This window comes from Juglans microcarpa x Juglans regia, chromosome 8D, assembly GCF_004785595.1.
Source record: "Juglans microcarpa x Juglans regia isolate MS1-56 chromosome 8D, Jm3101_v1.0, whole genome shotgun sequence".
NCBI classification, from domain to species: domain Eukaryota; kingdom Viridiplantae; phylum Streptophyta; class Magnoliopsida; order Fagales; family Juglandaceae; genus Juglans; species Juglans microcarpa x Juglans regia.
This window is the reverse complement of record NC_054608.1, coordinates 2160311-2232399: the sequence shown is the minus strand read 5'-3', so window position 1 is coordinate 2232399 and position 72089 is coordinate 2160311. Positions and strand designations below refer to the sequence as shown.

The 72089-nt window shown below is 37.1% G+C and overlaps 4 protein-coding genes, 1 long non-coding RNA gene and 1 pseudogene across 5 annotated transcripts; 5 read left to right on the top strand and 1 right to left on the bottom strand.

The window, feature by feature from the left end:
* Positions 1-1366: 1366 nt before the first annotated feature.
* LOC121242059 lies at positions 1367-22971 on the top strand. Its single transcript, XR_005935882.1, has 3 exons — positions 1367-1498; positions 14849-14854; positions 22960-22971. It is a non-coding gene; the product is annotated as an uncharacterized LOC121242059 (long non-coding RNA).
* Positions 22972-23559: 588 nt separating this feature from the next.
* On the bottom strand, positions 23560-24474 carry LOC121243119 (zinc finger BED domain-containing protein RICESLEEPER 2-like). Its single transcript, XM_041141176.1, has one exon. It carries the CDS (start codon positions 24472-24474, stop codon positions 23560-23562), a length of 915 nt encoding a protein of 304 aa, XP_040997110.1.
* A 9720-nt stretch (positions 24475-34194) lies between these two features.
* On the top strand, positions 34195-36724 carry LOC121243116 (G-type lectin S-receptor-like serine/threonine-protein kinase LECRK3). Its single transcript, XM_041141173.1, has one exon. It carries the CDS (start codon positions 34195-34197, stop codon positions 36517-36519), a length of 2325 nt encoding a protein of 774 aa, XP_040997107.1. The 3' UTR covers positions 36520-36724.
* Positions 36725-41349: 4625 nt separating this feature from the next.
* On the top strand, positions 41350-43539 carry LOC121243114 (annotated as a pseudogene).
* A 1809-nt stretch (positions 43540-45348) lies between these two features.
* LOC121242058 (G-type lectin S-receptor-like serine/threonine-protein kinase LECRK3) lies at positions 45349-47927 on the top strand. Its single transcript, XM_041139951.1, has one exon. The coding sequence runs from the start codon at positions 45450-45452 to the stop codon at positions 47778-47780; it is 2331 nt and encodes a 776-aa protein (XP_040995885.1). The 5' UTR covers positions 45349-45449; the 3' UTR covers positions 47781-47927.
* A 10379-nt stretch (positions 47928-58306) lies between these two features.
* LOC121242057 (RNA-binding protein 2-like) lies at positions 58307-64420 on the top strand. Its single transcript, XM_041139950.1, has 6 exons — positions 58307-58704; positions 62620-62756; positions 62848-63139; positions 63263-63324; positions 63461-63542; positions 64071-64420. The coding sequence occupies exons 1-6, from the start codon at positions 58596-58598 to the stop codon at positions 64172-64174; spliced, it is 786 nt and encodes a 261-aa protein (XP_040995884.1). The 5' UTR covers positions 58307-58595; the 3' UTR covers positions 64175-64420.
* Positions 64421-72089: the final 7669 nt, after the last annotated feature.

The following is a 72089-nucleotide window of genomic DNA, read 5'->3' as shown; positions in this document are numbered from 1 at the left end:
AGCCAGATGGTAATGACGTGGCCTCAATTCCCAGAAAATAGTTTAGACTCCCCATATCAATGACAACAAAATCAACTTGAAGGTGTTTAAGTAAGGCATCAATAGCAGTAGAGTCAGAGCCTGTGATTATAATGTCATCAACGTAAATCAACACAAAGAGCAACATATTAGATTGTCGAAGAGTGAATAGAGAGGAGTCAGCCTTAGAGGAGATAAAACTAATAGCAGTGAGGGCAGCACTGAGTTTAGCAAACCAGGCTCGTGGTGCCTGTTTTAGGCCATAGAGAGCTTTGTGGAGTTTGCAAACATGGTTGGGAAAGGAGGCGTGAACAAAACCTTGCGGTTGAGCCATGTATACCTCTTCATTTAGCTCCCTGTGTAAGAAGGCATTTTTAATATCAATCTGACGCATTGACCAGCCATGAGACACAGCAAGAGAGAGAACAACCTAGATGGTTGTAGGTTTAACCACAGGGCTGAAAGTCTCGTTGAAATCAATGCCAGGAACCTGATGAAAGCCTTTGGCGACTAACCGCGCCTTGAAACACTTGATAGTGCCATTGAAGTTCCGTTTTGTGCAGTAAACCCATTTGTTCCCAACATTATTCATGGTGGAAGAGTAGGGAACTAAAGACCAGGTGCCATTTTTCATTAAGGCATCAAATTCTGAATTCATGGCAGAACGCCAATGGGCATGTTTAGAGGCCTCGGTGAAAGAGATGGGTGTGAGCTCTTCACAGGATGACTCACTGAGCAGTGCATGAGGAAGGGGGTAGCGCACAGTACCATCGTGATGCTATTTGGGCTTGAAGATGCCATGCTATGATCGGGTTTCCATAAGGTGAGGGGCCACAGGTGCGATGTACGAAGTAGTAGGCAACAACACATTTTCAGTTGGTAAGGTAGAACCTGCAGGTGAAGAAGCACGTGTTGGGTGAAGGAGAGGGTGAGGGACTTACCACAAGAGTTTCTTGGGCGGAATCAGGGAAGGGGCTGAGCTGGGAGAGTTAGACCGAACAAAGGGAGACCCAAGGAGAGATGGCAGACCATGAAAGATAGGAAAGGACGTGGCTTTCTCAGACTGAGATGGACTTCCTGCAGAGTTAGTGTAGAAAACAAATGGGAAGAGAGATTCGTTAAAGACAACATCACGAGAGATATAGAGATGCCCAGATTCAAGATGAAGACATTTATAACCGTGATGAGTAAGGCTATACCCTAAGAAAACACATTGAGTATAGCGGTAATTTATTTTATGAAGGTTGTACGGTTGAAGGAGGGGCCAACAAGCGCAACCAAAGGTTTTGAGAAAATAGTAGTTAGGGATTTTATGGAAAAGTTTCTCAAAGGGGCTTTGGTTGTTAAGGGTGGGAGTAGGCATGCAATTTATTAGATAACATGCAGTCTCAAATGCATCTGCCCAATATTGAGGAGGGACAGAGGCATGAGACATCAAGGCAAGCCCAGTCTCAACGATGTGACGGTGCTTACGTTCTAGGTTACTGCCATGATGGTTCCCACAGGCTTTTGGTGTACGAGTACATGAGCAATGGAACACTCTCTAGCTACGTTTTGAAATCCCAGTTAAAGCCAAATTGGGAACAAAGAATTAACATCGCTTTGGATATAGCAAGAGGGATCCTATACTTACACGAGGAATGCGAGACTCGCATCATCCATTGCGACCTCATCCCAACAACATATTAATGGATGAGTATGGGTGTGCAAAAATTGCAGATTTTGGACTAGCGAAGCTATTAATCCCAGACCATTCCAGGACTAATCTCACTGGGACGAGAGGGACAATAGGTTATGTTGCCCCTGAATGGCACAAGCTGGGCATGGCCATCACCGTGAAAGCCGATATTAATAGTTTTAGGATTTTGTTTTTGGTCATTATATTTGTCGCAAGAGCGTTGACAACGATGCTCCTGAAAGAGAGGCAATTCTTGTCAAATGGGTCAATGACTATTTTGAGGCCAATGAACTTAGCAAGCTGGTGCCTGAAGAAGTTGATCAGCAAAGCTTAAAAAGGATGATCAAAATTGGGTTGTGGTGCATAGAAGAAGACCCAGAAGTCCGCCCTTCAATTAAGAAGGTGATTCAGATGTTGGAAGGTACTGTAGAGATAGCTGAACCTCCATCAGCCCAATCTTCATTTCAACATTAGTTCTTCATTATTCAAAAGAGTGAAGTATTTATTTTCTTCCCATAAAACTTGATTTGTAATTGGATTTAAAGAAGTTCAAAGTTGTTGCTATCAAGCTAGTGCGGCCTTCCATGTTGATTATAGTTGCACTTCCATTATGCATGCTCTCCTTTTATGTGCTATTAGAAATGTTAAGCCCTATTTCGAGCGTATAGTGTTGCCGAACTTAGTACAATATACGTACATGTATAAGTTATATAAGAAAGATATGAAAAAAATAACAATAATCCCCTCAAACTACCGCCTAACTTTCTATCACCCCCTAAAAAAATCAACTTTGAAAGTTATCCCCAAACTATTAAAAAATCACAATTACCCTAAAATAGAAAAAAAGAATCCTATTTTTTGTTCGATTGTGAATTTATTTTAGAAAAGGAAAATTGGAGAATTTATTGGTAGTTGGAAATTGAAAGGCCTTTTTGCAACATTAAATGAAGAATTATAAAACACTAGTAAAAAATCAAAATCAAAAGGAATTAATTGGTAGAATGATTGAATTTTCTTTCTTCGATTGCCGATATTGTAAAAATGCTATAATATTATCCCGATGTCCTGGTTGGTATGCAACTAAATGCATATAAACAATGATATTTGGCCCATTTTGATTATAATTTTGACTAATTTACAAAAATTTTGCTCACATGATCGGAATGTATTTTATATGCCATGCATATGGCTAAGACTGTTCATCCGGGCCGGATTTTTATCTGGCCCGGTCCGGAACCTGGATTACCGGGTTTCAGTTACGGGTTCAATCCTGACCGGAACCCGCATCACTCCTAACCGGCACAACCCGGGCCGGTTACGGTATTACATCCGAGTAACGGATTTTAACCCTGGTACCTGGTTATAATAATAAAAAAAAACTAAGCCTAACTAAGCCCCCCCAACCCGTTGGCTGAATCGTATCTCATTTCTCTCCCCTCTCTCTCTCTCTCCCTCTCGAGCCATGAAAGTTTGAAACCCTAGCCTTCTCCTTCAAGTTTTGCCGCTGTCTCTCTCTCTCTCTCTCTCTCTCGCCGTTGCTGCTGGCCGGACTTCTGATCGAATTTGATGATGGGTACTTGTTCCAACTATCATTTGACTTGTAAGTTACATTCTTCTACCCTTTCAAGAAACTTTCAACAATTCTTAGTATTTTTTTATGTTTTATGTATTTTATTTTGGGTGTGGAGGTTGTTTTGGTGAAAGAGAGGTCATTGAAAAATCAACTTGTTTGGTTTCAAATGAAAAATGATGAATTTCACTCTGATTGTTGAATGCCTGAAAGGTACTCTATTTTTTTTTTGTCTATAATTTTTTTTTCTAAACTTGGATTAGAAGTTTGTTTCAAGTACAGATTTCCTCAATCAATGTGGTGCCTCCGACCCCAATGTAAGGAGACACGGGAATCGAGATGCCAGGATGGTGATAACAGGGTCACACATCCTAACGATAGTGCCAAGTATGTGTACATGCAACAGTGTACAATAAACAACGCAGCGAATAATTAAGTCAACTAAGTACCAGAATGGTTAATACAATTTAAACAATCAGTAAAAAGGTTTAAAAATTATACAGTTATCCAAAATAAATATTTTACAAGTCTCAAACCAAAACGAGTGATCCCAGATCACTCCTCGGGCGGAGCCGAATCCTCAGGCTCACCCTCAGCCTCATCTGCATCGAAATCTGCGTTACTACAAAATGGTACCGCAGGTAGGTATAGACCAAACAAGTACGAGATAAAAATACATTAATGCGACCAACATGCATGCATATTATGAAATATGCATTAGATCCAAAAATATTATTTTCCTCGAAAATAAATATTTTCAACACACGCCAAAATCTCATTTTGGCCCAAAAATAATACTCCGTCATTTTCCCAGAAAATGACTCATATAAAATCTTTTTATTCAACACACGCTATTTTCCCAGAAAACAGCCCATTATTCCATTAACCAATGCACTATGATCTCCCCTAGGGATCATCCGCACGTCCTGACTTCGTTGCGATGCTCAGTTCCACGCCTAGCGCGTTCGTGGCCAAGCATCCACTATGCAACGAGCGATGCCCAGTTCCGCGCTCAGCGCGTATGTGGCCAAGCATCCTCTAGCCCCTGCCAGCAGAGAGGCCACGGAGTCGGTACGAGACCATCTAGTCTGATCCCATTGTCGCCCAGCGACAACCCAGGGGAAGTCACTCAGTATATTCCGCTCCCGAGTGACCAAAGGAGCTCCACCGAGATAATACCCCATCTCGGCTTAGGGTCGTGATACACACGCACCCAAAATCCTTTAACACATGAAAATCCAGTTTTCATGAAACACATGAACATGAATGCAGGTACACGAAAACCTAGTTTCCTTTACAAACATGATCATGCGTGCAATATGCCATGTACATGAACAACACCATACCAAGAACCAACATTTCACAATACCAACTAAACACACAACTCTGTCCACAATCCATCCGACCCCCGAACTCCTCGGACTCAGTCCGGCATGTCCAACCAGTTCACAATAATATGGGTTAGTACAAAAATATATTTAAATCACGATAGTTATTTGGAAAAATATTTACAGCACTATAATATGATTTTCGAAGGATCCCGGAGGTGTAAGAAGTGGTGACTCAGCAACGTAATAGTGTAAAATACACTGTGGCCGTGAGTCTCAAAAACTCACTTTTGAATGGGGACAAACTAAGAACCAAAATTGATAGGGTAGGGCTTAGAGATGTCGGTGAAGCTAGTGGTAGTGGTGGTTTACCGTGGGTGGCGGCGTAGAGGGCGGTTTTAGGCCAAAAATGTTGAAATCGGAGATGAAGATAGATAGCCTTCACCGGTGGTAGATCGAAGCCAAGGATGGGTGCTTTGGGTTGCTAGGAGGTCGAGGATGAAGTGGTGAAGAGTTGGTGGCCGGAGGTGGCCCGACGGCGGCGCTGGAGCTTAAGATATGCCGCGGCTGTGAGCGGTTGGTGGAGGCTACCGGCGGCGCGAGGGAGGCTGAGATTGGTGGGGTGATGTTGCCGGCTGGTGGGGAAGCTGATGGGAGGGCGGTGAGGTGCATGGCGGCCCGCGGCGGCTGGGCCGGGAGAGAAGGGAGCAAGGCCGCGCGGGAAGAGAGAGAGATAGGAGAGAGAAGAAAGAGAAAAAGAAAAGAAAAAGAAAAGAAAAGAAAAGGGAAAAAGAAAAATGGAGGGAAAGAAATGAGGTCCAATCCCCACATCTTGGGTCACAAAAAATGATCCAACGAAAATGATTTTAAAACAGCATCTCAATTAAAATAATTTAAATGTAATGATAAAATGAAAATAAAATATTTAAATCCAACAATCAATTAATTTAAAATAAAGAGAGATTTAAGTGCATAACAGTAATTGATATTAAGGAAACATATCAAATTTAATTTTTCACAAACTAAAAATCATAAAAATAAAGCCACTAAAAATCCAATAAACTTAAAATAAGAGAATAAATTTTTGAATAAATAAAAATAATCATTCAGTAAAAATACACTAAAATACGGGATGTTACAATCAATATACCAATTTGATGATATTTGTTTATGCGGCTATGCTTTCACCTTCTTCCCTGCCAAGGCTATGCAAACTTCTTCTACTCTGCCTTGCAAAGAACAACACACAAGTATTGTCTCTTCTCTCTCCCACTCGCTTGATACAACTTCTAACCCTTTAATTTTTCCATTTGCTGCACCTATTTCATCTTCATTGCCACTCTCTCAATCAGGCACAACCTCCTCCACCAACTTAATTCACAGCACCATCAGTTCTCCCTCTCACCCAGTAACCACATCTCCTACTGCCACACACCCCACCTCTGTGCATCCTATGACAACTAGAGCAAAAGCAGGCACCTCTCGTCCTAAATCATTTTCTGACTATCAACTTTATTACTCAACCAAACATCCCCTCAAAGCCTTTCACACCACCATATTACCTCCTGAGCCTACCTCTTACACTTAAGCAGCTAAATCCTTGGAATGGAGAGAAGCCATGACAGTAGAATTTCATACTCTTCAACTCAATAATACATGGACTCTTTATCCACACCCTAAAGACCATAACATCATTCATAGCTAGTGGGTCTTCCACATCAAACAAAAAAAATCAGATGGTTCTCTTGATAGGTACAAGGCATGTTTAGTTGCCAAAAGTTTTCAGCAACGTGATGTCATATATTACACTGAGACTTTTAGTCCAGTGATCAAACCATACATCATACGTGTAGTTTTTACTCTTACAGTCCACTTTCATTGGTCTATTTAACAGCTGGACATGTCCAATGCCTTCCTCCATAGACACTTGCAAAAAATTGTATACATAGAGCAACCACAAGGTTTCAAGCACCCTGACTTTCCAGAGTATGTGTGCAAGCTCAACAAATTTATCTATGGACTCAAACAAGCGCCAAGGGCTTGGTTCCACAGACTCTCTCAAGTTTTACTTGCTCTCAATTTGAAGGAATCCTAGGTTGATCATTCCCTATTTACCTTTCACAAAGATAACATTTACATCTTTCTCTTGGTGGTCTATGTTGATGACATCATTGTCACTGTCACTCATTTGCACCATATTTCTACTTTGATTCATCAACTTCAACAAGAATTTGTAGTTAAAGACCTAGGTACACTTGCCTTGGGCATTCAAGCAATCCGAGACCATACAGGAATCCACCTAAATCAGTCAAAGTATATTTTAGACCTACTACATCAAGCCAACATGGTTAGAGCCACACCATGTTCCTCTCCTGCTGCCTCAGGTTCAAAATTATCAGTACATGATGGGGATCCTCTTCCTAATGTCTATACTTATCATCAAATTGTGGGTGCACTTCAATACTGCACCTTAACTAGACCATACATATATTCTGTTGGTTTGTCATCTCGATACCTTCATTTTCCAACAACCATACACTGGATTGTAGCAAAAAGGGTTCTTCGATATCTTAAAGGCTCCATCACTCATGGTTTACATCTCAACCCTAGCTCACTTTCATTTACTGCCTATAGTGACTCTGATTGGGCTAGTTCGGTTGACGATAGAAGATCCACTAGTGGCTATGGCATCTTTCTTGGCTCTTCTCTTGTTTCTTGGAGTGCTAAAAAGTAAGTTGTGGTATCTCGAAGCAGTACCAAAGTTGAGTATCGACCATTAGCACTAGTGATAGCTAAGTTTTTTTGGTTAATGATGCTCTTACATGATTTGAAAATCCCTCTCCTCACGACACCAACCATCTGGTGTGATAATCTTAGTGCCATTTCTATTGCATTCCAACCCCATCTTTCATGCCCGCACAAAATATATTGAAGTAGACTATCACTTTATTCAAGAGAAAGTAATCAATTGAGATATTCAGAATAAAAACATTCCCACTTCAGCTCAAGTTGCAGATATCTTTACCAAAGGTTTAACCACTGCCAAATTCATCTTCCTATGTAGCAAACTAATGGTTCAACCTCACCCCATTACCTCGAGGGTGGTTGTTAATGTTATAAATTCTCAAGAGCATAATTCAAGTCAGAGACTGGCCTAATTCATCCGATATTCAATCTTCAAGATCCTCACATCTTCCTATCAAGGATTCTACCATTACATAGCAAGATGGTATTTGATTCTTTGTTTCCTTTTGTAGCTTGATTGATTAGCTGTACATAATATATGGCATACTCAACCACAGTAATTACTCAAGAACCTGTGTATATAAACACCTTCAACATATCAATAAGATGCGTGCTTTTCTTTTCATTCTTTGTTTTTCTTTTATGGTATCAGAGCATAGATCTTAAGTTCGAATCTTGACTCTTTACTCAACCCTATTTAATTAATTTATTCCACGTGTTGGGCCACTCATTAAGGGGGAGTGTTAAGATATAAAATAAATAATAAAATCTACATCTTCCCATCAGCTTAAGCTTTTTGGACAAATAGTGATTTCACAAACCACTCCCAAGGGGCTCAGTAAAAAAAGGGAATTTCTCCACACATAGACATCATCTCCTAGGGGCTTCTTCATCATCTTCATCCTCCAAGCGATATCGGCTTCTTCAGCTTCTGGCTAAAGGGAAAATGGTATTCTTTAACTTTTATTGTATTGAGTGGTATGTGAGGCTATGAGAAATCGTAAAAATACCAAGTATAGTGGATTTGCCCCCAAACACTCTTTGAACCTAGGTTCTATGCCAAACCACGTAAATTTCAATGTCTATCTCATTTATATTTGAATAATTTTTTTTATAGGAAATAGACATCATTTCATTCATAAAATTGAAGTTACAGTTGTGACTGGTCAATACAGAGAAAAAACGCAGATTACAAGCCAAACTACTCATTTGTGAAAAGTCTCCGACGGATATTGTCTTAACATCTAGAAACTTTTTACAGAAAAAACTGATTTGTCTGAGAGTACCACTCTTTGTAAAAAAAAAGAGATAACCATCCCCCACCTCCAAAGGAGGAGAAGGACAAGACTACCCCTGTCCTCCAAAAGAGGAGGGGTTCTCCTGCTATGGAAAAAACTCTAATAGCCTATTTCTTTTATTTTCTACCACAAATAAAGATTAAAACTACAGACACTTAAAAACATTGCAAAAAAAGTGAAAATACATTGGCCAAGACGGCTGTAGTGGCGCGTGGAGGACACACGCCACTCTTAGAGAATGTTGGACAGTCGATCTTGAGGATACCGGAGTCGCTGGCCCCAGAAATGCCGTGCATGGTGGCAACATAAGCCTTCTCGCGGTGGCGCATGGAATCCATGTGTGCGCGATAACCCGTGCTCGTGTGCTATGCACTGCTTCTTTTGGCGCCGTATTCAGTAGACTGGAAGATCGGCGAATGAGAAAACACATGGTGGGGCACGTGTAGGACGTTGGTCATCGAAAAACAACAGGTTTACGTTTCTCCTTTATTTGACCTAAAAAAAACAAAATAGAAAACACAAATATGGGAAGAGACGAAACACTGGACTGGAAGGAGGGAGGAAGGAGGAGCTGAAGCTCCCACCCCTCTAGCTGGTTTCGGTTTGGGTGTTTGAGAGAGGTTGGAGATTCTCTCTCTAAAAATGTTAGGGCTAGCTAGGAGGGAGATTTTAGAGATGGAGTAGCATTTGAATAATTTTATTTGAAAGCTTTTACACTATGCACCATTCTACAAAATTTGATTTGAATATTACAACTCAAATTATGTTTTCTAACCTTTATATATTATTTATTCTCATGGATAAACGTTCGAGCACCCTATCAATGCCCAAACCATCATCGTGGACCTTTCAACGCATCGTTGGGTTTTGGCTATACCGAAAAATACATCAACAAGGAGAATATATACGGATTAGGCGGCACCTGATCTACGAGAGTCAATAAAATGGTTTAAACATATAGATAAGATATTGTAAAAGCTAAAAAAAAATTGTAATTTTCTTTCAGATAATATTTGGGCAACTTCTATATTATCTTTTTCGAAGTCTTTATAATTAATTTGGGATTAAGGAAAAAAGGAGTATATTGAAATTTTTTGTTAATCTTCGGGGTGATTGTCAGAATTGATGGTTTAAAAGGAAAATTGCAAATGGAGTGATAAGTTGAGAGGTAATGCATTTTTCCTAAAAAAAAATATTTATATGCTCCAATAAAAGTCTTTGATCTAAATGAAATCGAGGAAGTTTTGGAGTTGTAAGGTCTAAAATTGCGGTTCCAGTTTCAAGTTGAAAAGTCCTACTATGAGCCATGAAAGTTCTGGTTCTAGTTTTAAGTTGAAAAGTCCTACAAACGGCACATGTGGTCTCGGGGTCCATTCCGACAAACGGCTATGAAGGAGAGGTGGTATTTCGAAACGAGATGAGGTCTATTGGAAGGACCACTATAAAAACCTTGTGCACCTGCTAGGTTACTGCGATGGTGTGTCCCGTAAGCTTTTGGAGTACGAGTACATGAGTAATGGAATATTCTCTGACTATCTTTACTGATATAAATCCGTAAGAATGGAATTTCTTAAATCCACCATTAATTTGAAAACTCACTCAAGAAAGTTAAAATTAAATCAATAAATGGCAAACCAGACTAGGTCAATCTTAATCCTCATCGTTCACAAATCCCAGTTAAAGCAAAATTAGGAATAAAGAATCAACATCGTTTTGAATATAGCAAGAGCGATCGACCTATTCTTACAGGAGGAATCTGAGACCCAAATGATCCATTCTGAGAAAATCCCAACAACATACTAATGGATGAGTAAGTTGCCAAAATTGTAGACTTTGGATTAGCGAAGCTATTAATCACAGACCATTCCAGAATTCTCATTGGGATGAGAGGGACAAGATCAAGTTATTTTGCCCCAGAACGGCTCAAGGGCTTGCCCATCACAGTAAAAGTGGATTGTGTATTGCTTTAGTTTAGTTTTCTTAGTTATCATATGTTACCGTTTGAGCCTCGATATCAATGCCCCAGACAATGAAGTTGTTCTTATAGATTGGGTCTACGACTGCGGCCTATGATGTATGCAAGCTCTGCGCTAGCTTGAAGAAGAAGTAGACGAATAAAGCTTCGAGAGAATGGTGAAGATTGGGCCTTGGTGCATTGAAGAGGAGCCTGCAGCCTGTCCTCCAATGAAGAAGTTGCTTCAGATGTTGGAAGGCAATGTAGATGAACCGATTCCACCATGCACCCGTTCTTCATTACAGCAAAATAATATTGATTTTTCTTGCTAGCTATTCCAATATCTAGGTCTTGCATGCCTTCAGCTGCGAAGCTTGAAGGGTTCTATTTCTAAAACGTGTTGCACTAGATATGTGCATCTGGACCTGGATATTCGGATCTGACTTCGGATTTTTAAAAGGTACATCTGTCCAGATAAAGCCGACCAAAACCTGGGGCGGTATCACATTTGAGCCCAGATATCCAGGTTTACTATCTGTTTTTCTTTTTTTTTTTTTTTTTTTTTTTTTTTTTTTGCATTAAAAGAAAAATATTTTCAACACTTTTTAAAGTCTTTTCTTTTCATTTTCAAAGGTTTTTGTTTTTTTTTTTAAATCCTTTTTATCACTTTAAAAGGCTTTTTAAAAAAACTCTTTCAACACTTTTTAAAAACTTTTTTTTAGTAAAAAATATATTTTAAACACTTTTTAAAAGGATTTTTTTTTTAAAAAAAAAATAACTCTTTTTCAAAGGCTTCTTTTATATATAGGCCATTATGTTTGTTATTTTTTATAGGCATTTTTTATATAATGAATATCTTTATAGGCATTTTAAACTTTTTATTCCCTATTTAAACTTTTATAAAATAAACTAAATAATAATAGACATCAACACACGCTACACTGCATATTATATTGTTATTTAAATCACAATGCAAAACATCAACTTTACAAAGAACAAATGTGAAAAATCCAAAAGAGAAATAAGGTTGTGAAAATGATGCGCATATTGGAAATGCCTCCCATGATTCAAGCCATCATCCTACAGATTTGGAGGTACGTGGCTCCATTGTCTTGAATCTCTCAGTAAGAACACAATTTTGGATGGATTTAGATTGCAACTGAAGCTTCTAGGTAGAAGTGAACCAAGGAAAATTCCACCTAAGTGAGAGTTTATTAATAAATGGAGGTGCCGTCCTCCTTGTCCAAAAAAATAAAAAAAAAGAAAAAGCAAGGAAAATTAACCAACAATTATTAAATACATCTAAAGATCATATAATTGCTTGAATTTCCAGGTTGGTTTCTCCTTTTCTTTAGCGGTGCTGTAGTTGGAGTGGTAATGTGGTTGAGGAAGTGATTGTAGAAGCAGGTTGCTAGGTTGTCAGAAAGCATATAATTAAATTTAACTGAAGGTTGCAAAAAGTATAAATCTCAAAGACTATGCAAAGATATTACCAGACATGCAGATGTTGCATTGATAAAGGAGTACATGGGAATAAAGTTCCATTTTGATGAGCTACCATCAAACTTCTTGCGGAAAAAATCATTTCGCAGATTAAGCATACGAAAGGCGTCAAATCATATATGAGAATAAGGTCCGTGCTATTTCAGTTTCTATCACTTGGAAAGATATGAAATGTCATGTGCATAGCTCAACTAACAAAGAGTCATTCCCTCACAGAGACACCAACTAAAAAAGAAAAAAATAAATAAGAAGTCCATATATTATCATACCAAAGTAGTAATATCAAAGAATTAAGCAAAAATAGATAGTAAAAAATACAAACACCCAAGTTTTTCCTCATCTTCAGAGTGCATAAGAAGACTTCCTGTTCCCAACCAATGCATGAAAGAAAGCAACGAAACTATGGTCTCTGTCTCACTCCTCGAATCACCATGATACCTTTTAATAAGACAAATAAAGACAGTTGCCAACCGTACAGACCAAAGTAAAACCATAATTCAACTATATATAGTACTGCCCAGTGCATTCACAAAGAATCTCATCAAGTCGACTGTAAAGCTCCTTCAACACACCAATCTGCGCTTTGGCCTTCTATAAAAGCTCTTTTTGTACACAAAAAAATATTACATTTTTCAATAGTCTGTGATTGATTTCCTGAGACTAAGACCATTAAAATTGTTTTAAAAATAAAAATTTGACACTCGTCCTGTTCCAGTAATCGAAGAGTCATTTTCTCCTCAATTTTTCTCACTAACTAAACAGATAAAACTCATCTTGCTTGTATTGGATTTTCTAAGCCCACTTTGACTTAACAATGTTTTTGTCAGGTGGTGGAAAGATAAAACCCCATGTTTCATAGTTCCAAATATTACTCGAAAGAAAAATTCTAGATGCAGTCCCAGTTGGAGGCTTGGGTGCGCACGAATTAATGAAACGACTCGTTTCATCTAAATGAAACGTGTTGCTTCATCCCAAATACATCCCCTCCCTAGCTCAAATGCCAAGAAACAAGGACAAAAGACAAAAGGCTTACTGGGTTTGAACCGAATGATGAAGTGGGTTTGAACTCACCTAGACCTGATCTTTAAGTAAACGAAAGAAATAAAGAAAGAAATCAAGAATTCAAGAAATGTCCAAGAACTAGAATCTTGAAACGCAAGACTGGATTTATTCGAGGTAACTCCCACCTCACTCAGACTACTTCCCCTTTTATACTCTGATGAATTACAAGCTCATATCCCATGAAACACCCTCGTTTAACCTAATGTTCGAATTCCTATGAAACTCACCGTTTCATTAATCCCATCTACACACTCTATGTGACATCCGGATCCAATCAAGCTCATTTTTTTTTTTGTTCTTTGTTATTTATTTATTTTGTTTTAGTTTATTTATTTATTTATTTTTTGGTTCATTTTATTTTTGTTTTATTTTCTTCACACGTTAAATTTTTTCACGCATGTTTATTTCATTCCTTTCCGTTTTTATTTTCTTTTCCCCCTAGGTCTTCCTCTCGTCCACGGCTTTCATGCACACATACAACTCAGCCTTTCATCCACACACACGTCTCTCTTATCTCTAGGGTTTTCGCATCATATTTATGCGCACTCATTGGCCTTGCTTAGAGAGACTGCGATGTTTCATCCACTGCCCCTTACGTATTCGACGCAACCCACGTTTCACTCCCTCTCGTTCACTGCCTCTCCGCCTTCTCGGTTCTGTGCTTATCAACCTTACCACCTTAAACCTCAACCATACACAGTTCGCGCCGGTGCCTCCGCCTCTCATAGTCCATCACCCAAGCCGTGAGCCACCACCCTCTTTGTGTAAACACCACCTCTGTAAGCCCCGAAAATCCTCTGTTTTAGACTTCCGAAATAGAGCCATGCCTGCAGCCACCCCAACTCCTCGGTGCCACTTGCCACGGCTCACCCACTCTCAACGTTGCGCTGTAACACCTCTGCTTAGCTGCTGCTCAGCCACAAGAAACCGTGAGCCCCCCCCCCCCCCCCCCACCTCACGGATAAGCCTTTGCTTCCTACACCAAAAACAGAGCATTTACTGATCTCCACCGTAAGCCACTGCAAAACCAACACCTTTTGCCCCGGCAGCACCACCATAGTTCCTCCAGCCTAGCCGTCGTGCCTTGCCCCTCCACATACATCTCGGTTTTAGTCGTGAGTCCGCACTCCACTTCCTTTGTTTTTCATGTTGATGACTTAAAAAGGGTAGTGTGTGTGTGTGTGTGTGTGTGTGTGTGTGTGTGTGTGTGTGTGTGTGTGTGTGTGTGTGTGTGTGTGTGTATATATATGTAAGTCTGTAACCTAAAAGGATAGATGTTATTACCGTTATATCTTTGATCATGTTTTCAAGTGAAGTATTAGAGAAGCTATTGCATAGTCGGTCTAATAAATAAAAATTTCCTTGTTACCTTTAAATTATAAGTTACATTATTGTGTTTTAAACTTTGATATGCATTTGTAAACTCTAAATTTTCCATGTTTACAGAAATGATATTAATAAGCTAAATTTAATTTTTAAATAAAGCCTCTTTCAAAAGTAAGTGATAATGTTATAATTTTATTATGATATAGTTTGTTAAATAATTTTTATGTATAACTTAAAATGAAATTTTGGCATAATTATGTTATGTAGTATTAAATCCGATAGTTTGATTTTTCATTAGTAAATAAGTTAGAGTTAATACTTTAGTCAGAGATTTAGTTGGAATTTGAGAAGTGTTAACATTTTTAGGAATTCGTGAATTTAGGTTTCCAAGGAAATAAAATAAGTTATTTTAGCATCTTAAGCTTAAATATTGAAATACATGTTCGATTGAAAATTTATAAAAATTACGTGATTATGTTATAGGTAAAGATTAATATCTGTTCAGCATTTTGAAGAAATTTTCAAAAAGCTAAGAAGTCCAGATAAGCGGGGTTCTTATGCTAGACTTTGCATTTAAAATAAAATGAGCTGAGGTTATTTTTGAAAAATATACATATTTGAATATGAAAAGAAATTTGAACTACTTCAGTTAACTGTTCTGCATTACTCATGAGATTCTGTTTAAGAATAAATTAATTTCTGTCATGACTGGTGTAGAGATGAGCTTATTTTTGACCTTCTGTTTCTGAACTTTGAAAAAGTGAGTGAATATGAAATTTTGTGCATAAATTATATTGTGATATAATTTTGTTCTGTTCTGAAGATTTTCGGTACTCTGATATGATCTGATGTGATTTCTGAAACCCTCTGGCATAACATTCTGTTTCTATTTCATTCTGACCTCACCACGGGTGTAAAACTGTGGCCTCTGTTCGGGTTGGTACTAACTTTTCTGTTTCTGGTGTACCCACTTTGGAAACAAAGTAGTTTTCTGCGTGGTCTTTCCTATGTGCACACTCAGAGCTCCGAGAATGATAAGGGGAAGATTCACATTCTGTTTCTGCTCAGTTAGCTATCGGGATTTGCACAACCCTACCACGAGGGTTAAACATGGTATTTGTTCTGATATGATAATATAAGATGTGATGTTTCAGTTTATGCTATGCCAAAGGGATTTTGATTATGAATATTTTTTAACTTTCGCTTTGATATTTTTTATAACATGTTCTGACACTCAGTATGAAAATGTTATTCTGATTCTGCATTTTGAAAGAAAATATTTTGTTTCTACATTCTGAATTCTGTAAATGCTCATATTTACACACTAGTATATGTCATCTGCTTACTGAGTTGTTGATAACTCTCCCCTTATCTCCATATATTTTTTTCAGATAATTTTGATGGTTTAGCTGGAGAACAAGAGTAGAAAGTTTTAGCAAGGTGTGATGATTGAAGTGGAATAAGTGCTTGAGGGTACAAGTACTTATTTGAGAGTCGTAGTTAGTGAACTGATTTTATTTTTTTCGGGTATTTTGATTTGATGAGTTAAGGATAATTTCGAGTTTTGGAGAGTTTTTAATTTATGTTATTGAGATTCTCTCTATTGTCCCCATAGGGAACTTAGATATTTGGATTGATTAAATGGATTAACATTTTATGAGATTTTCTGGATTTTATAGTTGTGTTATTTAAGTTGATTTTAGATATTAAGAGTTAACTCTCCGGACCTCCGAGAACGGGGCGTTATACTCTATAACAACACAACGCACCTTTTCACTACTTACAACACACTCAACTAAACGTCCTGTTTTATTAATTGAAACACATCACTTCACTCTACTTTTAAATTCCGTTATTTCCTTGAGCCCATGACAATTCCTCTCTGCTTCAAAAGCCTTGTCCACAAAGCAGTAGCTGAGACTTCCCTACTGCTTCATGCTTCATCCTTACACCTCTTCTCTTCCAAATAGTAAAAGCCTTGTCCACATGACTCATCCACAAGGCCATCACAATTTGCTAAACCTCCCCTCTTAAAGAACCTTGCCCGTAAGGTGTGGGTAGAGGTCCTTTAATTTCCATAAGCTCTCCCAAGTGTTGTCTTCAGGTGAAGCCCCTAGCCACTTGACCAATACCTCAGTCACTGCTTGATTCCCCTTCTTAACCAGTCGTCTGTCAACAATCCCTTCGGGCTCAGGTTGAATATTACCATCAACATCAACTGGTGGTAACGTCGGTAAGGGAGTGACCTGCTATCCAAGCTTCTTTTTAAGGCAAGAAACATGGAACACATGATGTATTCTAGCAGTGGCAAGTAGATCAAGTTTGTACGCAACTGATCCTATCTTGGCTAATACCTGAAATGTCCCATAATAACGTGGAGCTAATTTAACATTATGTCTCAGGGAAAGTGAATTATGTCTGTATGGCTGTAACCTCAAGAAAACCCAATCACCAATCTGAAATTGCCTCTCAGTCATTTTTCTATTAACAAAGGCCTTCATTCTCTCCTGTGCCTTCCTTAAATTTGCTTTCAACAAGATCATCACTTCCTCTCTGGACTTCAGCTGACTATCCACAGCAGCATTCATTGTAGTACCAGGCACATAAGAAAGTAATTTTGGAGGTGAATAACCATACAATGCCTCAAATAGTGTCATCCTTGAAGAAGAATGGGAAGTGATATTATAACACCACTCAGCCATTGGTAGCCACATACTCCACCCTTTAGGTCTTGTACTCGTATAACATCTCAAATAACTCTCAAGACACTTATTTAAGCTTTCAGTCTGGCCATTTTTCTGTGGATGATACGCAGAACAAAAAGACAAAACAATCCCTTGTAGCTGAAAGAGCTCCTCCAAAACGTGCTGGTGAAAGTTGGATCTTTGTCAGATACTATTGATCTTGGCATCCCATGTAGCTTGAACACTCTTGCAAAACAAACCTGGGCCACTTTGATGACTGTGTATGGGTGAGCAACTGGAAAAAAAATGAGCATGTTTAGTGAGCCTATCAATAACAGATAAGACCACACTAAGCCATTTGATGTAGGTAAACCTTCTACAAAATCTAAGGAAATATGAGACCAGGGAAACTCTGGTATTGGTAAAGGCTTCAAAAGGCCTGCTGGGTGCATTGTTTCATACTTATGCATTTGACAAACATCACATTCTTTGACAACCCTCTTGATATCCTTCTTCATTCTACTTAGCTCTCTTTAAGGTCTTATGGTAGCCCACATGACTAGCTTGTGGGCTATGGTTAATGTGTTGAAAAACCTTCAGTTGAAATTCAGACTGAGGAACAATCACCATCTTGCCTTTCCTGAGTTAAGACCTTGATGCAGAGTGTAATGCTTCATAGTATTGGGATTCTGATGCAACTGTGAAATGATGTCCAGAATCTTAGGAGATAGGGAATAGCTTCTCTTAAGATACTTGATCCAAGTTGAAGTAGGAAATGAAATGACAGCCAAAGTACCAACATCTTCCTCTTGTTTCCTTGACAATGCATCTGCAACCTTATTCTCTTTGCCCTTTTTATACTCAATTGAAAAATCATACCCCATGAGTTTAGTGATCCACTTTTGTTGACTTTCAGTTCCAACTTTCTGCTCAAGCAAAAACTTCAATGCTTATTGGTTAGTCTTTACTTTAAATTACTCTCCGAGAAGATAGAGTCTCCACCTTTAAACTGCACTTACTAATGCCAATAACTCATTTTCATAACTAGAAAGAGCCAAAGCCTTACCCTTTAGAGCTTTACTATAATAGGCAATGGGCTGCCACTCCTGCATCAACACAACACCTAGCCCCAAGCCACTTGCATCACATTCAATTGTGAAACTCTTGGTAAAGTCTGGAAGCTTTACCACAGGGGGCTGTGTTACAGCTTTCTTAAGATCTTCAAAGGCTGTAGTGACCTTCTCATCCCAATCAAATGACTTCTTTTTTATCAAGGCAATTAATGGAGCTGCTATAAGGCCATAACCTTTAATGAACTTCTTGTAATAACCAGTAAGGCCAAGGAAGCCCCTCAATGCTTTTAAAGAACTAGGAACTGGCCAGTCTACCATTGAGGCTAACTTTGCTAGATCTGCTTTCACACCCTCCTTAGAAATGATGTGGCCAAGGTAATCTATCTCAAAAACCCCAAAGCTGCACTTCAATCTCTTAGCAAACAAGCTATGTTTATTCCTTATTGCTAACACCTCTCTCAAATGCTGTAAATGTTCCTCAACATTGCTGTTGTATACTAAGATGTCATCGGAAAAAAATCAATACAAATCTTCTTAAAAAAGGCTTGAAAACTTCATTCATCAAGCTTTGGAATGTTGATGGTGCAATTGTGAGCCCAAAAGGCATCACAAGAAATTCATAATGGTTTTCATGTGTCCTAAAGGCTGTCTTAGGAACATCCTCTTCCTTCACTCGAATCTGATGGTAGGTTGATCTTAGATCATGCTTGGAAAAAATTTCAGCTCCCCACAGGTCATCCAACAACTCATCAATAACTATAATAGGGAACTTTTCCTTAACAGTTTTCCTATTCAGAGCTCTATAATCCATGCACATGCTCGGCCAGCTACCATATGCTTTTCTCACCAAAAGCACCGGTGAAGAAAAAGGGCTCTGACTTGGCCTGATTATACCAACTTGCAATAGATCCTTCACTATCTTTTCAATCACACTATTCTGATAATAAGGGTATCTATAAGGCCTTACTGAAATTGGCTGGGTCCCTTCCTTAAGTGTAATCAGATGATCACACTTCCTGGAAGGAGGAAGTCCAGTAAGCTCACCAAAAACTTCCTGAAACTGATCCAACAAAACATTCACCTCCTATTGACACTCATTAGTCATCTTAGTGTCATCATTCATTATCAACTGGAAAAAATATCCTCTCTTTTATATAGTAGAAGGCTTAAAAGAATGACCTTCTACAATAGAAAACTCTCCAGCAGATAACCCCTTGAGTAACAACTTCGTACCTTTAACTTGAAACTGCATAGTCAATTGCAAAAAATTCCATACAATGGGCCCCAAGGTCTTTAACCATTGAATACCCAAAACTACATCACACCCACCTAAAGTGAGTAAATGAATAGAAATTGAAATTTATTTCCTTGAATTCTAAGCACTATATTTTGACACTTTCCAGTACTCAGTAACTTCTCACCATTTGCAACTTTAACTTGCAAGTCACTAGTCTCCTCAATATTCAATCTAGCCAACTGTGTTACCCCTAGATCTAGGAAGTTATGTGTACTTCATGAATCAACCAATATTACAACAGGCCGATTAGCAATCCCATCAATCTCATAGTGTTAGGGCTGGGTGAACCAAAAATTGCATGTAGTGCGATATGCAATTTTTCATAAGGAATGTCCACCAACTCCTCCCGCACAACTGGATCAGTACTTCCCTTATCAACTTCACATTCTTCCCCGTCACCCCTTTCATCTACTTGTAGCATGTAAACCTTAGACTTTTTAGAAAGATGGATTGGGTTTCACTTTTCATCACAGTATTAACACAAGCCCTTTCTTCTTTTTTCATCCAACTACACAGAAGATATCTTCTTGCCAGGAGGAAAATTTTTGTAGAATCTTTTACTGCTATCTTCATTACTACCAAAAAATTGAGTCTTAGTATTCACTACTGCTTTCATGGTTAATCTAGAACTCAACACATATTCTTCTTGGATCTTGGCAAGTCCAAATGTAGCACTTAAGTTGATGGGGTTGAACGTTCGAATAGGAAATCGAATCTTATCTTTAAGGCTACTCAAGAAGCAACTCAGCTTATGTTTCTCTGAAAAACCATTCAGCCTATTTGATAACCCTTCAAACTGGGCCTTATAAGCAGCAACTGAACCAGTCTACTTTAATCGAGTTAATGACTCCACAGGATCATTGCATGCAGTGTGCCTAAAACTTACTTGTAAGGCTCTAACAAAAGAATCCCAGTTCTTAAATTGTGCCATATCTACAATATCTTGATACCATACTAAAACATCACCTTCCATATAGTGTGAGGCCATCAATAACCTCTGATTCATTGGCGTTTGATGAAAATCAAAGTATTGGGTCACTTTGAAAACCCATCCTGCCGGGTTATTTCCATCAAAATGGGGAAAAAAACCCTATCTTCATTCATAGGCACTATAGATTCTTGAACAACTTCACTATTATGAATGTTATGATGATGCTCAATTAAAGTTCTCTTCATGTGATGCATTTTATCTAACCTTTCTGTCAACGTTTGTATTGCTTGTTGTTGTCCTTCTACTTGCTTCTGTAACGCGTATTGTTGACCTTGTTGTGATCTTGAAACCGTAGACCTTGTTCCATCCACCATTAGAATTTAGAGGATCGTCCTCTCAGATACCACTATTAGGGACCAACTTACCCAGACATGATCTTTAAGTAAACAAAAGAAAGAAAGAAATCAAGAATTCAAGAAATGTCCAAGAACTGGAATCTTGGAATGTAAGACTGAATTTATTCGAGGTAAATCCCACTTCCAAAGGGAATCAAACAATAAGCCAATTCGATACCTTCTTACTCAGACAGCTTCCCCTTTTGTACTTTGATGAATTACAAGCCCATTTTCCATGAAATGCCCCCATTTAGGCATGTAAACGAGCCGAGCTCGAGCGAGCTTAGGGTGTGCGAGCTCGGCTCGAGCTCGATTCTGTTAACGAGCCGAGCCCAAGCTCAACTCGAGCTCGACTCGCTTATTACAGAATTTAAAGACTAAAATATTTAATATAAAATTAAAATAAATACATCAGTAAAATAACAAATTATATACAAATTTACATCATAAAACCTTCAAGAGTATTATGGCTATGGACCTATGGTACATTAAATTACATTTTTAATTTTTACATCATAATGGAACTAGTGAATCAAAACATACTTTACAAATTACAAAAATAAATTATGAAATAAGATACATTATGATAAAAAAAAAATGGGCTATGAAATGAATGAAGTCCTCATTTGTTGGTGAATGAAGCTATAAATCTGGACATTGTTGCCCTGCATACACTAATACACTAAAAAATTTAAGGTTATTTTTAATCCATTGCTCAAGTACTGTTAACTTAGTAATACTGTCAAGGGATGTTTGACAGAAAATGAAAAACTTAATTTGCCTAAAAAATCAATGGCATATCTCTAACAAGTTACACAATATAATTATACAAGCAATCTCATAAACAAATATGTGCATTAGGGATTCAGACTCATTGAAATCTGAAATCACCATGACAGAGTCACAGAAGTCAGCAAGATTAATAAAAACAGAATCAGATAGATGTGCATCAGGGATTCAATTAAGTTACCAACTGCAGTTACCAAATGCAGACTATGCAGTTACCACAGAACAAATCCAAAACAGCGACCCAACAATAGGCATGACTCATATTAGCCAGACAAGAAATTGTTAGGTAGACAAGTTGACAACTTCAATAGGTATAGACTAATACAATAGGCAGTTACCAACCATTCAGCCACAGGCCCACAAGAACAATCAAATCTGCCAACTAGCAGGCAACAATATGCAATACTCAATAGGCATATACTAATACCACAGGCAGTTACCAAATAAGTTATCAAAGAAGTTACAAGTTCAGTAACAAGAAAACAACAAGTTACCAAAGTTCAGCAAAATCAGCCAGACAACCAAGACAGACAACTGCCGTTACCAAAAAAAGTTCACAACAAGTTACCACAGTCCAACAAAAACAGCTAGAAAAAATCAGCAGACAACTAACCAAAACAAGTTCACAAATCAGAACAAGTTACCAAAGTTCAACAAAATCAGCCAGACAATTGCAGACTGCACTAACAAAAATTAATCAAAATCACAATGACATGAAAATGCCAAACTTATACAAAATCTGAGTTCACCATGACAGAAGTCGGCAAGTTCCCAAATTTTAAGAAAATCACCTTGACAACCTGCGTACACTGATACAATAAAAAATATTAATATCATTTTTATTCCCTTGCATCATTACTCAAGTACTTTTAACTTGAAAATATTGTCAAGGGATGTTTGTAATGCAAAATTTAATTTGCCATTTAAAGAAATTTAGGAAATCTGGAGGGTGAGGAGTTAGAACTTAGAAATTAACTGAACTGTTATGACTCATATCATCCCAAACAAAATCAGATAGAACAAAACTGTCCAAATATCAGATAGCAAATCATATAGATTAAACAATACAGACCAGATAAAATTAGAAAGCTACCCAAATGTTCCATAGATTAAACATGATAAAAAAAAATAGAATCTGAGTCTGCATGGGCCTATGGCTATGGCAAAAGAATCTGAGTTTCTGATGGAACATCCTTCTATTGACAAGAAAAAAACAGGCATTAGTATTTTTGTAAATAAATTAATAATAGTAAGAATAAAATAGTAAAAAAGCAACAAGTAGTTAAAATAAATAGATTACACTTACAGAATTTGTTGATGATCTTTTAAGCCCATATAATGCTCTAACCCAATCAGACCCACATAACAACATCTGGACAGTTTCAGTTGACAATGAAGCTCGATGAGGATCAATGACTCTACCTCCTGCGATGAATGTTGATTTTGAGCTAACTGTGGTAATTGGTGTAGCCAATATATCTCGGGCCAATTTGGACAAAGTTCGAAACTTAAGATTATTTGCTTTCCACCATTCCAAGGCATCAAAACTTGCATATGAACCCTCTTCACAGATATATATACTCTCCTATAAATAATTGTCCAGTTCTGATTTACTAGGCAGCAATGTATCAACACTTCTAACAAAAGATTTAAATAATGACTGGCCAGTCTGCATGTTTCTCCCAACACTTGAGGAACAACTGGATATGTTTCTTCGGGCATTTTCCTGCTCTCTTTGTGCCTCAAGAGTTGAATTGTATTCATGAACATACTCATCATATAACTCATGCAACACTTGAGAGACGTAATCAATATTCTTAGAAGCGTCCGAGTCTTGATAAATTAAAGGAAAACAGAATTGGATCATGACCATTTTGAATCTAGGGTCTAACACCGCAGCGATTGCCATCAATAAATTACACTCCCCCAATATTTGTCAAACTTAGCAGTCATTTTCCTTACCATTGATTTCATGTATTCATTCTCATCTCTACTTTTCTTACCTAAGATGTCCTTCATTCTCCATACTTCAGAAAGGAATACTGTTGGGTAATCACTTTTGGATACAATATTGGTTATTTCATTGAAAATAGCAAGTAGTTGACAAACATTTTCAACTTGCCCCCACTCTTCAACAGTTGGAACCCATTCAAAACTACTATCTCTATCACCATATCTAGGAAAAACTTCTTTGAACTGAATTGCAGCATCCAACATTAAATATGTGTTGTTCCATCTTGTAGGCACATCTAAAATCAGTTTCTTTGAGGGCAATTGCAACTGTTTTGCAATTTCACTAAACTGTTTTAGCCTACTCTCTGATGCTACCAGATATTTTATACCATCTCTCACACAATCAACAATATCCCTAATCTCTCCAAGTCCATACTGCACAAGTAAATTAGTTATATGCGCACAACAATGTACATGAAACAATTTCCCTCCTACAGACAATGTTTTCTTCAATCTAAAATTATCTTTCAATATCCTAATAGCAACATCATTAGAACTTGCATTGTCAACAGTAATTGAACTAATTTTATTCTCAATTCCCCAACCTTGGAAACACTTTTCTAAAGCATCAGCAATAAGAAGCCCAGTATGTAGAGGGGGCACATTACAAAAGTTCAAAACACGCCTCTGAAGATGCCAATCAGTATCTATAAAATGACATGTCACTACCATATATGAAAGTTTTTGACAAGAAGTCCACATGTCAGTTGTGATATGAACTTTGTCAACAGGTTCAAGCAAAGCCTTTAACTTTGTCTTTTCAGTCTCATAAGTTATCATGCATTCCTTCTTTGCAGCAGCCAGAGACATTTTTTCTGACTATGGAGTGTTTGCACTCATGAACTTATTAAATATCACATGCTCCATTAAAGAAAATGGATACTCATGGTAAAGTATCATATGAGAGGCAAGCTCTCGGACCCTACTATGATCATAGGTAAAGTTTGAGACAGTGAAGCTACCATCTTTCTCCTTAGACTCAACTGCTAAGACTTTCTGTTTTTTCTTAGACCCCATATATGGCAAACAAGTTAGCAAGTGCCTACATAGTGTAGTCGTAGAACTTGATCGAGATGCTTTAAACAAAGATTTACACCACTTACATTGAGGTTGTTTAGTCCCATCTCATTCAAGTTCGACAAAATCATTCCATACATTGGAAGTCCTCTTTCTCTTTTTTCTTTCATTGGCTACTGTTTGAACATCTGTTTGGCCCTCAGTAGAGACAGTATTAGGGACATCAGTATTTGCAGTGTCTCCACCATCATCATATATGGGCTCTACATGGCTAATCCCAATAGAGTTTTCATTTTCATACTCCTCCACCGGATCAACCAAATTCACACGATCATCCATTTGCTAGGGTCTAATATTTTTAAAACACAAAACCAGAAACATAAAATATGCATACAAACATTGACCATACAAGTTATATTAATCAACCAAAATGAAAACAACCTTATCTTGATGGCTTAAGGTGCCTCCAGAAGCAAGAACACTAAAATATGCTAAAGTCAAAAACATTTGACTCCAACAGTTTTGCCTTGGCAGCCTTGCCTTGATGGCTCAATGTGCCTCCAAAAAGCAAGGCTGATATAGGCTGATATAGCTGATATATTCAACCAAAATATGTTACAGTCAAACAATTTTGACTCGAACAGTTTCAGTAGACTCTTGCCTTGGTGGCTCGATGTGCCTCCAAAACAGATTGAAGAAAGCATATTTAAAGACTTGAACCAAGAACATAAACACAAACCAGATTGAAGAAAGATTAATCAACCAAGACATATTGAAGATGGCATAATTAAATAGTTGAAGCAAGAACAATATATAATAATTTATAATCAACCAAAACAGGTTCAATAAAGCATATTTAAAGACTTGAACTAAGAACATAAACACAAAACAAATTGAAGAAAGATAAATCAACCAAGACATGTTGAAGATAGCATAATTAAATAGTTGAAGCAGGTTCGAGAAAGCATATTTAAAGACTTGAACTAAGAACATAAACACAAAACAGATTGAAGAAAGAAATACTTAAGAACATATGTTAAAGATTTAAAACAAATGATCATTTATAATCAACCAACACATGTTAAAGATGGTGCTTAAGACATGATCATAATTTATAATCAATCAACCAACCATATTTATTATCAACCAACACATCTTTCAATACTTAAGACAATAACCAAACATAAACAATAAAACATCATTAAATACTTCAAGTAAGAACATAAAGCAATAAGCAAGAACCAGATAGGGTCAGATTAATCAACCAAAACATTTAAAATAAAGCATATTTAAATATTGGGAGCAAGAACATACTCCAATCAACAATATACACAAATAACCCGAGACTACTTAGAGAAGCAAATGAAAAATTGAAGGCTGTAAACGTTGCTTCAAGCATAGATCTGTAGGCAAGCTCTTCAGAATGTTTTTTTTTCCTCAGTTCTCATATATGAAATATAAAGTTTAAAACATATATTTGTAACTGTAAACAATAGCAAAACAGCCTAAAGCCCTAACAGGTCATATTTTGCCATTAGAAAATAAAATAAAAAAGATAAAGCATATACTTATCAATCAAAGTGATGGACATTGAACAGTGACAAAGCTACAAAAGCATGCATATACGACTGGGGATGTTACTGATGTATGGCAGAACAATGCCAAACCACTGACCACACAGTATGTTTGGCATACAGTGTACTTAGATGATTAGTTCTAGATCTACAAGACTACAATGTAACAACTAACAATACTATAATGTATAAAGAGTTAAGATAGAACTAGAATGAATCCTCGAAAATGCTCAGATAAAACTATAACTAGATAGGATCAATCAAATCTGTCAAGTTACCAAATCCCAGACAAATGCTTAGAAACAAGAAAAAAACAAGGGTAATCGACTCATAGACGGACGAATCGGTGAACCAGAGAACCACGAACCATAGAATCAGGGATTCAGTTCGTTGGGAGTCATAAATGCATGCATTTAATGACCCATGTGTCGAGGACCGGCTGCGATCTCAGAGGCTGAGATTACAGCCACGGCTCCCCAAAAATACGGCCGCCAGCTGCATCTGCTAGGATTCAGGAAACCCATATCACAAGATTCACAACAGAAGCCCATCAGGTTCTTGAATCTTGATGGCTGCAAGCCTTCAAGAATCAAGAATCGGCTTCATTCCATGGCAATCGCGAGGTAAGCGACGAACCCGTCGAAGCGTAGAAGGCTAGGGTTTCACGCTGGCTTTGAGAGGAAAAGTGAGGAAGCGTGAAACGGCTGAAGCATAAATGAGAATCGAGATGCAAGTGGCCAAGTGGGTGGGGCGGCTAGGGTTTTGCGATGAATGAACGGTTCAGATTTGGATATAAAGATCCAAGGGCCTCAATAACTCCAAATGTCATACAGGTAGCCTCTCTAACATGTAACACTACTAACACGTTACAATGTTATAAGTTATAACTGGCTGTAAAATGTAAAACTATATTTTAAAATTTAAGTTTTTTTTTAAATATTTTAATATTTAAGTTGTAACACATATCATATACTATAAAATTATATATTAGTATATTATTATAAGTTAATATTTAAGTTATATACTATATTTAAGTTAATATTTAAGTTATATTTAAGTTATAGCACAAAACCGTACAATGTTATAAGTTATAACTTATATCCTATAAAACTATATTTTAATATTTAAGTTGTAACACATGTTATATACTATTATAATATATAACTATACTAATAGTATAATAGTATAAGTATAAGTATATAACATTGTCTAACTTTATATTTTATCAAACATTATAATTTATTACTCATGATATAATATTATAGTTCTATTATATACTAATACTATAATACTATTATACTAATATGATAAGGAGATGGTGTAATTTGTAATGTTAAAATGTTATATATAATGTTATATATTATGTAAGATTATACTACTAATAGATTAATAATACTATATAGTTATTAATACACCACTAATACTGATACACCACCATCTGTATATACTAATACTAATATGATATGTTAATATTATCCATCATCATACATAGTAACATATACTAATATCTTATACTAATACACCACCATCTTTCTTTCATATTAATATTAGTATATTAGTATATCATATACCACCATACATTAGTAATAGTATATGAATGTATCATCTTTCTAACACCACCGGTCACCATCTTTCTAACACCAATATTATATTAACATACATATAATACTATACTATTACTAATATCAATAGACAATATACCATATTTCTAACATACATTTACTAATATGAATATATATATATAATATGGACCATATGGTGTAATTTGTAAATTTATAATGTTGTAAATTTATTGCATGTATTCATCATAACTTCTAGTTTTATAAGACTATAAGTTATTATTATAAATTTATATATAGTATATGTAGTGGACTATAAGTCTATAGACTATAATAATAACACTAAGTCTATATACTTAATTATGAATATTATAAATTATATACATATCTAAATTTTGGTTATTATATATAATATATTGTATTATATATGTATAAATATATACGAGTCGAGCTCACGAGTCGAGCCGAGCTTCATTCGAGTTTGTTCACGAACATTACTCGAGCCGGTCGAGCTTTATACGAGTTTGTATTGTTTAATAATCGAGCCTAATTCTATGTTTACAAACGACCCATTTAATATTCGAGTTGAGTCGATTTCGAGTTTAGTCGAGTCGAATTCGAGCTGCCTGTCGAGTAGCCTGTTCATTTTACAGCCCTACCCCCATTTAACCCAACATTCGAATTCCTACGAAACTCATTGTTTCATTAATCCCATCTACACACTCTATAACAATCCAACGCACCTTTTCACTACTTACAACACGCTCAACTAAACACCCCGTTTCATTAATTGAAACACATCGTTTCACTCTGCTTTCAAAATTTTGTTATTTCCTCGGGCCCATGACATGGTACGTGAAAGAGTCTCTAAAATCATAATAGGAGATCTGGGTCAATAGAAGCTCCTTGTGCTTACTCCACTTCTACAACAAGAAACAAAGTGGGGGCCAGGGAGAGCGAGAGAGATCAGATCTCAGAGTTTTGCCTTTGATAAAGGGGGGACGACGGTGATGGGTTTCATTGAGTGATGCTAGGGTTTTTTGTGGGGAAGGGGGAGAGAGAGTGCGATCGAGTATGAGAGAGAGAGAGAGTGAGTGAGTGAGTAAGAGAGTAAAGCAATTTTGTATGTGGAATTAATTCTGAATTCGACGTCGTTTTACATGTACAGTTTTCATGCACTTTGGTTCCAAGAAATTACTTCTGGCAGCACTCTTCTCAATCTATTAGCAATAGTTTTAGCAATGATTTTGGAGAGATCAAAACCGTCACTTTACTCCTACAAAAAATATGGGAAATTGCAACAAAACTATTTTCGCGGTCTCAAATAATTAGCTATTGCATAGATTTTGGCCTCGCAGCAAATCGGTGCTGAAATTGATCAATTCTGACAAAAATATTTGTGGCGAGCTAAAATTCACTACAAATTGTAACTATTTATGTCCAATTAACACCTTGTTGTAGTAAATTAGCCGCAATTGTTTCAATTTGATATTTGTGTCAACTAAATCTCGTCGCAACTAACAACTCACAACTTAAAACTTGAAATTGTAATATTTCACATTCATCTATTCTTTCCCTCTTCGTCTCTCCATCCACTCACTACGACATATTCAGACTTCCCCAAGGTATGATTTCCAAACCCTTATTTCCAAATCATCTTCTTCTTGCCATTTTATGGTCTTACAAGTCTTCCTCTTCTAGTTCATTCTTTGCTCTTCAAGCATCTAGACCCATGGTGATGTGGTCAGACAGCTTCCAACCCCGAGTTCCGACATAGTGCTTCTCTATTAATCTCGCCAAGTTTATTCGCTCTCCAATAGTTAGATGCAGTTTTCTTTTTGATCTGGGTTTTAATTTGTTGATGTTGTTCCAAATCTACTTAACCGAGTGTTTTTTTAATCTTCATGGATTTCCAAAAGGAGCAGCGTTGGTGGCCGTGGGTCTCCATATAATAAAATACACAGTCTTTTGAGCCCATCGATGAGGTTCCTTGTATCTCATGTCCTACAGACGCAAAATTAAGGCTTTTTACTGGGTAATCAAGCAAAGCTCGAGAAGGATAGGGTGAGAATATGATGGATTCCTCTAAAACAATAAATCCTCATGTGTGGTGACATGGTGGAGCCACACTATGAATAACTACTACTCAATAATAAAGATGGGAAAGATAAAATGGTGGGACAGTGTAACACATGCTGCCGCTGATAGTGGAGGAAGAAGTGGACGGCGCATGGGAGAGGAGGAGAAGAGATGAATCGGGAACCCTAACTTGAAGACAACTTACCTAAGTGAATTGAAGTGATCAAACTTGGGAACCAAAGCAGTTTGACCTTCTGGAAGGATGAAGTACAAGTCACGGGCTGGGCTTCAGAGGCTTCAGTTTGGTCCGTGTATTACTTTGGTCTTACGTTAATTTACTTGTTGGGTCTGGGCGTAATGGGCCGTAGCCCTTAGTCTGTTATTTAGTCCAAGTCTGTAGTCTTATTTTCATATGTTCTGAGTTAGTCTGTAAAGCCCAAAAGGGCCTAGTAGTTTCCCTTTATTTTTGAGTACCTGTAACCTGTTGAGGTATCGAAAAGTTTAATCAAGAACCCTATCTTCTCATCTATATTCTCTGAAGGCGCCTACCCTCGAAGGAGGCATTCATCTGATTACTGTTCCTTTTGTTACACTATTTTCAGTAATGTTACAAGTGGTATCTGGAGACACTTTCCCTGTTCTCAAATATTACAAAACAATGGCTAAAGGCACCAGATTTAACGAGTTACAAGATGGCTTAAATGCTATGAAAAAAAACAAATGAAGTGCTAGAAATTGAAGTAACGACTATCAAGAGGCAGCTTGATGTTGTTATGCAGCAGCTCACAACTTTGAACTCAGAACTTCATAAATGTAACAACGATAGAGCATCATCTTCAAACGTTCACAACAAAGAGGAGGGTGGTCCACAACAGGGAGAGATCCATACCCGCACCATCAGGCTTCATTTTCCTGTCTTCCATGGTGAAGATCCTGCAGGTTAGATTTCTAAGGTTAATCAATTTTTTAGTTTTCATAATACAATGCCCCAACATCATTTAAGGGTAGCATCCTTCCACATGGAGGGTAAAGCCTTAACTTGGTTTCAAGATTTAGAATAATTTGTACACCTTATTGATTGGGACTCTTTCGTTAAAGCCCTTTTAGTAAGATCTGGCCCTAATGCTTATGATGATTCTATGGAGACACTCATTAAGCTAAGACAAAGTAGCACTGTTGAAGAATACAAGGCCAGTTTTGAGACCTTGTCTAATTGGCTCAAGGGATTGTCTGATGCCTACAAACTGAGTTGCTTCCTAGGAGGCCTTCGGGATGACATCCGTTTAACTGTCTGAATGTTTAAACCTCAAGACCTAACCTCAGCCTATAGTTTGGCCAACATACAAGAGGAAGCCATTAACTTAACCAAAAAAACTCAGAGATTCAGCCCAAGCTTGAGCCCAAGCTACTCTCTTGACCTAGGTATACTTAAAAAACCCAATCTACCACCCTTCCACCAATCCAAACAGCCACCATAAACCACCAAAAACTTCTCCAAACCATCACTACCCATACAGAGAGTTAGCCAACAACAAATGAATGAGAGGAGGGAAAATGGCTTTGTCACTATTGCGATTCAAAGTGGAACCTGGGCCATAAGTGTGAGAGGCCCAAATTGTACATGTTAGAAGATGTGATGCTGGAAGGTGATACTGAAGTGTTGTGTGATGAAGAACAATGTGCTAATCCAACAGAAACTACAAACTGACGGATAGTCCGAAGCCGTAAACAAGACGTTGGAAAATTATCTTTGATGTTTTAGTGGGGACAGACCCAAGGACTGGTCCATGTGGATTCCCTTAGTGGAGTGGTGGTACAACTCCACCCAACACTCATCCACACGAATGACTCCTTACGAGGCTCTCTATGGTCAACCACCACCTCGACTAATGGACTATATGCCGGGAACAGCACGTGCAGACACTGTAGATGCAACTCTAAAGACCTGTGATCAGATTGCAAAGGTGCTCAAACACAACTTACACATGGCACAAAACCGAATGAAAAGATACTCATATCTCAGGCGCAAGGAGCAGCAATTTAATGTAGGGGAAGAGGTATACCTGCTCAAATGTTGGAAGGTACCGTAGAGATACTCGAACCTTCATGCGCACAATCTTCATTTCAGCATTAGTTCTTCATTACACATAAGAGTGAAGTATTTCTTTTCTTTTCTTTTTTCCCTCCATAAAACTCGATTTGTAATTGGGTTTAAAGAATTTCAAGTTATTGTTGCTACCAAGCTAGTGCCGCCTTCCATGTTTATCACGTTGTAAATTCCATTGTGTATGCCCTCGTCATTCACTTCTTAATTTATGTGTTGCCTTTTTGATATGAAGTTTAAGTCCTACTTCTACTATTTTTCTCTATATGTTATATGTACGTATACATACATATAAAGTATATATTAAAAATATGAGAAAAGGATGACAATTCTCTCAAACTACCGCCTAATTTTCTATCACCCCCTCAAACTATCAACATTGAAAATTATCCCCCAAACTATTAAGAAATCACAATATAACCCTGTATTTTAATGAATGGAATTAAAAAGTACAATACCCCCAACGTTAAGAAGTTAAAAATATCCTCCATTATGGGTGCGGGAAGCCATAAATTTTGTGCCGATATCATCAGAATGCTATAATATTATCCCGACCAACCTGGTTGGTATGCAACCAAATGCAAATAAACAATGATATTTGGCGATTATAATTTTGACTAATTTACAATTTTTTTGCTCACGTGATTGGAATGCATTGTATACGCCATGAATACAGCCGTCCGTATGAACCTCGGTCTGCTCCATAAATCTCAAATATTAAAGGGAAAACAAAATAAAGGGAAGTGATAAAATATTAAGGTAATTAGTAGTTCTAAGTAAAATGATCGAGGCCTGGCCATTTGAAAAAGAAGGAAGAGAAGGAAAAAACATCTATAAAAGTTGAATAAGATTAAGCTTCGAAGCATGGAAAGTTACGAATGAAGAAAGGTGGAACATAAAACTGACAAGATGTCCACAACTTCCAAGTGGCTTATAAAAAAATAGGATTTTTCTACATAGAGGCATCATCTCCTGGGGCTTCATCAACAGGCTATATTGGCTTTTTTTTCATCTCATTGAAGGGAAAATGGTGTTCTTTAACCTTCATTGTACTTAGAGTTACGCGAGACCATCCAGAACTGTAAAAATTTCTATGCATTGTGGATTTGCCTCCAAATAATCTGTGGATCTAAGTTTTTATGTCAGATTACGTAAATATGTTTGTTTTTCTCATTTATATTTTCTACTCTTTATTTATAATTGAATGTCCGAGCGTTGTATCAATGCCCATGCCACTATCGTAGATCTTTCAATCGCATTGTTGGGCTTTGGCCATACCAAAACATCAACAAGGAGAATACCGAGGTGGCTGATCCACCAGAGTCAATAAAAATGTTTTAAAAATTATATAGATAATAGATTAAAAAAAAATTTGTATTTTATCTTTGGGATAATTTTTGGCTACTTTTATATAGTATTTTTTAAAGTCTTTATAGTTAATTTGGGACTAAAGAAAAAAGGGGTACATTGAATTTTTTTGCTAATTTTAAAACATTGCAAATGGAGTGATAGTATGAGAGGTAGTTTATTTTTCCTAAAAATATGTATGTCCTAATAAAAATCTTTGATCTGTAGTATGAGTTGAAAGTCTTTGGAATTGTAAGGTCTAACATTGCGGATCCTGTTTGGAGTTGAAAAGTCCTGCAAAAGACCATGAAAGTTCTGGTTCTTAATAGAAGAGCTTGACCGGCACAGGTGGTCTCGGTCTAACATCCCAATTTCCTTGTGTTCTTTAGTAGATAAACGGTCCCTATGCCTTCAACTTCAAAAATTAGTCATCTTTCGTTGACTTTCTTGCAGCCCAGATTAGGTGTATGCAATTCCAAGTCTTATCTCCACTAACAGAGACTTTGAATTTTTTCTTATGTTGACTAAGTTGTTTCTTTGGACTGGAATCTTGTTTGTCAATTCGTCTTGAATCCAGACCTTCAAAACCTTCCTAGATGACCCAATCTTTTGCAACAAGATAGCCTTTTTCTTGTTTGTTCGTATCACAGTTATTTCAGGTGCTAGTTTCTTTATTTGATGCTCTTGAAGTGGGCTGAGTTTAAGTTATATGATCTGTTCTGTCTGTACTCTTCCTTATGTTCATTCTGCAGCCAAGCAAGCCTCTTACTATTCTATTCTGCTGAAACAGCTTTTTATCTCTCTTTTGGTTGAATAGAATTGTCATTCATTCAAAAAAAGGAATTTAATAATGGTTTCCATATTTCTTTATCTTCTTTTGATTACTGGATTCTCTGCTGCAATTGCTCAACAAAGAAATTCCAGCACTAGCCTCGGCTCTTCCCTCTCTCCAAATGCCAATCCATACTGGTTATCAGATTCTGGCCAGTTCGCTTTTGGCTTCTACAAGAAAGGTGATGGCTTTGCCATAGGCATCTGGTTGGAAAAGATTCGGCAAAAAACAGTCGTATGGACAGCTAACCTGGACAATCCGCCACTATCAAGAAATGTCACATTGCTTCTGACAAATGATGGCAGGCTTGTCTTGGAACAAGAACAAGGCCAACAGACTGCTCTAACTAATGCACTGTTCTCCGCTTCCTATGCCTCCATGCTCGATACTGGAAACTTTGTCCTCTACAATTCAAGTTCAAACATCATATGGCAGACTTTTGATGCTCCAACAGACACTATTTTACCTGGTCAACCTCTCTTGGCGGGGAACAAGCTATTCTCCAGCAGCTCTGAGACAAATCATGCAAGGGGAAAGTTTCAACTTATAATGCAGCATGATGGGAACCTGGTGCAATACCCGTCAGACATTCCACCTAAAGCTAATGACTATGCTTACTGGGACTCAAAAACATTCGACGCTGGAGATAATATCTCTCTAAATCTTGGTCGTAATGGTCAGCTTTCCCTAATTAATCATACCGGCTTCAGTATCAAGAATTTAAACGGCCAAGGAAACACCTCTCATAATTTTTCTTTATATCGTTTGACATTGGATTTTGACGGAATATTGCGGTTATATTCTCATGGCTTGAATCAAGATGATGATGATTGGTCAATTGAATGGTCCCCTTCTAGCAGTAATTGTGATCCTATTGGTCTCTGTGGCCTAAATGCTTATTGTACTGTACAGGAACAGAAAGCTGTATGTACATGCCCTCCTGGTTTTGATTTCTTAGATCGAGGACAACCTGATTTGGGCTGCAAGAGAAATTCCAGCACAGATGGTTGCACGAGCAAGAATGGAGAAACAGTTGATACTCTTCAGGAATTGGAAAGTTTTGAATGGGAAGACAACCCCTATTCTACTTTGTCATTGACCAAAACTGAATGTAGAGACGACTGCTTGAAAGACTGCGAATGTGAAGCCGCCCTATTTAAAGATCAGCACTGCAGAAAACAGAAGCTTCCGCTAAGATACGGGAGAAAACGACAAGGTAATGCCAGTACAACCATATTCAAGGTGAGATTTGGGAGTTCTAACACAACACAGGTAAGCAAGGGAAGAAAGAAACAACAGGGAATGGGCGTCTTAATCGGCAGTTCTGTGATTTTAGTTTTCGCGTTAATTGTGCTAGCTTTTTCTGCTTTTCTGGTCTTGAGATATCGTCTATGGTCATACAAAAAGGTTCATTACGAAGTTAATGAAGGATTGGTTGAGGATGTCTCTCTACGAGTATTTACTTACAGTCAACTCGAAGTTGCAACGAATGGCTTTGTCGAACTACTGGGTAGGGGCTCTTTTGGGACAGTTTTCAAGGGAGCCTTGTCAAATGGGCAGATGAAAATTGCTGTCAAAAGACTTGAAAAAGTTGTGGCTGAAGGAGATGTAGAATTCAGGAACGAGATGAGGTCCATTGGAAGAACCCACCATAGAAACCTAGTCCGACTACTAGGTTACTGCCATGATGATTCGAATAGGCTTTTGGTTTACGAGTATATGAGCAATGGAACACTTTCTAACTACCTTTTCAGATCCCAAATAAAGCCAAATTGGGAAGAAAGAACTAAAATCTCTTTGAATATTGCTAGAGGGATCCTCTACTTACACGAGGAATGCGAGATTCACATCATCCATTGTGACCTCAATCCCAACAACATATTAATGGACGAGCAAGGGTGTGCAAAAATTGCAGATTTTGGATTGGCAAAGCTATTGATGCCGGACCATTCCAGGACTCTAACCGGGATAAGAGGAACAAGAGGGTATGTTGCCCCTGAGTGGCACAAGAACTTGCCCATCACTGTAAAAGCAGATGTGTATAGTTTTGGAGTTGTGTTCTTGGTCATTATATGCTGTCGCAGGAGCATTGATGTCAATGCTCCTGAAGAAGAGGCTATTCTTGTTAACTGGGTCTATGACTGTTTCAAGGCTAATGAAGTGAGCAAGCTGGTGCCTGAAGAAGTTGATCAGCAAAGCTTGGAGAGGATGATTAGAATTGGGTTGTGGTGCATAGAAGAAGACCCAGCAGTTCGCCCTCCAATTAAGAAGGTGGTTCAAATGTTGGAAGGTACCGTAGAGATACCCGAACCTCCATGCGCACAATCTTCATTTCTGCATTAGTTCTTCATTACACATAAGAGTGAAGTAGTTCTCTCTTCTTCTTCTTTTTCCCCATAAAACTCGATTTGTAATTGGATTTAAAGAATTTCAAGTTGTTGTTGCTACCAAGCTAGTGCCGCCTTCCATGTTTATCATTGTTGTACATTCCATTGTGTATGCCCTCGTCATTCACTTCCTAATTTATGTGTTCACTTTTTAATATGAAGTTAAGCCCTACTTCTACTATTTTTCTCTATATACGTATTGAATTTTATAAAACAAAAAGGAACAAAAATTTGGCAATATGGTGACACTCCAATGCATGCATTTGTCCCACAAGTTGGTGATGGACAAAGGGAAATTCAAGCGTGTTAATTGAGCACAAATGGTCTCTATTTATAGACCATGAGATACAAGTTGTCAAGGGACACAACAATTGGTAAGTGATACAACCTTTTGCTTAAATTAAAAGATTGTGTCTCTTGACACTTTCTCAACCATCACCCATGGAAACTATCACCATGAAGAGGGTGTCATTCTAAGGGATACAACATTTGATGATCGCACCCCTTAAAATTGTAATACATTATATGTACGCATGAAAAATGATAGTATGACTCACAAATATGCCCCCAAATGATCACTCATATATTTTAATTTTTTAATTTTTCTTAATGATTAAGAAAGTGACTATTAATGAATTTTTTTTAATTTTTTCTAATGATTAAGGATGTTTAAAAAATGCTTAAAAAAAGAAAAATCCATTTATATTGGTGTTCATATTTGGGGTGCACATTTGCACCCTAGCAAAGTATACTTACATATATATAATGTATATATAAAAATATGAAAAAAAATAATGTTAAATCCCTCATACTACCGCCTAATTTTCTATCACCCCTCAAACTATTTGAAAAATCCCAACACACCCCGTTTGTTAACGAGGTGAAAAGGTCAAATACCTCAACGTTAGCAAGTTGAAAATATCCTCCATTGTGGGGGAAAAAAAAAACCCTAAGTTTTGTGTGATTGTAAAGTCAATGATCTTTTAGAAAGTGAAAATTGAAAGGACTGCAACAAGTGATTATTTAAGTAAAATTAAATGAAGAACGATAAAACATTAGTTAAAAATCAAAATTATTCGAATGATTAAAAAATAATTGGGAGAAACATATGATTGATTTGACGTACCTGGTTGGTATGCAACTAAACCCATTTAAACAACGATATTTGGCCCCTTTTTTTTATTATTATAATTTACAAATTTTTTGCTCAGGTGATTGAATGCATTGCATACGCCATGAATACGGCTCTACCTGTGCCCCTCGTTCTAGTACTGGATATGATTCAAGTTTCAACAAACACAATTTTCATCAAGATTTCCACTTCTGACCGGTTGGGTTGATGTTGGGCGTTTAGCAACCTCTCAATAAAAATAAGACACGTAATTAGTTTTATACTAGACACATTAAAACTAGTCTCATCTGATTATACTAAAGAAACTCATTTATGAGAAGAGAACAAACATTTCAACTTCATCTTCTTCGAACCATTCTGCCGCCACACCAAAACAGGTCAATTGCCACCACAACCAGAAAAGGCCGTCGCCCCCAATCGTCACCCATCACAACCGGGTTCTCTCCTTTGCCCATATCTCCTCTCTCCTCACCCAAAACTCTTATCTCACATTTCCTCTATCACATATGAAAGCTCCTCTTCTCTCACTCTCCTCACCCAGATATTTTAGGAAAAAATCTCTATTGTTTCATTAATTTTGCTATTATTTTTTCATTCTGTATGTTTAAAATATCTATTATTACATACCAATTCAACACGAAAATCATTTTCAAATGATCTCTCCCAGAACAACTTACCACAAAGTACTGAAAAAAGAAAAAAAAATCCATGTTTTGGCCGAGACTTATCTCTTTCCTCTTTCTGTTATGCAAAATCGAAGCTTTCTTATGCTCTATTCTTCCTCTTCTCGCACCTTGAATCTGCAAGCTTGAATCGGCAAGCTAGAGTGGCTTGCAATGCCACACTTCCAAACAACTCACCACCAACTTTCAAACAATCTCGAGAAGAATTACCTACAGAACAACTTGAATAACCCTTTATTTTCTTTCTTATTTCTAGAGGAAGGAGTAATAGAATAGAGTAGAAAACGTACAAATTGCCTGAGAAATAAGTTACAAATGAAAATGAAAGAAAAATCAAAATAAGAGACTGAGAAGAAGTAGAAGAAGAAAATTTTGGGTAGCAAAGGTGATATGGAAATAGGAAGGAGAGAACACAGTGTAATGAGGCAAAGATTACACAAAAGGAAGTCTGGGAGGAAATTTATCGAAAAGCACTTTGTGAACAAAAACAAGGGGCTTCAGTGGAAGGAGAGAGGGTTTTTACGAGGGAGGAATTTTTTTTTTCTATAGACAGGCATATGCTATGTGTAATGGAAGAGCTATGTGGCAAAAGCTCATTAGGGGCTGTTATTTGAGAAAAAGCAGATGGGCTGTTAGAAAGTCTCTTTCATCAAATAGATACTGAATGTCTTGGACTTTTAGGCGTGAAATAAAAAAAGCCGCTATATAAAGAAAAAATGGTAAAAGAGAAGAATAGTGCAAGAGATTGGTAAGTAAATCATCACAATCATTCAGTAGAAATTAATGTTGGACCGTTGGTGTTGTACTTAGAGGTAAGGATGTAATCGGCCTGGTCGGATCGGTTTTGGAGGAAATTTTCAAATTGGATGGATTTTTCGATCTACCAAAAGTTTCGACCGAACCAGGTCAATCTTATCAGGATATTTTGGTCTGAGCCGTTTTTCTTTTTTCAAATTTTTGAAAAAAAATTATATAAAATAATAAAAAAAATCAAGTGAAGCACATAATCTAAGTTGTCTAACTAAGCATGTGTTCTATCAATAATTAATAGTTAATACTTTATCTTAAAATTCTTAACCTTTAATTTTTATATAATCTAAGCATTAATAATTAGGTTAGAAGAGAATTAAATAATTACTTATAATTAATTAATTAGGAGAAAATTAAATAATTAATTGCTTTTAATTTATATAACTAATTAAAGAAATTAAATTATAAATATCATATAAAAAATTATTTAAAAACTTATATATTAAATTAAGTCCGGTTCAGAGTTAAAAGGCCCTGCCTCGATACCGAACTGAAAATTCAGTTTCTTTTGTTTCTTGGACCAAGTTTTACACCCATAATTAGAGGGATAACAAAATTAAGGGAAGTGATAAAACGTAAAGGAAAAAGCGAAATGGATATAAAATTGTCAAGATGTCAACCACTCCCAAGAAAAAAAAAAAAAAGGAGATTTCTCTACAAACAGGCATCATCTTTTGGGGCTTCTTCATCATCTTCATCCTCCAGGTGACATTGGCTTCGCATCTTGCTGAAGGTAAAAAGAATATTATTTAACCTCCATTGTACTGAAATATACTTGAGGCCATGAGTAACTGTATAAGTCACCAAGTATGGTGGATTTGTTCCCAAACACCTCGTGAACCTATGCTTCTATGTTGAACTACGTAAATTTGTGCATCTCGCATTTATATTTTCTATCCTTTATTTATTATTTATTCTTATGGACGAAGGTTGGAGAACCGTATCAGTCCCGTATCAGTCCATATTGGCTATCAGGTTCTGGCCAGTTTGCTTTTGGCTTCTGCAAGAAAGATGATGGCTTTGCAATAGCATTCTGGTTGGAAAGAATTCAGCAAAAAAAGTCATATGGACAATCCGCCGCTTCCAAAAGATGTCACATTGCTTCTGACAAATGATGGCAGATTTTTCTTGCAGGATGAACAAGGCCAACTGATTGCTCTAACTCATGCTCTACAATTCGCTTCCTCTGCTTTCATGCTCGAAAAGGGAAGTGATAAAATATTAAAAGAATTAAGGTAATTAGGAGAATACTGAGGTGGTTCTACGAGTGAAAAGAAAATGTTTAAAAAATTATTTAGGTAATAGATTGCAAAAATTATGAGAATTGCTTGTCAGAATTGCTTGTTTTCTGCTAATTTTTGGGGGTGATTGTCAGAATTGCTTGTTTAAAAGGAAAATTGCAAATGGAGTGATAATACGTGAGGTAATGTATTCTTTATAAGGGAAGTTGACAAAAGCTTAGACAACTCATAAAGCTGCCATTTAGCCGAGAATCAAGCAAACCAAGTCTGCAATTCAAGCTTGCCGAGAATTGTTTCTTCTGTAATAAATACCGAGAATCATAGACTTTATGCTCTCCAATTAATGCCTTTTGAAAATTATTTCCTTTGTAATGAGTGCAGAGAATCATGGAATTTATTTACTGCAATTAATGGTGTGTAGCTACTGCTATAACGTCTGTATATTTCCTAAAATAGAGTTCGAATCATGTATATATCTACTCTGCAGAATGAATAGAACGATGGTTGAATCTTTCCATTCAAAACTCTCTGTATATGTTCTTATTTTCTATATTCTTCCTAAAAATATGTATGTTCTAATAAAAGTCTTTGATCTGGAGTATAAGTTGAAAGGTTGGAATTGTAATGTCTAAAATTGCATGCGGATCCTGTTTGGAGTTGAAAAATCCTTGCAAAAGACCATGAAAGTTCTAGTTCTTAATAGAGAAGCTTGACCGGCACAGGTGGTGACGGGGTCCAATTTTTTTGTGTTCTTTAGTAGATGAATGGTCCCTCCATATGCCTTCAACTTCAAAAAGTAGTTATATTTCATTGACTTCCTTGCAATTCAAAGTTTTTCTCAACTAACAGAGACTAAAGTGGAACAGCTTAGTATCTGTCTTTTGGTTTAATAGAATTGTCATTCATCCCAAAAAGCAATAATGGTTGCGATATTTCTCTCTTTTCTTCTGATTATTGGATTTTCTGCTGCAACTGCCCAACAAAGAAATTCAAGCATTAGTCTGGGATCTTCCCTCTCTCCAAACACCAATCAATATTGGTTATCAGGTTCTGGCCAGTTTGCTTTTGGCTTCTACCAGAAAGATGATAGCTTTGCCATAGGCATCTGGTTGGAAAAGATTCGGCAAAAAACAGTCGTATGGACAGCTAACCGGGACAATCCGCCACTATCAAGAAATGTCACATTGCTTCTGACAAATGATGGCAGATTTGTCTTGGAGCAAGAACAAGGCCAACAAACTGATCTAGCTAATCCTCTGTTCGCCGCTTCCTCAGCTTCCATGCTCGATACGGGAAACTTTGTCCTCTACAATTCAGAATCAGCCATCATATGGCAGACTTTTGATTCTCCAACAGACACTATTTTACCTGGTCAACCTCTCGTCCAGGGGAAGGAGCTTGTCTCCAGCATCTCTGAGGCAAATCATTCAAGTGGAAACTTTCGACCGACAATGCAGGGGGATGGGAACCTGGTGCAATACCAATCATTCATTCCACGTAAAACACAGTACGCTTACTGGGCTTCAAATACAGACGGAGTTGGAGTTGATGTGTCTTTAAATCTTGAAAGTAATGGTTAGGTTTTCCTACTTAATTCTACCGGCTTCAATATAAAGAATTTATACAGCCAAAGAAACCCCTCTCATAATTTTTCTTTATATCGTTTTGACATTGGATTTTGACGGAATATTGCGGTTATATTCTCATGGCTTGAATCAAGATGTTGATGATTGGTCAATTGAATGGTCACCTTCAAGCAATAAGTGTGATCCTATTGGTCTCTGTGGCCTAAATGCTTATTGTACTGTAAAGGAACAAAAGGCTGTATGTAAATGCCCTCCTGGTTTTGATTTCATATACCGAGGACAACATAATTTAGGCTGCAAGAGAAATTCCAGCACAGACGGTTGCACAAGCAAGAATGGAGGAACGGATGATACTATTCAGGAATTGGGAAGTGTTGAATGGGAAGACAACCCCTACTCTACTTTGTCATTGACCATAAGTAATTGTAGAGAGAACTGCTTGAAAGACTGCGAATGTGTAGCCGCGCTATTCAAAAACGAGGAGTGCAGAAAACAGAAGCTTCCGCTAAGATTCGGGAGAGAACGACAAGGAAATTCTGGTACAACCATAATCAAGGTGATATTTGGGAGTTCTTCGTCGTACAGAAAGGTTATGTACAAAGTTAATAAAGGATTTATTGAGGATGTCTCTCTGCAAGCATTTACTTACAGTCAACTCGAAGTTGCAACAAATGGCTTTGTTGAACAACTGGGAAGGGGCTCTTTTGGGACGGTTTTCAAGGGCACTTTGTCAAATGGGCAGAGGAAAATTGCTGTAAAAAAACTTGAAAAAGTTGTGGCTGAAGGAGATGTAGAATTCAGGAACGAGATGAGGTCTATTGGAAGAACCCACCATAGAAACCTAGTCCGACTACTAGGTTACTGCCATGATGATTCGAATAGGCTTTTGGTTTACGAATACATAAGCAATGGAACACTTTCTAACTACATTTTCAAATCCCAAATAAAGCCAAATTGGGAAGAAAGAATTAAAATCTCTTTGAATATTGCTAGAGGAATCCTCTACTTACACGAGGAATGGGAGACTCGCATCATCCATTGTGACCTCAATCCCAACAACATATTAATAGACGAGCATGGGTGTGCAAAAATTGCAGATTTTGGATTGGCAAAGCTATTGATGCCGGACCATTCTAGGACTCTAACCGGGATAAGAGGAACAAGAGGGTATGTTGCCCTGAGTGGCACAAGAACTTGCCCATCACAGTAAAAGCAGATGTGTATAGTTTTGGAGTTGTGTTCTTGGTCATTATATGTTGTCGCAGGAGCATTGCTCTCAATGCTCCCGAAGAAGAAGCTATTCTTGTTAACTGGGTCTACGATTGTTTCAAGGCTAATGAAGTGTGGAAGCTGGTGCCTGAAGAAGTTGATCAGCTAAGCTTGGAGAGGATGATAAGAATTGGGTTGTGGTGCGTAGAAGAAGACCCAGCAGCTCGCCCTCCAATTAAGAAGGTGGTTCAAATGTTGGAAAGTACCGTAGAGATACTCGAACCTTCATGCGCACAATCTTCATTTCAGCATTAGTTCTTCATTACACATAAGAGTGAAGTATTTCTTTTCTTTTCTTTTTTCCCTCCATAAAACTCGATTTGTAATTGGGTTTAAAGAATTTCAAGTTATTGTTGCTACCAAGCTAGTGCCGCCTTCCATGTTTATCACGTTGTAAATTCCATTGTGTATGCCCTCGTCATCCACTTCTTAATTTATGTGTTGCCTTTTTAATATGAAGTTTAAGTCCTACTTCTACTATTTTTCTCTATATGTTATATGTACGTATACATACATATAAAGTATATGTTAAAAATATAAGAAAAGGATGACACTTCTCTCAAACTACCGCCGATATCATCAGAGTGCTATAATATTATCCCGACCAACATGGTTGGTATGCAACCAAATGCAAATAAAAATGATATTTGGCCCACTTTGATTATAATTTTGACTAATTTACAATTTTTTTGCTCACGTGATTGGGATGCATTGTATACGCCATGAATACAGCCGTGCACGTGAACCTCGGTCTGCTCCATGAATCTCAAATATTAAAGGGATAACAAACTTAAGGGAAGTGATAAAATATTAAGGTAATTAGTAGTTCTAAGATAAAATGATCGAGGCCTGGCCATTAGAAAAAGAAGGAAGAGAAGGAAAAAATATCTATAGAAGTTGAATGAGATTAAGCTTTAAAGCATGGAAAGTTATGAATGAAGAAAGGTGGAACATAGAACTGACAAGATGTCGACAACTTCCAAGTGGCTTATAAAAAAATAGGATTTTTCTACATAGAGGCATCATCTCCTGGGGCTTCATCAACCAGGCGATATTGGCTTTTTTATCATGTCGTTGAAGGGAAAATGGTGTTCTTTAACCTTTATTGTACTTGGAGTTACACGAGATCATGAAGAACAGTAAAAATTTCCATGTATAGTGGATTTGCCTCTGAATAACACGTGGATTTAAGCTTTTATGTCAAATCACGTAAATATATTTGTCTTTCTCATTTATATTTTCTACTCTTTATTTATTATTGAACGTCCGAGCGCTGTATCAATGCCCATGCCACTATTGTAGATCTTTCAATCGCATTGTTGGGCTTTGGCCGTACCAAAACATCAACGAGGAGAATACCGAGGTGGCTGATCCACCAGAGTCAATGAAATGTTTTAAAAATTATATAGATAATAGATTAAAAAAAAAATTGTATTTTATCTTTGGGATAATTTTTGGCTACTTTTATATAGTATTTTTTAAAGTCTTTATAATTAATTTGGGACTAAAGAAAAAAGGGGTACATTGAAATTTTTGATCTGGAGTATGAGTTGAAAGTCTTTGGAATTGTAAGGTCTAACATTGCGGATCCTGTTTGGAGTTGAAAAGTCCTGCAAAAGACCATGGAAGTTCTGGTTCTTAATAGAAGAGCTTGACCGGCACAGGTGGTCTCGGTATAACATCCCAATTTCCTTGTGTTCTTTAGTAGATGAATCATGAATGGTCCCTATGCCTTCAACTTCAAAAATTAGTCTTCATTCGTTGACTTCCTTGCAGCCCGGATATTAGGTGTATGTAATTCAAAGTCTTATCTCCACTAACAGAGACAAAAAGTGGAAGCTTATATGTTGGTCTGAATGAGAGTCTTGTTTATCAATTCGTCTTGAATTCAGACCTTCAAAACCTTCCCAGATGACTCAATCTTTTGCAACAAGATAGCCTTTTTCTTGTTTGTTCGTATCACAGTTATTTCAGGTGCTAGTTTCTTTATTTAAGGCTCTTGAAGTAGGATGACTTTAAGTTATATGATCTGTTCTGTCTGTAGTCTTCCTTATGTTCATTCTGCAGCCAAGCATGCTGCTTACTATTCTATTCTGCTGAAACAGCTTTTTATCTCTCTTTTGGTTGAATAGAATTGTCATTCATTCAAAAAAAGGAATTTAATAATGGTTTCCATATTTCTTTATCTTCTTTTGATTACTGGATTCTCTGCTGCAATTGCTCAACAAAGAAATTCCAGCATTAGCCTCGGCTCTTCCCTCTCTCCAAATGCCAATCCATACTGGTTATCAGATTCTGGCCAGTTCGCTTTTGGCTTCTACAAGAAAGGTGATGGCTTTGCCATAGGCATCTGGTTGGAAAAGATTCGGCAAAAAACAGTCGTATGGACAGCTAACCGGGACAATCCGCCACTATCAAGAAATGTCACATTGCTTCTGACAAATGATGGCAGGCTTGTCTTGGAACAAGAACAAGGCCAACAGACTGCTCTAACTAATGCACTGTTCTCCGCTTCCTATGCCTCCATGCTCGATACTGGAAACTTTGTCCTCTACAATTCAAGTTCAAACATCATATGGCAGACTTTTGATGCTCCAACAGACACTATTTTACCTGGTCAACCTCTCTTGGCGGGGAACAAGCTATTCTCCAGCAGCTCTGAGACAAATCATGCAAGGGGAAAGTTTCAACTTATAATGCAGCATGATGGGAACCTGGTGCAATACCCGTCAGACATTCCACCTAAAGCTAATGACTATGCTTACTGGGACTCAAAAACATTCGACGCTGGAGATAATATCTCTCTAAATCTTGGTCGTAATGGTCAGCTTTCCCTAATTAATCATACCGGCTTCAATATCAAGAATTTAAACGGCCAAGGAAACACCTCTCATAATTTTTCTTTATATCGTTTGACATTGGATTTTGACGGAATATTGCGGTTATATTCTCATGGCTTGAATCAAGATGATGATGATTGGTCAATTGAATGGTCCCCTTCTAGCAGTAATTGTGATCCTATTGGTCTCTGTGGCCTAAATGCTTATTGTACTGTACAGGAACAGAAAGCTGTATGTACATGCCCTCCTGGTTTTGATTTCTTAGATCGAGGACAACCTGATTTGGGCTGCAAGAGAAATTCCAGCACAGATGGTTGCACGAGCAAGAATGGAGAAACAGTTGATACTCTTCAGGAATTGGAAAGTTTTGAATGGGAAGACAACCCCTATTCTACTTTGTCATTGACCAAAACTGAATGTAGAGACGACTGCTTGAAAGACTGCGAATGTGAAGCCGCCCTATTTAAAGATCAGCACTGCAGAAAACAGAAGCTTCCGCTAAGATACGGGAGAAAACGACAAGGTAATGCCAGTACAACCATATTCAAGGTGAGATTTGGGAGTTCTAACACAACACAGGTAAGCAAGGGAAGAAAGAAACAACAGGGAATGGGCGTCTTATTTGGCGGTATTGCACTTTTAGCTTTTGCACTTGGCATTCTAGTAATTACTGGTATTCTCATTTACAGATGTCGTGTTTGGGAATATAAAAAGATCAAAAACAAAGGGAATGATGGGTTAATTGAAGAAGTCAGTCTACGGTCATATACATATGGGGAGCTTGAAAAGGCAACTAATGGCTTCAGAGATGAAGTGGGTAAAGGAGCTTTTGGGACAGTTTTTAAAGGTGTCATAGACAATGGCAAGACAGTCGTGGCTGTGAAGAGACTAGAGACAGTGGTGGCTGAAAGTGAGAGAGAATTTCGTAATGAGATGAAAGCAATTGGGAGAACTCATCATAAAAATCTGGTCAAGTTGTTTGGCTACTGTCATGATGGAACAAATCGACTCTTAGTCTACGAGTACATGAGCAATGGTTCTTTAGCAGATTTCCTCTTCAAATCTAGAAGAAAGCCAAGTTGGGAGGAAAAAACTGGAATAGCTTTGAATGTAGCTCGAGGCATTCTCTATCTGCATGACGAGTGTGAGAACCAGATCATCCACTGCGACATCAAACCTGAAAACATACTCATGGATGAGCAAAAGTGTACAAAAATTGCAGATTTTGGTTTGGCCAAGCTGCTGATGCCTAACCAAACCAGGACATACACTGGGATCCGTGGAACAAGGGGATATGTTGCACCTGAATGGCACAGATACTTGCCCATAACTTTAAAAGCAGATGTCTATAGCTTTGGGATTATGTTGTTGGAGATCGTATGTGGTAGAAGGAATGTGGATGTTGATCTTCCAGAGGAGGAAGTGGTTCTTGCAAATTGGGTCTTTGATTGTTTTGAAGCTGGTGAATTGGATAGGCTGGTGAAGGATGAACAAGTGGAAATGAACAAGCTAGAGAGAATGGTTAGGGTGGGACTTTGGTGCATCCAGGAAGAACCATCATTTCGCCCTACAATGAAGAGGGTGGTACTCATGTTGGAAGGGACAGTGGAGATACCAGCCCCTCCTAGTCCTACCCCATTTTCAAGTGCCATGTAACTATGCAAGTCAATTTGAGCCTTGCACCCAAGTAGCTAAGACCCCAAAAACAGCCAGATCAGAAATTTGTTCAGCTTATCAATAATCTTGTGAATAAATTTTGATGGCTTTTCTTTTCCTGAGAAAATTACTTTTTTAATTGCTTTCCTTTTTGTCCAGCAATCCATGCAACAAGTGTACTCTAGAACATAAAAGGAATATGATTCTTTCTATTTTACAAAAAATAGTACTAAAATACTCAAAATTACATGATACGATTTAGAAAGATAAATATAAAATATGATTCCTAAAATAGTTAATATTATCCTTGTAAAATTCCAAATAATTATTAGTGAGAAAAGATATGTGCAATCGTGAATTGTGCAACTGCCGCATAATCGCTTTGAAAAAAAGGAATAAAACATGGGACCCACATGAAAAAAAAATTAATTTTTTAATAGTTTACCCCACTTTTTTTCAAATTACTCGGCTTTATGTACTTCACGGTTGTATGTAGAATTACTCATTATAGGCCCTTTCTTTTTTATTGGCTAATTGTTAACTAGTGTTAGAATATAAATGATTGGTAGTTTTAATAATTGCCTCGTTTCTTTTTACTGATGAGATGAGATGAGATAAGTTAAGATGAAAGTTGAATAAAATATTGTTAGAATATATTTTTTTAATATTATCTTTACTTTGAAATTTGAAAAAATTGAATTGTTTATTTAATTTGTATAAAAATTTGATAGAGTTATAATGATTAGATAATATGAGATGAAAAATTTTGTGAAAGTGAACGAAATTTCCTAAGTATTAGTTTTGTTAGTAATAGTACCCCATAACTCATATAGTGTCCACAATCACATAGGTAGAGAAGTTACAAGCACCTCATTAACTCTCCACCACTCAGAGTTAATTAACTCCACACCACTAACACTTAATTTCATCGAAGTTAATTAACCATCCCATTAAAAGATTTTATAAACAAGAGTTTTATGTACGTTAATTTTAAGAGTGAAAAAAGTGAACGTACAAAATAAAATCTCTCATCTCTCTCATCAATTTCCTAGAGCAACCCTATGGAGCTCTTGATTTTGAAATATAGAATTATTTAACGAGACTCTAATAGCAAGTGTAACGCCCCGATTCCGAAAGGGTCAAAGAGTTACTTCATTTCACTTAAAATCATATATCACAGTCCATATATAGACTCAAAATTCTCAATGTCATATAAAAATTATTGTTTCAAACCAACTACCTCAATATAATCAACCTCCCAAAATACCAAATCATCAAAACACAACAAAATTACTTAATAAAATTCGTCAATACTTATAGAAACCTTCTAAGCTTAATCCACTAAACTTAATTCATCTCACACATGTTCCGTAATTTTGATCCTCAACTGAAATATTCAGTTTATCTGAAAAATATTGTGGAGATAAGGGGTGAGTTATCAACAACTCAATAAGCAGAGAACATATACTAGTATGTAAACATGAATCTTTTTATAGAATTCATAATGCAGAACAAAATATTTTTGTTTCAGAAATGTAAATCCAAAAACATGTTATCAGAGCAACAGTTCAAAATGATCATATTCAAAAATTTCTTTTGGCATAATATGACTGAACATTATCATCATATCATATCAGAACAGAAACCAAGTTTGACCCCAGTAGTAAGGTTGTGCATTCTGCAAAAAGTCAAGCAGAACATAAATCACCATAATACCAAAGCGATTGCATTCAGAACAGAGACCACTATTATATCCTGTGGCAGAGCCAGATGCCACTATTATATCTCGTGGCAGGGCTACAGGTCACTATTATATGTCGTGACAGGGTCATAGGTCACTATTATATCATGTGACAATGTCGTTTATTATATCCTGAGGTAGAGCCATAGGTCACTATTATCACCCGTAACATGGCCAGAGGCCATTATTATCACCTATGGGAGAGCCATATATCATAGCAAAACATAATTAGAATCATCAGATCATAACCAAAAACAAAATCACATACAGAATCAGAAAGTCATACCAAAGGTTTTCAGATGCCACATCATATCACAACAGAGAACTGAACGATTTCAAATCATTTCACATATTAAAAAAATAGGTTCAGAACATCTTTGCATCACATGCACAAATTTCCAAATTTCATATTCGCTATTTTTCACATAGTTTAGAAACAAAATGTCAAAATTTTGCTCATGTCTACACCAGTCATGACAAAAAAAATACTATTTTCTTTCATACAGATTTCATGAGTAATGCAGAACAAATAGCTAAGGTGGTTTCAAATTTCTTTCAAAACATATCATGCATTTTTCATAAAATCAAACTAGGTTCATTTTATTTTATGCAAAGTCTAACATAGGAACTCCGCTTACCTAGACTTCTTAACTTCTCTGAATTTGCTAACAATAGTGCCAAGGGGATATCAATCGTCACTTATAGAAAGGTCATATAACTTAGGTAAAGTTCCAATTGAACTCGTACTTTCTAATTGCACTTGAAATATTTAAATAACATAGTTTAATTCTTCAAAATCTCTAACCCTAAAATACCATCACTTTTCAAAATTCATCGATATTCACTTAATTTCTCCGACTAAGACATTAAATTCTAAATTATTTACCACTAAAATCTAACTATAAAATTTAATACTAGTTAATATAATTACACCAAAAATCTATTACAGTAAACAATAAAATTTAATTTTATAAAAATAGATTATATTAGATTTGAAGCGTTCAAAATAAAATACCGGTTACTATTTACTTCTGAAATTAAATTATAAAAATTAATGCTTAACAACATAATTTAAATCCCTTAAATATTTGTTATAAAAATAAATTTTATAGACTATTTTGAATTAAAACTGAGCGCACTTTAAATATAAGCCCAGTACGTAAACAAAACCCATCCATGTGAGATCACAACTGGCCCACTAGAGGAAAATAAGCCCAACTTGAACACATCTTCACCGAGACACTAAAGAAAACAAAACGCATGTGTTGTGTTATAGTAACCGAGAGGTATAGAGAGAGGATGAGGGCCATACCCACTGAGAGGGACGGAGAGACGTAACGAGGCAGTGGTGGGCGGAGATGATCGCGACAACGGAGCACTTAGAGAGAAGGAAAGAGAGAGTGATAAGAGAGAGAGAGCGCACAGCGAAAGGGAGAGAGGAAGCTCACCATGGACAGCGAGGCGTGTGATGGTCTGGGGTACTGGACGTCGACCAGGGCAGCGTCCGAAGGTGGAGTTTTGTCCTCCGGCATCTTTTGATGGCAATGGCACCATGGCCTCAACAGTGGCTGAACAACCGTGGTGGCTACGAGCACGGTGTGGAAAAGATTTAAAACACTTGCTTGCTCTGTTTTGGGTTTGGTAAAACAGAAGTTTTGATTGGCAGTGGCGATGCAAAGCAGCGGGGCTTTGGGCACACGGTTTGGATATTCCCACAAGGGTGGTGCTTCCATGTGATACTTCTCGTGGCTGCAGACATAGATTTGCCTTGAGTGCGGGGTGGTAGCAGAACTTGAAGGGTGCAAGTGGTCGTGCCATTGGTGGTTGTCGTACATTGGTGGCTCTCGGTGCAAGGTTGCTGATTGCTACTGGGGCTAGGCAAGGGGAGTCTCGTGCAGTGGACATACACTGGTTGGGGTTGGCATACGATGGCTTTCGGAGATGCTATGAATGTGCATGGAGGAGCTGGTGGAGTGGTGGTCATAGAAAAAGAGACATGCATAGAGTGGGAGTCGTGGTGGAGATGTGCGACGTGGAAGAAACTGATGTGCATGTAGTGTGATCTTAGTGTATGGTTACCTATATATACACGTTGTTGGAAACCTTAATGAAAGTGAAGGGAGAGATCAACGTGCATGGAGTTATGCACGTGCCTCAGACAATGCTTTTGGGCTTCGCTTGTGGGCTACGGGTTTGGGGTCCATTTCGAAAATATTTAGGCTTACATCTTGGTGGTATATGAATTTAACAAAAATAAATAAAAAAATTTGGCCAGTTAAAGTAGTTCGAGATTTTTCTAGCTTGTTCATATTTTCATGAATCGAGTATTAAAAAAATAAAAATAAAATAGGCATCGACTCAATTGCTAAAATAGTCCAACTTGTCTCTATAAATTTTTTGACCAATTCCCAAATAAATAGATCACACTTCATCCATTAACTAATTCTAGTCTAGTCCCCAATGAGGGATTGTCACACGTGATCTAAAAAAGGAGGTTCCTCCTGGAGGGTGAGGTTTAGTCTTTGTGAGAGCATCGGTGGTCTCTGCACTTAGGGTGTGGGGTGCAATTGAGACTGAGCTGGAGAAGATGCGGAAAAGCTTCTCTTTATCTAATCAAGAGAGAGCTAAGGTGGAGATTCCACAGACTGAAGTTGATAGATAAACAGGAAAATGGAAGTTATGTATTATGGTACTGGTCATTTCTGAGAGAATGGTCAACAAAGAAGCTTTTCGATTTACAATGGCGAAAATGTGGAGCATGGTGGGTTGGGTACAGTTCAAAGAGATGGGTCACAATAAATTCCTGGTTGAGTTTCAGCATCAACAGGATAAACAAAAGGTACTTCTAGGTAGACCTTGGACTTTTGATAGATTCTTGGTATGCATGGAGGACCTTGAAGGGACTCTAGTGTAAGAAGCACCGTCTTTTTCTTATGAGGTTTTCTGGATACAATTTCATAACATGCCTTTGGTGAGCATGACCCATGAAATAGGAAGGCAACTAGGGTCTGGAGTTGGGAGTGTTCTAGAGTTGGACACAGATGGGTCTGGTAATGCATGGGGTCCTTTTTTATGTATGAAAGTGAAGATTGACATCACAAGACCTCTATGCAGAGGGAGGTTGCTGAAGCTGGAAGATAAACAGGTATGGTTGCCTATTAAATACGAACGCCTTCCTCCTTTTGTTTCCAGTGTGGCACCATTAAGCATAAGGTTGGTGGAGGTTGCTCGAAAGGACCTCGAGGAACATACAAAAAGTCTAGCAATGACTTTGGACCTTGGCTCCATGCGAGTCCTCCAAAGGCTGGTAGCACAACCACTAAAAGATACGAATGAGGTGGCCGGAGCTTTGAGCACCAGCCCGGCAGTAGGACAAGTCAGAGGAGGGAGGCCACCCTGTCGACTATGATCAAGCCCCTAATTTTTAGGATCCTGCAGCAGACACCCATACCTTTGTGGTTCCCAAAAAGAGGACCAATAGAAGAAGCAAGTTGACCTACCGAAAGTGGAAAGACTCGAGGAAACTTCACCAGAGTGGCCTACTGATGCAAAAGGTCAAACAGGATCTTTTTTTAATAAAAAGGAAATCTACAAAAAAGATCATGAGGGATGATTTTCAGGAACTACTAACTCTACCTTGAAACCTGTTGACAAGGGTTGTGGGTCCTCGGAAGTTCATGCAGATGTGGTGATTTTACATGCCAGTCACATAGAAGACTTTCCAAAAGCTGCTAAGGGTCCCTCCTTAGCTTTTCAGGTTAATTCTCTAAACCAGTTTATGTCCCAAAAGATTAATCAACTGGTTCAAATTAAGAAGAACCCACATTGGAAAAGACGAGCAAGGGCTCACAATCTTGGTGCAGTTGAGAACATCCAGGATACTTCTCAAAAGATCCACTCTTTAACTCCTCTGAAAAGGAATCTTGCCTCTGAACAAGATGAGAAAAGGCCCTCAGATGTTAGTAAAAAACATAAGCTTAATCTACCAAGTTTGGGTGAGATTAAAGATGATAAGTTGGTGGTGGCTGCTAGGCAACACAACCAATTGCCATGATCTGTATAAGCTGGAACTGCCAGGGGCTTGGGAACCCCCGGACAGTTCATGAACTTCACCTCTTGGTGAAGACTAAGACCCCAAGTCTCATTTTCCTAATGGAGACTAAGTGCTCCATGTCTAAGATGGAGAAAGTGAAACTTAAATTAGGAATGAAAAACTGTTTTGTGGTGGATAGCAAGGGTGCAAGTGGTGGCCTGGCCTTATTTTGGAAGGATGAATTGAATGTGTCACTGATATCTTATTCTCATTTTCATATCTCTACTAAGATCAAACAAAGAGGTAATAAGGAGGAATGGCTCATGACAGGCTTCTATGGCCATCCTTTGACATCCAAAAGAAGTAGTAGCTTGAACTTACTGAATGCATTAAAACATTCTGATAATGGTGAAAAGTATGGAGGGGGAATGAGACCTTACCCTCAGATGGAAGCTTTTAGACAATCTCTAGTTTTGAATGGGCTGAGTGATCTAGGCTACACAAGAGACAAAATCACATGGTGCAATAACAGAAAGGGTCCTCAATTCACCAAGGAAAGATTGGATAGGGCATGTGTTAATGCTAAATGGATTGAAAATGTTCTCAGATACCATGGTGAGTACAGAGGCTGCCCAAAAGTCAGATCATAGGCCTCTAATAATACCATCTCTTCAAGAAGTCAATTCTTTGCCAGAGAGGAAAGGCCATTTAGATATGAGGCCTATTGGGCTGTCAGAGAGGAGTGCCACAAGATTGTAGAGGAGGCATGGAAGGGAAGTGTTTTGGCACAAAACAAACTCGATCTGGCTATTACAGGTCTATCCAGGTGCAAAGATAAGCTCAAAAAATGGGCAAAGTGACAGCTAATGGTGCGAGGAAAGAGCATCAAGCCAAGAGACAACAATTATCTGACTTACAAAAGGCTAATATAGGGAATCTAGCAGAAGAAATAAGGGCCAAAAAACAAGAATTAGACAAACTGCTTGAGGAGGAAGACAAAAAATGGAGACAAAGGGCAATACAGAAATGGCTGAGGGAAGGGGATAGGAACACCAAATTTTTTCACCAATGTGCTACTCAAAGAATGAAGAGAAATTTCATTAGTAAAATTACAGATGAAAATGGTTTAAAAGCAGTTACTAAGGAGGAAATAAGTGCAAAATTTCATAACTTCTTCAAGGGTCTCTTTACTACTTCCAACCCTGAAGACATTCCCTTAAGCTTACAGCACTTAGACAAAACTATCACAGCTGAAATGAACTCAAAGCTTCTTAAAAAGTTCACAAGACAAGAAGTTGAAGAAGCTCTTTTTAGCATGAACTCTCTGAGTTCTCCAGGGCCAGAGACTTCCCTCCAGCTTTCTATCAAAACCATTGGGGCACGATTGGACACGAGGTAAGTGAAGAGGCTCTTTTCTTACTCAACTCTGATGGCCATTTTGATAATATAAACTCTACTCATATTGCCCTTATTCCTAAGCTAAATTGTCCCTCAAAATTATCTGACTTTCGCCCTATAAGCCTTTGTAATGTATTGTACAAGATTGTTTCAAAAGCCATTGCCAACAGATTGAAGTTCATACTACAAGACATTATCTCCCCTACCCAAGCTGCCTTTGTCCCAGACAGATTAATCTCTGATAATATTATAGTGGCTTTTGAGGCATTACATTCCATGAACAGCAGATTGAAAGGAAAAGAGGGTTTCATGGCTTTGAAGCTGGATATGAGTAAAGCGTATGATCGCATTGAATGGGCTTTTATAAGAGAAGTGATGAGAAAAATGGGCTTTGCTGAAAATTGGATCAGACTTGTGATGAAGTGTGTGGAATCTGTGTCTTACTCCATTCTACTCAATGGCATCCCTTAAGAACTTTTCAAGCCTACTAGAGGAATTAGGCAGGGAGACCCCTTGTCTCCTTACCTCTTCATCCTTTGTGCAGAAGTGTTAAGCTCTATGCTCAACCAAGCTGAACTTTCAAAAGCAATTTCAGGTGTCCTTATAGCAGGAGGCAAGAGGCAAGAGGCAGAATACACCTAAACCATCTACTATTTACAGATGACAGCCTAATTTTTTGCAAAGCAAATTCCCTTGAATAGTGCAGGCTAATTTTTTTGCTCAACATCTATGAAAAAGCTTCAGGCCAATGTTTAAACAAAGAGAAGACCTCAATACAGTTTAGCAAGAACACTCCAAAGGAAAATCATAATATTATATTGAACATTGCAGGGGTGAGATCTAGCCTTCCTTATGAACAATATCTTGGACTCCCCTCTCTAATAGGCAGGTCAAGATACAAATATTTCAAGTCTATCCTGGACAAAGTCAGACAAAGGTTAAGCAGTCATCGAGTCAAATTGTTGTCACAAGCTGGAAAAGAAATCTTCCTAAAAGCAGTGGTGCAGGCCTTGCCAACTTATAGCATAGGGGTTTTTAAACTACTTTGGTCCCTTCTGAAAGATATTAAGAAGGTAATGAGAAATTCTGGTGGGGTCAGGTTGAAGAGGAAAGAAAAATCCATTGGGTATCTTAGAAGACTATGGGAAAACTGAAAGCAGCTGGTGGCATGGGTTTCAGAGAATTACATAGCTTTAACCTTGCAATGCTAGCAAAACAAGGTTGGAAGCTACTGCATCATCCTCAAGCTCTAGCTTCTCAAGTGCTAAAAGCTAAATACTTTCCACACAGTGAATTTTTTCAAGCCAAACTAGGAAGTAGGCCTTCATTCATCTGGAGAAGTACAATGGATGCTAGAGAACTTGTTAAAAGGGGTACCAGGTGAAGAGTTGGAAATGGCAAAGATATCAAAATCTAGGAGGATAAGTGGGTTCCAAATCTTCCATATGCTAAAATTATGAGTCCAGTGAGGGGTCTAGGTCCTGAGGCTTTTGTTAGTGTCTTAATTGATCCTGGTACAAAACAATGGAAGACTAGTATGGTGGAGGATTTGTTTTTACCTAAAGAAGCTAATTTGATCAAGCAGATCCCTGTTAGCTATAACAACAACCCTGACAAACTAATTTGGCCAGGTTCTTCTCAGGGGTCTTTCTCTGTGAGGAGTGCCTACCACTTGCATATAGATTTAATGGAATCTATGACGGGCCAGGCTTCTAGTAGCTCTTATGATGAGAGGTTTTGGTCGAACTTGTGGAAGCTTCAGATCACTCCTGCTAATAAATTGTTCCTGTGGAGAGCCAGCCATGAGGGATTACCTACCAACCAAAATCTTTTTAAAAAGAAGATTATGGAAAAGCCTTTCTGCCCTATATGCCAACTGGAAGAGGAGAGTGTCATTCATGCCATTTGGAATTGCCCTGCTTCTCAGTATGTATGGCACCAATGTTCAAGGAAACTTCAAAAATGTTCCTCCCCCAAACCTGCAATCAAGAATCTCATAACAGAACTACATGATTCAGGACGCAAGGAACTGGTTGAAGAATTTGCTGTGTTGGCTAGAAGAGTTTGGATGAGGAGAAATCATTTCATATTCCAACAAGAGTTCAAGGTCCCAACTCAGTAGCTAAACTGGCTAAGAAAACTCTAAATGATTTTAACTCTAGCCATACTAATGAATTAGTCCAGCAAATTTCTGTGCAGCACAGGATCTCTTCATGGAGCCCACCCCCTGAAAACATATATAACTCAACTGGGATGCTGCTGTCGATAGAATTCAGTGCAAGATTGGGATAGGCCTAATCATCAGGGTTGGAATGGGAGGATTGTGGCAACTTCAAGGAAATATATACCCCTCTTCCCTGACCCTTTGTTGGCAGAGGCTATGGGAGCTTTGGAAGCCTCTTGTTTCGGTCTACAACTAGGAATCAAAAGGATCATCCTTGAAGGCGACTCCAAGTTAGTCATCTCAGCAATCAACAGCAACAAGGAGAACTGGTCAGCTACGGGTATGCTCATTGAAGATATAAAGATTCAATTGAATAGCTATAAAGAGTGGTCTGCTTCACATGTTAGGAGGGAAGGAAATCAAGCTGCTCATAAGCTTGCTAGGGATGCACTATTACATTCCATCTCTTTTGTTGATATGGGAATTATTTTCTATTGTATTCATGACTGTTACTGAAGGTCTATAAATAGAATTCTTCTTTAAAAAAAAAAAAAAAAACTAATTCTAGTCTAATTATTAAGCCCAATAAAATTCGTATTCTGCTAAAAATAAATTTTTGGGTCGTAGGTGACTCCAAAATTACTCGTTTAAATCTCAAGTGTGCTTTTCCTACATATTAACCCATAATAAAAATCTTATAGGACCTGCGATTAGCTTAAACTTGGTACTAGGCCTGAGTGTTACAATAAGTGACATTGAGATATATTCACAACAATTGGATGTGAGCTATAAAATCAGCAAAGATTCAAACTTATGTTAATTCCACTCAGATTAAGGTAATTGGAATTAACCTTATTTAACAAGTTTTAATATTTTAATATTAAAATATTTAAAAAAAAGTTTTAATATTTTACAAAATTAATATTGTTTAAATATCTAAGATCTCGTTTGTTTTTTGAAATGAGATGATATGAGTTGAGATTAAAGTTGAGAGTTGAAAATTAAATAAAATATTGTTAGAATATATTTTTTTAATATTATTTTTGTATTGAAATTTGAAAATATTGAATTTTTTATTATATTTTGTGTTAAAATTTAAAAAAATTATAAGAATTAAATTAAATGAGATGAATTGAGATAAGCTGTCAAAATAAAATAGACCTAAATTAGTATTCCGGATTCCGAATTAATCCAACTCAATCAGACCGAATTGCAGAGGATCGCAAATCACAGGCGACTGTGCTGAGAAGTGACGCCGTCCGCACCAAATCAATCAGTGCGCTTAGTTCGGGTTGCACGGTCGTGCTGTGGTGGTACTGAAGTGTACAAGTACCTCCCGAAAAAACAAAGGTCTCGAAACAGCATACCCGAGGGGGAGAGAGAGAGTTTGCAGCAGCTAGGGTTTTCAGCAATCCCCCGGAATCCACCCCGAAGATCTTTTCGATTTTTTTTTTTTTAATCTGGGTTTAGAAATAAGAGATGGCGGATGGGTACTGGAATCTGCGGCAGCAACAGCAACAGCAACAGCACCAGCACCATCATCTTCTCTCTTCTGCCAACTTGCTTAAACGACCTCGTTCTGATTACGGTTCGCCCTCATATTCGTTTTATTTTTGTGCTTTGTTTCTTCTTCTATTAGCCGTAATTAGTTGTTTCCTTCTTATTTCTTGGATTGGCCACGAAACCCTTTCGATTAAGGGATTATATTTAGGAAGCATGCAAAAAATTTCTGCATCTGTGCTGAAACTGTTTAACTACTGCGTTTGGATGGAGTTACTGTTAAAAATTCTTTGTATTTCGATTGGGTCTAGTCCCCATGTGCCGCAAACACTTTGGTTGATTTTTTTTACGCGCATTGTGATCTGGTTACGATCTAGCCTTTTTGCATCTGTACATCTTTTGTTGTCATTCATTCGTTTCCCCTGTGAGCCTCCTTAACTTGTGGCGCCAGCTCTAAACTTTTCTTTTTCGTCCTTATTCCCACTATCCATGTAACTGCCTGTGATACCCGGATTGAGTAAGAGTTCCTCCATTCTAAGGGCTCTAATTGTAACTTTGATTAGTCCTTTTGGAGTATTAATCCATATTATGGCTTAGGGTTTTCCTTGGGTCATCACAAAAGGTATCAAAGTTAGCTCCTAACCAGAAACGTGAGATTTTAGCTGTGCCACTTAGTACGGAATGGCTTGACGAGGGCATAATATTTTATTGATGGAGATTGTAATCTCGTGATTGAGTAAAAGAAAGTGATGGATGAGATCTCATCCTAAGAGGGAGAGGGCTTTCAATGGCAAACTTTTCTTTTGTAGCCTTATTTACATTCTTCATGTTTTCTAAATAACCCAAAATAAATAGAATTCCCAGTGTACTCACTCGAAATATAGACTGAAAATTTGAATACACATTGCTAAAGATCAAGGAAGTTTTGTGACCAGTGAATAATTGATTTTTGTTTTTTATTATGGTTTTTCTTGTTAATGTAAGTTGCTATATATATACACACACACGTACATACATATAATACACACATATATGTATACATATTTTGATAAGTAAATATATATGTATGTATGTATGTATATATGTATGTGAGGTGCTCTATGATCTCTGGATCACCCCATTCATGTTATAGGATATGTTTTTTTTTTTTTTATAGGTAATCAAGAATTTTATTCATAGAAGTAGGCAAAGCCCAAGTACACAAGGTGTATACATGAGAATAACTTAATTAGGGTTTACAATAGAAAGTAGAAGATCATGGACATTTAGCCCATTACAAACAATACTCCTGCCCATAATAACAAAGTTTTAAAAAAGAAAACTTTAAGCTCCCGTTTGGATAGTGAGATGAGATGAGATGATTTTAGATAAAATTTAAAAGTTGAATAAAATATTGTTAGAATGTTTTTAATATTATTATTGTTTTGAAATTTGAAAAAGTTGAATTGTTTATTGTATTTTGTGTTGGAATTTAAGAAAGTTGTAATGATGAGTTGAGATAGTTTCTCAATCCAAACGGGGCCTAAGCTCATCCATCATTCTCTCACGGTCTTCTCTTATGCCAAATGCATCAGCACATACATATAGGAACCATTCTCCAGATCACTGTCACTTGGTGTGCGTGCCTCAGAGGCCTCGCCATCTTGCAAGGAAGTCCACTAGTCTAAAAGGCATGACCCATAACAATCAAATTCTCACGAAAAAGTCATCCCACATGGTACTGGCCACCTCGCGGTGTAAAAACCAATATTATAGGATATGCATAACTCTTCATATTAACTTATAGATAATTCCTTTGATTTTCAGGATTTTAGATGTAACTAAAGTAATCTATATTTTCTATTAAATAAGGGCTGGTTTGAAGTTCATTCAAAGTGTTCTTTTAACGTGTTAACATTTGAGTCGGGAAAATTAAGTCCCCAGATTTTATTGGTTATGCCTTTGGCTGTCAATTTTACATTATCTTGACAATTCCTGGCTAAAGCTCTCTCGAGATAAGATCGGCTCATATGAAGCCCACAATATTGTCCATGTCTAGTTTAATTTTATATACCAAATGTACAGTTTATCTAAAGGGCATAATATTTTTTTTGAATCTCAAACTAATTCAGAGCATAAGGCTTCTAGATTTTTTTTGTTTTATGAGTGATAAGGCTTCTAGTTGTTTCTAAATGGTATTTTCCTTTATCATCGAAAAAGAAAAAGATTATGTTCCTTTGACTGTGAGCAACCTCCTACCCAACCATACCCACCCTTTTGTCTTTTGCTAATAGGTTGTGTGCTACGTAAGTTAGCTGCTGTGATCCTGTTTCAAGTTTTAGACTGGGCATCTCTCATACTACTTCTATGCCTCTAAGACCCAAAATCAAATAGAAAGGCTCCTATTTCTTTGATCTGGTCTCTTTGTCATGTAACATCTGGGAAAGCACTAGTCACATCTATGCTATAATTCCAAAAAGACTAGTCAATTTGAAACATGCTTAGAATCACTTATAAATCCCACTTTCACCTAGTAAGTAGCCATTGTGAGACAGCACCCATGACTACTTTTATAACCTACCCACTCTATGCGGATTATTCATATTCCCAATGTGAGACGAGGGTGCTACATGTAATTATGGGTCATCAATATTTTTTTTTGATAAGTAAGAAATAATATTATTGATATGAATGAAATAGGCATAGGCCATGTACACAGGAAGTATACAGAAGAACACCTAACAACATTCTAAGTACGAGAAATTAAAGATAAGAAATTATGGACATTGTCCCCGTTTAATACAATAACGGAAAACCAAAGCAATAAGGTGTCGAGAAAGAACTTCTTCAGCTCAATTACTGAGCATTCCTTATCTTCAAAGTAGCGTACATTCCTTTCCGACCAAATACACCACATGATGCACAACGGGATCATCTTCCACACTGCTGTCACTTGCTAACAGCCTTGCATCTTCCTCCAACAACCTAACAAATCCACCACCCTCAAAGGCATAACCCAAGCAACATCAACCCTTTCAAAGATTTCATCCCACAACACCCTTGTTGTTTCGCAATGTAGTAAGAGATGTTCCACGGATTCTCCATTCTTCTTACACATGCAACACCAATCCATCACTACACATCCTCTCCTCCGCAGATTGTCCGTAGTCAAGATCTTCCCAAGAGCGGCATTCTATACAAAAAATGCTACTTTTTAGAAGGCACACGAGACCTCTAAATATTCTTCTAGGGAAATGGATTATGGTCCAGTGTAACCAAAATGTTATAATACGCCTTAACAATACATTTTTTGTGCTTACTAGACCTCCACTTCAAACTGTCACACTATGCCAGAGGAGTTCCCATGGAATATAATAGACTGAAAAAATCTGATACAATAGATAATTCCCAATCATGAAAATCTCTATTAAAAAGAATATTCCACTGATGAGAACAATGAACAAATGGCCGCATATCCGCCACTGAGACCTCCCTATTAGCTGCAATACGATAGAGAGCCGGAAAAACCCTTTCCAATGCATGATCACCACACCACACGTCCCGCCAGAAACTGATACGACTACCCTCACCAGCTACTAAACAAATATGTTTTTCGAAATAAGGCCAGTCCTTCCTTATAAACTTCTATAAACCCACTCCATATCCCCCTCTCATTTCATTGGAGCACCAACCATCCCAAGTAACACCATATCTAGCGTCTATAATCTCCTTCCACAATAATCCTTCCTCCGAGTGATATCTCCATAGCCATTTCCCCAATAGAGCTTTATTAAAAGTTTTCAAATTACACACTCCCAACCCCCATAAACAACTGGGGCACATACTGTCTTTCAACTAACCAGATGAAACTTCTTTTCCTCCTCCAAACCCCCCCATGGGTCATCAATCTAAAGATGCATGCGAAGGATTGTTTTAAAATTTTGTTCACAGCATGTCTGCATCTTGCGTCAAAGAGGCAATTAGATTTAAGAACTTTATTAATCAGCATTTTCAAATTTTGTAGATCTTGCGCCTTCTGTGCTTCCTTCAGGTCATGAGATGCATAACTATCTAGTACGAGATGATGATCATGGTGGTCCACGGGCAGTAAAGGACACAAAAACAATAGGATCAGCTTATGATCGCTATCTCCAGAGTGCAGTAACCTCATAACCCCATAACCTGTCCTTATTTTTCTTTTCATTCATCGATCTATATGACTGCTAAAATCTCATTACAATTGCTTTTGAAGCAACTTTCTTCTTTTACTTCTGGAGAAGCCAGTACACTCCGTGGAGCTGGGATGGGAAGGGTCGCTGGTGTTGGAATGCCTGGTCTTCCAATAGCTGATCCTTCTGTGTTGGGTCATCCTGGGGCTATTGGTCCTGATCTAGCACCGAATGGTCGAAATGTTACCGTTAGTGGTCAGCCTCCCCTTGATGCAACTAGGCCTGGACGTGAAACACAGCCTCTGCCTCCAGATGCTTCCAACACTTTATATGTTGAAGGGCTTCCTTCTGACAGCACAAAGAGGGAGGTAGCTCGTATCCTTTGTTGTGAGACTGCCCAATAAATTATATTGATCTTTGTTTCCTCCTTCAAAGTCATTTAAATTGACCGTGATTAAGAAAGTTTTTTTGTTCACATTTCCTTTAGCTGACCTTTAGATATTTTCCGCCCTTTTGTTGGATATAAAGAAGTGAGACTTGTAAGCAAAGAATCCAAACACGTAAGTGGGGCATGAGTTATAATCTTATCTTTTTGTACTGCTTTGTTAGACTTAGTTTGTAGTGTTATTGTGAGTTATGGGAAGTTCGTGCGGTGTGACTTCTTCTTCATACTAAACTGATCCATTCATAATGCAGCGTGGGGGAGATCCTCTTATCCTGTGTTTTGTGGATTTTGCAAATGCAGCCTGTGCAGCAACTGCTATGAGTGCCTTGCAAGGTGATTGGTTTTGCCTTTCTTCATCATGACAGTTATCAGTTTTTGGGGGGATTAGTGTTTATCATATTGTGATTAATTATTAAGACAATAAAGCAATACAATGGTAGCGTCTGATTTTTCATATATTTCCAAGTTCTCACCAGTAAACCTGATCGCATAACTCAAGATTATGTTTTGAGATAGCTATGCATGGAAGGTATAAATAGGGATTATTGTTGTATTCAAAGATGCTAAATTGTACGTGTAGATTGGAGTTATTCTCCAATTAATTCTGTAGATAAGTAATTGACATCACAATTACAACTATGAATAATGATTTCTAGTTGGAGGGATCGATAGAGGTTACGATTGTGGATTCTAGATTTTCTATTAAATTGTGATCCAAAGAATTCTAAAGAGACATTGCCATAAAAGCTACAATTATAACTAATAATCGGTCTTAGGATTTAATTCCTTGCTTGACATAGCAAGCCACTTGGCTGCTTCTCTAAACCGTCCAGGTGCTGATTGTATATTTGGATTGCACAGGTTATAAAATGGATGATGATGATCCTGAATCTAATTACTTGCGGCTGCAGTTTTCACGATTTCCAGGTCCAAGGACTGGCTCTGGATCTCGTGGTAAGAGATGAGCAGGCTTCAGGTCCTTTCTAGGTAAATGCAGCTGACATCGGTGGGATCCCTCCTTTAGGACATGCTTGTCCATGATATAATGTACAGACAAATGCAATTTAAATTGCTCAACCCTGACCGAACTAATTACGAGCTCGTGAGGTGCAGATAGTTTTGAGGTGTGAGATGGAGAAGAAATCCATTGTTTATGCAATTGAACAAACAGAAATTTGAATATTATGTCCAGTACATGGTATCTTCAAGATTAAATGGTGTGTGATTATTGCTCGATTAGAAGTCAAGAACTCTTTGAATTTCTATGCTCAAAATTATATTACCATCTGTGCATTCATAAGTTTGGATGCGTGAATGAATGGAGTTACATTTAAATATGATGCTGAAGCATTTTATGATTCGTTTTTGTGCTGCATTTACATGCATACATTCATAACAGCTGTGTTAGAGTCGGGTTGTGTTTGTCATATGGTGCTTAGAATTTGTGAACTGTTTATTTCAGCAAATGTAGATTACCTTGGCATTTTCCTCCTTACCAGATTAATTATATCATTCAGCGGCCTGATTTGGATATTGGGATGAGATGGGATGATCTATAAATAGTAGTGAAATGATTTGTAAAATAGTTTGTGAATGCTATTAAAATTATTTGAGTTGAGATATTTTATGAGATTATGGGAAATGAGAGAAAAAATTAAATAAAAATATTATATAGTTAAAATATTATTAGAATTTAATTTTTTAATATTATTTTTATTTTAAGATTTAAAAAAATTGAATTGCTTTTTTATGTTTTGTTTGAAAGTTTAGGAAAGTTGTAATAATTAAGTAATTATTAGATAAAAAAATTTTGAAAACTTGAAATTGAAAAATATGTGTTTGTGGTCTTTGGATATTAAAATAAAATGGGATGAGTGGAAGGTTTTTTATATCCAAAACCGTCCTTAAAATAAAGAATATAATTTAAGGAACTTCGTTGCTTTTTTGTTTGGTAGTGGATATGGGTTTTGAATGTACCTAGGTTTTTATCACTCATTTATTATTCTATTTAGTATTTGATTTTTTTTTTCCTTTTCAAATATTTTTTTAATATTCTTAATCATTATGAAAAAATTAAAAAGTATTCAACTTCACCAATAGTCATTTTTTTAATCGTTTAGTAAAAATAAAAATTAAAAAAAAAAAGTAAAAAGAATAATAATAAAAAATAATAAGTCTATCATTATCTTTATTTTGCTTCCGGGTGGGTCTGTGCGTGGCATAGGTTGACGGGTGCTTGAATCGAGTCTTGTCCAGCAAGATTGGGCCTGGCTTGTATAAAAATCGCTTGGGCTAAACCTGACTTCTGTATAGGCTAAAGGCTGAAGCTTTTTGCCTGTGCTATGCAACTTTCTTGCCATTTTGAAACATAATACTCTATAGTCTATCCTGTTTAATGTTTGAGTTAATTTATGTACCCTCAGTGCTGGTAGGTGGCCCCGAGTCTCTCTCCCAACTTTCAAGGTCTGCAGTTTGGACCCCTTTTTGAATCAGACCACCTAGACTTTAATAGCCCTATGCAATGTGTCGGTTCTGTTGAGGGTAGGAATTGATATATATGTGAATCTTATTAATTCATGCCAATTGATGCTATTTAGTCTACAGCAGAGTAATTAATTGTACTTTGCCGTTGATTTCAGGCAATCAATTGGGTTGCAATCTGTCATTGTCAGTCCTTGTGGGTGAGTCCTAATTAATGGATGGACATCATTTATCGAAGGAGGGCCCCTCATTGTATTTTCTTATTTCGTATTTGGTAGGAGATTATTGTCTCTACAAGAAGTACTGCTTAATTGACCTTTTGAAAGTTGGAATTGATTCTCATTTGGTAAACTACTGTTACAGTTGTTTTATTTATAAAAGAAGAATCAAGTACAGCTTGTCAACTCATGATTTGTGCTTTTCAGAAAGTTAATATTGGAACGGATGCTACAGATTAAGTTAGTTAGTGCCATTACTGGTTAATTTGAGCATTTTTCGGGAACTAATTCAGGCCGGTTGATATAGAGAATCAGTACAATTTCTACATGCAGGTCACTGATTTTGCAGTAAATTTGCAGATCTAATACAGCAGTTTTGAATAAGAATTTCTCAAGAAAAAGGAAAATGATATTGATTATTCTCCCCTACTACATGAGTAGCTAAATTTATCAGCTGCTAGTTTCTTGTGCAGCACATGAGTTTTGGGTAAGCTCGATCGGGATACTTTTTTCATGCAGAAATAATTACTACAATACAATGAGAAACAAGAGCAAAATTACCTTTTACTCCTCCTATTAATTTATCGGTTTTATTTTTTTTAAAAGAAAGTTACAGTTATGAAAGTACTATTTTATAATTCAACAATTTAAAATAGTTTCACATCACTTGTTAGTTATTTTCAAATAACGCTGATCAGCCTTGAGTTTAATTTAATGAATTCGATCATCTAGCTTGATTTATATATATATATATATATTATGGCTGATCATTTGACAAACAATATTTGTTAATTATTTGCTGCATACATGCTTCATGCTTTCCAAATTTCCGATTTTAAAGACGCATAGCATTAAATTAAATCCCTAATTAATACTCCTAATTAATTTTTGTTAAGTTCATATTATATGATAGTGAAATTAAAGGATATCCATATATATGTATATATATGCATGGTGGGTATCAATCATATGATATGACCGATCTAATATCAAAGTTGAAGATTCCATAGATTTTTGCCTTCTCTGCGTGTTGTGTACAAGATAATACTTTGCTCCTAGCTATTTACTTCAAATCAAGTAGACAGCTTCGAAAGAATCATTAATAGACAGCTTCTAAAACACACTGATTCTCTCTCTCTCTCTCTGTCTCTCTCTCAATGTAATTTTTTCTTCATTTTTAAAATAGAAGTCTACTTTTTTTTTTTCTCTCTTGCCAAATAATCGATGAAGATTAGGCCGAGGCTAGCTTATGTAAATATTTCAAAGATGGTAAAAATAAATTAATTTTAAGGAAATATTACAGTACTTTACTCTTTCTATGATCTAAAAGACCATTTGATATTATATGGATCTATCTTACTCTGTTATAAGCTCCTACATCTATCAAGTAAGACCTAGAATAGCTAGCCTACGTACAGGTATATCTTTAATTTACCTGTTTACATGAACCCTATCCAGATAAATTAAAATGGGTCAAACCAAAAATCAAAGAAAATGATCATATCATGCAGATGTGTGTGTGTATATATATATATATATATATATATATATATACACATATGCATGCATGTGCATGCTATATATTTTGACTGTATGTATAGCACATCCTTGACTCCCCACAAGTCTGGACCAATACATACATTTAATTAGGGTCCATATCGTAATTAACTCCTCGTCGAGAATCTCTTTCCTTTAACTCCCGACGTCCGTATAAATAGCACGACTATATTAAGTTCTACACTTCTAATTGAGATAGTTTTTAACGCCATTTGTAACCCTAAAAGAGAGTCAGATCTGGGAGATACAACAAAAGTTAAATGCTTAATGATATTACACGTTGAAACCATTGTATAATTTAAGATTCACATTATACGTCTGAGTGCATGCAGTGATACTTGGATGCCGTAAGTTATACAGCCGAGCGTAATTACTTTTTCTTATATATGTATGCATTGCTGTCATGTTGACCGATCAGCTCCCATAATTGGAGTGCGATGCTGATGCTCACAGAGGCCATGCACAAGATGCTGACACGTATTGACCACGTTACCCTAGCTAGCTAGCTAGACTCTTCCAATACTGACAGTGAGGTTCTGGCCCATTACCCTAGCTATCTTCCCTAATGGCGTGAAGACCTTAGGAGTTAGGTCCTTGGTCCAATGGTTTCAAAGCGTTTTGCTTACGTTTCATTTAATTAATTTGTTGCAAAACTAATCTCCAGAACTGTTCTCTCTCTCTCTCTCTCTCTCTCTATATATATATATATATAGTAACTGCAAGGAATATTTTATGCATGGTTCTCTTAAGTGTTTCCCTAACAATATGATTTATTTACTTCTGATCTTAGGTTAGCATATATGTGTGTGTGTGTGTATATATATATATATATGGTTCTGTATAAGGTACCTGTGCAGTGATCTGCAGAATTTAGGGTTTGAAACAACTTGGATATATAACTGATCAGTTAAGACATGACCACATTCAGGAACAGAGTTTTGAATCTGGCCGGAAGCATCGATCGGGGTTCCGGCATAACGTCTTAGTGAATGACTTGTTAAAGAAATGTTGGCTATCTTTCAGGAAGTCCGCCAGTAATAACAGTTAAAACGACATACTAGCTAGCAAGCTGCAAATTAAGGAAAACACAAAATATGTACTCATAATTCGATCATAACTATTAGGGAGAAGGGTAAATGGAAAATAACTGGCCTACCCCTGCCCGAGCTGGTACGCACATAGAGCCCTGATAGTCTACCTAGGTCTTGTTCCTCTCAATGAAGCTGACAGTGACATCACGAAGCTCCCACCTCTTTTAACCTTTTCATGAGTAGTCGTCATGGCCGGGTGAATTAAACATCTTTCCCTGTGCTTGCTTTTAATTGCCTGCTTTGGCATCTTTCTGAATTTTGAGTGCATGAACTTCATCCTCTCATGCATAAGTAATGAAGAATCAAAATAAATTAGGTAGTTTCCTAAATAATTAATGAGTATGTGTGTATATATATATATACACATTTATGTTCGCTTTTAATTGTCTGTAGTTTTTCTTTTCTTTTTTCTATACTTTTATATATTTAATTTGTACGTTATGAAAAAAAAAGTACTACTGATCTACAACGAATAGAATATGCGATGCCCTTCACAACATCCAAAAAAAGTTAACAATTAACCTGCATTTTATATATTTATTTAACTAAATCAGATCAACCCAACTATTACTAGGCTCAAATTCACCATTGGCATAATCTCCAAATCTTCTCATGCATGCATTTGAAAATATTACCACACGCAATGGCTTCTCTCTAGCTCAAGACTCTTTTATTTTACTTTCAAAAAGACTCTTTTATTTTTGGAAAAGCTTAGCTAGAAAAAGAGAAAGGTCGCCAACATCTTGATTAATCTGCTGGTCCCCATATGCATCATGAATCTTTCAGTCTTTACAACTTGGTATCTTCAAAAGCATATGCCTAACACTATTATTCTATGTTATCTCAGACGTTGAGAAAACTTTTCTACAAAAATAGAACAAAATACAAAATATAGAAGATAAAGTACTTGATCAATCAAGTAATTAATTTCTCAGACTTTCCTTGGCATGGGCTGAAATTGAGAGAGAAAGAGAGAGGCGTTGCCATGACCTAATACGTACTGGTAGACACACCCATCTTCTTTGAAAATGATATATGAGTCTGTCAACAATAATGCCATAAGATAATATTAATGTTTGGTAGCTCTCGTGTAGACTCAAAAAGCTAAACTGATCACGCAAAAATACGCACACATCAAAGAGCTAGGAGTACTACTACTTCTAATAGTATTAATATTGTAATGTATTTATGGCTTCGCAACTCGTGAGTACTTCTAATAGTATTAATTACTTGTACGAGTGCGTTGTTTCCTCAAAATTAATCATAAGAACAACTGAATTGATCTTGCTTATTTTCCACATGATAGGAAGACCCTAGATCGATCTGTCTCTCCCTATCTTTTTTGGGCGTCTGTCTTTCTCTTCGTCATCATGTTCTTGTACTTTTTTTTTCCCTGTAAGACGAACAAGGAAAAAGAAAAAAAATCAACTGCTCGCAGAAACATGAAAAGATCAGCTATAACAACCATTAATGAGCAATAAAAGCTGGAAACTTGCTGCAATGTGTTGAATAAAGGATGTTTTGTTCATTACAAGAAATCATATTTTTTCCAACGCTGAAAATTATCGCAAAAATTTCATTTAATCGCTATATTTGATATTTTTGATAATTTTTAATTCGTTACATTTTCTATGAAATTAAACCTTCACTTTTAATTAATTTCAACAATAGGTAAAAATTATCTCTAAAAGTTACTATTCCCGACAATTTTACCAAAAAGAATGACGGAAAAAGCTACTTTTTCAAATCAACGTTGATTTGAGCTTGATCGAGTAAAGGTATATCGATCTATTACAAAACCGAAGCAGGATATAAATATACAGAGAGATTTTTAAAGTTGTTCTTTATTTAGATTTTTGTAGAGAAATTAATTGGCCAAGTTATATTGTAGAATCTAGGGTTTTGGGTCCTAATTCGCATTTGTAAAATCCTGGTTTACACTTAGTGCCGGATTGAAGAAGATAAACTCTTTTAAGTCTTGCGTACATGTATATACGCACGTTGTACTAAAGAATGGCAAAACAATTGATCGTAATGTACGTCATAGTTATCTACATCATGCCCGGCACAACTGATACATACTTAAACGATTTGATGCACTAATTAAGAGTACCAACCCAAAAGAGATATGTATCACACGTTCATGATAAAAAAACTGACAATGATCGTGGTGCAGCAGGGACAGACATTAAACAGGGACATGATGCTTAATTGTGACAGTATTGTACGACCTCTGTAAAATGAACTGAGGCCGGCCATTTCCATGCATCATCATGTCCGACCCCATCTCCTGTCAAGAACAAACGAAACTCTTCAATGGCGTGGAACCCTCTCGATCGGCTCTACAGTACCTCTGATCATATCCAAGTTCACATGCTATATATCTACCCTACCAGAATTTCACATTTCAAGTTTTCAACAACTGAGTTTCATTTTTCTGTCCTGGTAGCGCTTATTAATTCTTCTGGTTCCTTGTCTTCCACAAAAACTAGAAACATAAATAATTAATTCTGGTTGGGACGGTATTCGATTTTTGTGCTTTCTAGCATCTTCACATGATGGCAACAAAGTGCTGAAATTTGCAAAAAAAAACAAAAACAAAAAACAAAAGAAGAAAAAAAGACAGTACTCCCGATTAGGTGAACCTCATCATGAGTTTACTTACCAAAAAAAAAAAAAAAAATCATTAGCTTGATCATCAGTTGTATGACATGAGAATTGAAAATTGTTTTTCAAACCCTCAAAGTATTATAATTTTAACTTTTTAACTACACCCAAACACAAATTAACAATTTCGTCCATGCATGTGGGTGGTCACCAAAGTGTCACCATGGGGTGGCCCTCATCATTTACTATAGGAAAGGTCTATATGATGGGCGGCTACCAGCTTGTGCGACAGTAAATTTGAGACTCAATGTTAAGGTTGAGGGCCACATGACAATATTTATTATTTTGGATGGTCCCTTCTTTTTGTTTTCATTATTAATTGTGACATATGATTATTATCTTATTTTTTCTTAGTTTTGTTACCTTCCTTAAATTTAGAAGGGAACTTTAGTTAATAAAGTCTAGAATTTTAGGTTAATTTCGTCCTATTTACCGACCAATATTGTATAGAGAATATAAATTAAAAGAAATTGGTAGCTAGTTGGAGATCATATCAAATTATTGATTTTGATAGTTTGGAATAAAATAATTTTTTTTCCTTTATTTTAAATTGAAATACTAAAGAATATACGAAAAGAGATATAGATGATCAAGATCAGTCATGATATGTTTGGTACAACATCACATGACATGCTTCTCCTGATTCCTTGCTCGTAGAGAACAGTACTTCGAGATCAAATTACCAAGCACGATCACTTTACCGTACCCTCTCTCTCTCTCTCTCTCTCTCTCTCTCTCTAAAAGATTATTTTGAGGTGAAATGGATTTCCAGCTTGGCCCATGAGTACTATCTAAATTAACGATGTTTGTGTAACAAAGTCATGAGATCGATCAACATAAATGATCATGAATGATCATCACCACGT

Coding starts and splice junctions, on each gene's coding strand:
- LOC121243119 (XM_041141176.1), bottom strand. CDS start 24,474: ATGTCTCTGGCTGCTGCAAAGAAGGAATGCATGATAACTTATGAGACT.
- LOC121243116 (XM_041141173.1), top strand. CDS start 34,195: ATGGTTTCCATATTTCTTTATCTTCTTTTGATTACTGGATTCTCTGCT.
- LOC121242058 (XM_041139951.1), top strand. CDS start 45,450: ATGGTTTCCATATTTCTTTATCTTCTTTTGATTACTGGATTCTCTGCT.
- LOC121242057 (XM_041139950.1), top strand. CDS start 58,596: ATGGCGGATGGGTACTGGAATCTGCGGCAGCAACAGCAACAGCAACAG. Junction 58,705..62,619: donor ACGACCTCGTTCTGATTACG/GTTCGCCCTCAT, acceptor CAAATTTTGTAG/ATCTTGCGCCTTCTGTGCTT. Junction 63,140..63,262: donor CACAAAGAGGGAGGTAGCTC/GTATCCTTTGTT, acceptor GCTGACCTTTAG/ATATTTTCCGCCCTTTTGTT.